Here is a 72,089-nt window from a genome sequence, read left to right as displayed (position 1 = left end):
AGGTGGGGGGGTTACTTTCAGAGTTGGAGCAGAAGTGCCCACCCGGGGTCCCTGAGGCCCTCTGCCAGTGGTTGGGGTGGTACAAGGGGGTATGGTCATGTTGTTGGAAGGAGCAGCACCCGCAAGGCTGGTTCAAGTTGGGATTGGGGGTGCTGTGGAAGTGCTTGGGATGGACTGGGGGCTGTTGGTGAGTGGGCATGAGGGCTGGGGTTGGGGGGGGACCGGGGCTGTGCCTGGGGATGGGTTGTGTCGAGTTTCCGACAGGGGAGGCCCCTCTGTGAGAGGGGCGACCTGGGGTTTGGTGGAACTGCCTGGCCTGATGGACTGATCCGTTAGGAGAGGAGCCAGTCTTTGGAGAGGAGGAGGATGAAGTAGAGGCAGACGACCTCTTCCCAAACTGCGGAGGGGCTGATTTCCTGCTGGAGGAGGGGGGCCAGAGTGGTGGTGGTTGCTGCCCGGGGGTGAGGGAAGCTCTTCTGCTGCCTTTGCCCTGGGAGGCCATGGCAGGGGTCAGGGGCCTTCTAATGGGAGGGGGGCCCCCGAGGATGGTGGGACCCTGGTCTGGGGGTCTGCCAGCCCAGGGGTGGAGCTGGTGGGAGGGAGGGGCACTTCCTCTGTGCTGCAGAGCTGGGAGGGGAGGATGAGGGCGACCCATGGTCTTTCCATCCAGGAAACTGCCGTCCATCACTAGAGAGAGCTCCGGCACAGAGGGGTGGACCTGCTTGGTCTGAAACAAAAAGGTATAACATTTACAACAAACCCTAAAGTATAAATAGACTATGCTTCAAATGACAAATAGAGCAACCTCCTCTGGTTACAGCATAGATACAGCATTCCAAAGAGGGAAAGGAAGAAAAATAAGGAGACAGACACCAAGAGAGAGAGAGAGAGCACTGACCTGCTGGGTGAGAGGGTGTGGGTTTGGGGAGGGCCTGGGGGAGAGGTCCTCATCCTCCACTCCAGAGTCATGGTCGCTGATTGACAGCCTGTCCTGCGGAGAGGCTGCCACTGACGCAGGGCTGAGGGAGAGAAGAGGACAGACACCGTCAAACACTGGTGAGCCCATTGTCTAATCTAACACACAGCATTTCCTGTGAAGTCATAAAATCCTGTTAGAGGATCGCTCTCATGAGTTTAGTTAGTAGTTAATAACAAAAGACTAATGATTGTCACCCAACACACAGACAAAAAGCCACCACACACACTGAGACGGCATCGAGTCCCAATCCACTGCTCCAGTCGAGGTAATATTGTTACAGGAGATGCTTGAGAGAAGAGCTTGTATACCTTGTTAAGGAGACACGGGACACCAGTTCCCTGAAGAACTCAGCCTCACGGTTCTGGGTCTCGGCACTGAGCTCAAACTTCAGAGTACGGCCCTCGGACATCTCTACATTCTGCACAGACAAGGAACAAAAGAAAATCAAGTCTCATTTTGACGTGGATTTTTCACCTTGTATAAATTATGTAATCGCCATCCTTAACACCTGCCAGCTTAACCCGGAAGCCAGCTGCACCAACGTGTCTGAGGAAACATCGTTCAACTGGCGACAGCCTGCAGGCACCACTCAGGAGGTCCATAAATTACTATTGTTGTAATAGTGGGTAAAGGCCACTAGAGGGCTTGTCATACTACCAAGCGGAGCCAAAACAAGCTGAACTGCACCGACCTCCTTATGCATCGACAATAGTTGTTGGAACCATGTTGGTAAGCTCGATGTGAAAGGGAAATGTCCGAGCATGGTTCAAGTTGGAGCGATAGAGTGAGTCAGGCATAAGTGTGCCTACCTGGTAGAGAGTGAGTGACTCGGTGCTGGTGAGCAGTTGAAAGGTCATGTCCTGCTGCTGCCCACTGCAAGGCTGAACCTGGTAGAACTCTGGCTCCCTGTGGGTCAGTGAGTACAGCACCACAAGGAACGCACCGCCCTCAGACATCACCCTGGAACACAACAATAAATCAGGAGTGTGTTCATTAAAACATTTTGAAGCGAGAAGGTTGCCCAACTGAACCAATAAGAATACTGATTGATGTATTCCATTGAAGTGCAACGGTGTGAAAATGTTGTGTAACGTTGCAGATAGAAATCTCATGAATAGAGCTGTCTGACAAATCCCTATTCTACACATGTACTGTGCATTCGGAAAGTATTCAGACCCCTTGACTTTTCCCACATTTTGTTACGTTATTCTGAAATTGATTACATTGATGGGGGGGGGACAATATACACACACAATATCCGATAACGACAAAGAAAAAGCAAGTTTAGAATTGTTTGCAAATGTATACAAATCACATTTACATAAGTATTCAGCTCCTTTACATAATACCTTACTGAAGACCCTTTGGCAGAGATTACAGCCTCGAGTATTCTTGGGTATGACACTACAAGCTTGGCACACTTGTATTTGGGGAGTTTTTCCCATTCTTCTCTGAAGATCCTCTCAAGCTGTTCGGTTGGATGGGGAGCATTGCTGCACAGCTGTTTTCAGGTCTCTCCAGAGGTGTTTGATCGGGTTCAAGTCCGGGCTCTGGCTGGACCATTGACGGACATTCAGAGACTTGTCCCAAAGCCACTCCTGCGTGATCTTGGCTGTGTGCTTAGGGTCGTTGTCCTGTTGGAAAGTGAACCTTCACCCCAGTCGGAGGACCTGAGCGCTCTGGAGCAGGTTTTCATCCAGGATCTTTCTGTAGTTTGCTCCGTTCATCTTTCCCCTCAATCCTGACTAGTCTCCCAGTCCCTGCCGCTGAAAAACATCTCCACAGCATGATGATGCTGCCACCATGCTTTACCATACGGATGGGGTCAGGTTTCCTCCAGCTGTGACGCTTGGCATTCAGGCCAAAGAGCTCAATCTTGGTTTCATCAGACCAGAGAATCTGGTTTCTCTCAGTCAGAGTAATTTAGGTGCCTTTAGGCAAACTCCAAGCAGGCGGTCATGTGCCTTTTACTGAGGAGTGGCTTCCGTCTGTACACTACCATAAAGGCCTGATTGGTAGAGTGCTGCAGAAATGTTTGTCCTTCTAGAAGGTTCTCCCATCTTCACAGAGGAACTCGGGAGCTCTTTCAGAGTGACTATAGGGTTCTTGGTCACCTCCCTGACCAAGGCCCTTCTCTCCCGATCGCTCAATTTTGCCGGGCATCCAGCTCTAGGAAGAGTCTTGTGCCTCAACACAATCCTGTCTCGGAGATCTACGGACAATTCCTTGGATAAGATATCCATTATTTATTTGTAATAAATTTGTCATTATGGGGAATTGTGTATAGATTGATGAGTAAAGAAAATTATATAATCCATTTTAGAATAATAACAAAACGTGGAAAATGTCAAGGGGTCTGAAAACTTCGACTGCACTGTACAGCTAAAGCTAACCTTCATGAATAAGCACCGATGGACTAAATATATTTCATGATTTGGTAAAAAAACAAACATCTTAAGCATAGAAACCATAATTCATAAACGTTTATAATAATTTAGAAACACTTGAAATAATTTATGCTTATTCATGAACGTTATTACAAAGTGCCTAGCCTGCAGGCCCACATCAGTTGTGCTTCAACCAACGTCTGTGTTCGTTGCTGTATGTCTGGGATAACAACCATAAAACAGTTGGCTACAGCACAGAGTATGGAGCCAGACTACCTTCAGCCAAGTGAGAAATGACAGTCAGAGTGCTACTTGCAATATGTGAACAGATGGGCATCCCACTCACTTGTCATGGAGGGAGGAGCTGAACAGGTACCTCAGACACCACGCCCACACCTGGGGGTTGTAGATGTGGGTGACCCCACTCAACCATCTGCCACAGACAACACCACAAGCACGTCAACCAAACTGTACACTACTGCTAATGAGGTGGCACACAGACACACACACGCCCCCCAACAGCTTGAGTACTATAAGGAAGGATAAATCCTTTTGTGGATCAGATTATCTCCAATGAATGGAGTCCCCCCAAGCCCGCACATCCAAAATAATAACATATGTTGGCCAAAAAATATGTCAATGGAGGGCATTCTCACACTCCGACCAGTGGAAGAGTGTAGGCCTTCGGGTCAGACTCCAGTAGTAGCAACAGTTTCCGGGTTTGATCCATGGTCAGAAAGCTGAACAAAATGTAGACCAGAGGCATTAATTAATAACAGAGCGATAAAATAAATGATTGGCATGACTTGTTTACAATGTTATGGCCTTAATCCTTACCCTTGTTTGCGGCTGGCGCTGCTGTGTAGCGGCTGGGTGAGGCTGGCCGTGCTGCTCAGGTTCCTGGCCAAGGCGGTGGGGATGATGGGCACAGGCCGGACGGGCACAGCGTCCAGCGTGTTGCCGGGGGCGGTGGCGGCCCAGCGCAGGCAGAAGCCCAGGCTGTCACCTTGTTGGAAGCAGCTGAGGTGGGCTCGTAGGGCCAGCAGCTTAGACAGGTCCAGGGACTCCCGGCTGCTGCAGCAGTGCTGGAGCATCTGAACAGGTAGGGTGGGAGGGAGGATGGCGACATGGTTTAGGGCTGTTTAAGTTGAGCACATATTCCACGGTCGCAGTTCCAGGGCACTGGATTAAAGGTTTCCCCTGGTGGCACTGGTGCCACTAACCTTTTCAGTTATATTGGTGGCACCAGCCCATGATTTGGTCGCATAAAAAAATATATATATATATATTTTGGTGGCACCACGGAATAGGAAAATGAGTAGTGATCTTATAAAGTCATACACAATGCTTTATTAAAAAGTGTAATAGATTACTGAGATGTTAGAAGTAATAACTTATTTATTGAATACAATGTCCAAACAGGAACGCACGATTCAAGGTATTTTGATATGCAACCTAATCCAGTGATTGTCAACCAAATTCATGTCAATTAGGTTAATATTGTTATACTTTACTGTCAAAATAGGGCTACAGAATATTATTTTTTGTTCAATAGAGGCGAATTTGCCTTCATCTTTATGTGCACTAATATTAAATACAGGCCTAATTAAATTCATGCCAATTCACCAGCTGCGGAAGTGGGACCTCAAAACACATTAGCTAGTTAGCTCATTTTAAAGTGGGTCGTTCGAGCCCTGAATACTGATATGAGCCATATATCACGGGTATGACGCAAAACTTGTTCTAATTACTAGGGCTGACCCCATTTAGTCGAATGGTCGATTGTTTGGTCGATAGGCTGTTTTTCGACAAAGATTTCTTTAGCCGAGCATTTAGCTAAAAAATAGAATCATGGTGTACAAGACACCGGTCTGATTCGCACATGGGGATGGCACAGTCCATCACTAAAACATGTGCCACTGAAATTGTACATGGTTATACTACATACGAACACTAATCAAAATGATATTTTATAACAAATGCACTTTCTCCCGCGTTGGATAGTGGTCTCTGTCCACAGTTCCGAAACATCAGTGCATTGCTGAATTGCCGCTTTTTCCTAGACCATGTTGCTATGTGCATAATAGCAAAGTTACCCAGCATATTGGTGTTGAGAACAATGTGGCAGAGGCAGCAGTGGAGTTAGGAGATGAGAAAACGGCTCTTGCTTTAATTGTCTAAGAATAGCAAGGAGAGAGGAAACCAACTTAAATACACCGAACAAAAATATAAAAACGCAACATGTAAAGGGTTGGGCCCATGTTTCATGAGCTGAAATAAAAGATCCCAGAAATTGTCCATCTATTCCTCGTAGGGTAAGTTGAATACCCCTGCACTGGAGTATCTTTTCAATAGAATGGATCATCTGTGGAATAATGCACTTCACAGTTGGACCAAAACATGGCTTTATCTGCCCAAAAAAATAGGTTGTTTTGATTGAGGTGACCAGGTAGAAAGTGCAGCTTGCACCAATTTGACCAATTAAAAGCTAAACGTGACTAAATGGTCAGTCTGGAGCCCTGGGTTCAGTAATAAGCAACACCTGTTGCTGACAGGTTGCAATAACTGCCAACTTAGGAGTAGAGGGAGTATGCTCCTTCTGTTATCCAGGCAACAGAAGAGGTGGGCCATCTCGTTAGGCAGTTAAGAGGGTGGGTTGAACTTAACCTACAGTTGGGACCAATGTAAATTCCAGTTAGAAAACACAGCATTGTAAGAAAATACGGTAACTAGTGGTTAGAGCGTTGGGCCAGTAACCGAAAGGTTGCTAGATTGAATCCCCGAGCTGACAAGGTACAAATCTGTCGTTCTGCCCCTGAACAAGGCAGTTAACCCACTAGGCTGTCATTGTAAATAAGAATTTTGTTCTTAACTGACTTGCCTAGTTAAATAAAGGTTAAAGTTTTTTTTAAGTGTATGGTTATTGCTCGTATTCTGGTAAGCATAACCTTAATTTCATAACATCCTCATAAAACCAACTTCTTCATCATACTATTCACACAATACATAGTTGCACAGTGTTATATGAGTGATAAGAAGACATTTACTTTCAGTGCAGACATTAACATATTCATGTTACCTTAAAAGAGATGTGGAAGACTTCTGCCGAGTGAACCATGGTGTCTGTAGCAGAGAGCCCCTGTGTTTCCAGCACACAGGGCACCAGGACGTCCCCGGGCATCAGGGCAGTGGGCACCTTTCCAGAGGAGCCAGGCTGCCCCCGGCCTGGGTCGAACCGGTCCAGTGTCAAAGTCACACCCTCTTCATCTTGGAGAAAGAGTGGAGAGAACAGAGGGGCAGTTTAAATATAAGATAGTCAAACTTAAAGAGTACTTACTTAGCAAGCATATCCAAGCAATCATTATCATGAGTAGAAAATAATTATTTTCCATCTAAAAATGTGTTTGCTCTTTTCTCTCTCTCATTTTTTCAATATTTGTCATGAAAAAAATAATACTTCTCACCAGAATCCACAGCAATAGTCCCCAGCAAGTAACAGCTGAACTCAGGCTTGTTACTCTGTCGAGCATGGCGGTGGGCCAAGCGAAGAGTTTTCTCCACAAGAAGTAGCCGGGGATTTCTGTTCAATAGAAAACAGGTTTTCAAGTAGTGAAGGCAGAACATGACCAAATAACAATCACAGGTTGTGTTTCAATAGTCTCCCTCGTATCCTTTCTTTCAACTGAACTGATTGGAGAGAATTAAGCAGATGAAAGCAAGCCTGACATAGTGCTTACATCCGGCCAAGATTTCTCAAATCAGTACAGGCTGGAGATGAGAAAGCCACTGTTTACTACTGTGCTGCATCCTAAGTAGTCACTGTCAAAGAGAACCCAGTAGACTACCTGTAATAGGAGAGGTGGAGGCTAACCACATCCCCATTAGGTGTGGGGTCCCATAGAGCTACTTTGGATTTGGGGAAGGTGAGGGCAGCAAGCGCATTCTCTGGTGACCTGTGGTATGGTTAACAATGTCAAATACTGTCAGACAAACTTTCCAGTGGGACATGTAATTGTATTGGAATTATTAGGAAATAAATGAGAAATGTACCAGGTTTGATATATGCAAAGGAAACATGTACATACCTTGTTGCCATCTTCAGATTATCTGGTTTGTAAACATTGTCCAAGACGTGAGATGGCAAGCCTTTCAAATTCACCTGAACACTCGTCTGTGGACAGGAAAGGGGTTGTTCTGTCAACAAGAACTGGCTATGACTCTGAGACACTTTGACATCGTTATGTCAAGGCCAAACACCGGGTAAAATCTAAATGTGTGCATGACACCATGCACATTTTCAAGCAATTAACTGACACCAAAATACTAGCTGGCAACGTAACATTAGCTAGCTACTGCAGTTAGCTAGTTAAAAGGACTTTAGCCACCTGGCAAGTTTAGTAAATGGCACAGCTAGCTAACGTTGCTTTAACTACCTAGCTAACGTTAGCTCAAACACCCCGTTACCTATGTCAGTCCAATTTGTGACCATAGCACATACAGTAATATTATTCACCAAACGTAGCCAGTTAACGAACTAGCGATCTTATGGGTTGGCGTACCACCGAGTCGTGATGGCTGTCTGAAATGTTCGGAGAACTGTCTTCAAGCCGCTGTCCTTCAACTAAGACTTCCTCGGCGACAACATCAAAGCAGTCATATCCGCGGTAAATCCACACTTTCTCGGTCTTGTTTCGTTATTATTATTTTTTTTAACTTCACCTGGCAGCGACCTAGCGTCGCATCGAATGAATCCCTTTCCGCATTGCTAGCTAAACGCAGAACACAAACGTCCTTTGCGATAAATCAAACGTAATTGATTATGGCGCTGTTTCCAGGTTCCAATGGCGGGGCATGAAATCCAGCCAATAGAAAGCTCCGTTTCATGGCTGCCATGGCTCCAATCAGAGGAGCTGACAATATCACCCGCTCAGCCCATCCAGTCCTTTTATCGTAATGGCGATGCAGTACACGAGTCTTGTTGAGGTCGCAAAGAATATGAAATAGCGATAATGCTATATGCTACACCGTACATCAAGTCTTGCAACGATGAGTTACGTTTTTGATACTGACAGCCATTTGAATTAAACAAAAACAAAAACACAAGGGGGCGCAATTATACCAGGTTATACAGTAATACACACAGGCATTTTGCTATGCCACAAACATCCCATCTTTATTGACAGAAGCACGGCAGGCAAACAAAATTACTATGCCACATCAAATCAACCACAAACATCAGTATCATTTTCAAACCTAATCTTTCACACAATACTTTTAATTTGTAGATTAGTACCAGTCAGAGAAGGGCTTTTCCAACATGACCATCATTCTCAGATCAAATCAAATCAAATTTTATTTGTCACATACACATGGTTAGCAGATGTTAGTGCGAGTGTAGCGAAATGCTTGTGCTTCTAGTTCCGACAATGCAGTAATAACCAACAAGTAATCTAGCTAACAATTCCAAAACTACTACCTTATAGACACAAGTGTAAGGGGATAAAGAATATGTACATAAAGATATATGAATGAGTGATGGTACAGAGCGGCATAGGCAAGATACAGTAGATGATATTGAGTGCAGTATATACATATGAGATGAGTCTGTAAACAAAGTGGCATAGTTAAAGTGGCTAGTGATACATGTATTACATAAGGATGCAGTAGATGATACAGTATATACGTATACATATGAGATGAATAATGTAGGGTATGAAAACATTATATTAGGTAGCATTGTTTAAAGTGACTAGTGATATATTTTACATCATTTCCCATCAATTCCCATTATTAAAGTGGCTGGAGTTGAGTCAGTGTGTTGGCAGCAGCCACTCAATGTTAGTGGTGGCTGTTTAGCAGTCTGATGGCCTTGAGATAGAAGCTGTTTTTCAGTCTCTCAGTCCCAGCTTTGATGCACCTGTACTGACCTCGCCTTCTGGATGATAGCGGGGTGAACAGGCAGTGGCTCGGGTGGTTGCTGTCCTTGATGATCTTTATGGCCTTCCTGTGACATCGGGTGGTGTAGGTGTCCTGGAGGGCAGGTAGTTTGCCCCCGGTGATGCGTTGTGCAAACCTCACTACCCTCTGGAGAGCCTTACGGTTGTGGGCGGAGCAGTTGCCGTACCAGGCGGTGATACAGCCCGACAGGATGCTCTCGATTGTGCATCTGTAGAAGTTTGTGAGTGCTTTTGGTGACAAGCCGAATTTCTTCAGCCTCCTGAGGTTGAAGAGGCGCTGCTGCGCCTTCTTCACGATGCTGTCTGTGTGGGTGGACCAATGTCTGTGTGGGTGGACCAATTGGTGGACCAATTCAGTTTGTCTGTGATGTCACAGTGATGCTCCATCCCGCTTGAAGGGTTGTCATGATGGTATTCAGGAAAGAGCCATGTAATATTGACTTTGCACAAGAGCTTGGTCTGACAGAATTTAGGCTATTACAGAATTGGCCGTAAGTAATCCTGCTCCCCTGTACACCCAAACATCAGCTGGAATCAGCAAGGGGTTTGACATGACAGCATCACACATTTGACTCAGTAGAACTCATTTTGACCCTGATAGAAATAATCTCTAGTCCGTCCATGCCTCATTCACTCATGCTGGCTGAGACCAATGGGTTCCAGGTTGAAGTGATTGCAACAGCGTCTAGCCAATGGCTGGCCGTCATGGATTCATTTTGCCCTAATCCATTTCAGTTCAGAGGAGATTAACAATCCAAACCAATTGTTGATATGCAGAGAGAGACTGTGTGACAGAGAGCGGGGGACAGGAAGGAGTTCTGTGAGGAATTTCACATGTGAAGATGATTGAGGTACCCCATTCTGTTTAGTGAGATATATGGGGAATTTAGACAGTCATGGAGCCTGAGGATTTGAACCTGCATCTCATCAGGGAAATCAGCACACTGAAGAAATGCATAAATAGGTAACTTCTCACTTTTTCACATTATTAACTGGATGTACAGTATGTATTGCCTCATCCTTTTTTATAACTATTTTATATTTCACTTTGATATTTTTGTCTAGAATTTGGCCTAAATTGCTCAGTGAGTATAAAGAGTATAGTTGATGATTGTTGGGATCCAGAACACCTGTTGTCATCAATGTGTAATGAAAAAGTAAGGATTTGAGAGGTCAGGTTTGTAACAATGTAAGGGGATCCTAGATCTGTGCTCAGGGTCAATCACTTCTTCAGTCTTGATGAAAAGCTCCGATATCAGAGCATCCTCGACTGTCTACTCCCATAGGCATTTTAAGGCTGTCAGATGCATACAGTTATGTCTGGCTAGCAAGGCACTGCAAGGCACTGCAATTCTGCTTTTCCTTGAAACCCCCACAATCTGAAAAGCAGTGTTTCAACATGAAAGCTTCAGACACCGTCGACTACTTTTTCTCTGGCTAAACTGGACTATTTCTCCAGCCCACTGGCAGAAATGAGCTCATAGTCTTGCATTACTCAGAGAACCCTGTCAACTCAGGAAACACAGGCATAAACTGTTGCTTTAAAAAAAATACTGAGATAGTCGCCATTACACTACCAGTCCGGTACTCAGACTGACAGTGTGTAAACAAACACCAGACACATATGTTGGCTTTATCCCAAGGTGGAGATTCGTCTTTGGGCCATACTTACAGTACTTATGAGGCATAGACATAGCCCTGGGCCAATTCATGGTGGTCCTAGATGTGTATGTTACAAATGGGAGTTACAGCACAATAGAGGTCTTGTTCAAAAGGAGGAAGGGGTGGATTGAGCAAATCACATTTCAGCTCTGAAAATAGGGTAACTTATTTGGGGGGGAAGGAGAGACATTTTTCATACGGCTGTGAGTTTGTGATTACATTCCTCAGTTTCTGAGCTTGACTTTCTCAGGTCTGGGTACTTGGATCTAGCTTGGCTGACGCGACCCACTTGACCGCTCAGCGAGGGCAGAGCTGTGACTCACTGATCTGGACAGGAGGTTGTTTGTTAATACAACATTCGATTAGAAATTGAGCAGACTCATTGATTGGTTCTCTCAAATGTTTTTTTTGGGGGGAGGGTTAACACTTCTTGTTGTTTTGATTTGAAAATCCAACAGCTGTAATGGATGTGTGTGGATGTGCCTGTGAGTGTTTGAGCAGTGGAGGCTGCTGAGGGGAGGACAGCTCATAATAATGGCTGAAATGGAGTGTAATGGCTGGAATGGAGTGAATGGAATGGTATCAACCAACGCATCGTAAATACAACATAAAAACAGTCTTTCCAGACTCTGAAGTCAGGAGGACTTCCAGTTAGACTAACTTGGATCTAGCAGTGTATGAAGTTAAATATCTTCCCCAATGTTTCCGATTATTATGGCCCTGTTTCAAAACAGGCCTGGGAGACCTTGGGGATTCAAAAATTCCCCCTGAAAGAAAAATAAACATGAGAACGCAATTATTATCTAGTGAACCTTTTTGCACGTTAAAAGATATCTTTAAATGTCAAAGTATTCCTTTATTATTTTTTCATCTGACAATCAGTAACATATAAGGTGGAGGGCAGAGAGTGACGAATCAACCGAGTCCAAATCGAGGATCAACAAAGAAAATTCCTGAGCCAGCTGGAATATGAGCCTGGAGACTCGTGCATTTCCTCTGCTCTCTGCATTTAAGATTCCTTTGCTACCTTTCTTTTTCTCTCTCTCTCGCTCTCTCTCTCAAATTCAAGGGTAAAGTTACTAGACTCCACCCACAGTGGGCGGAGTTTCAGCCCCTCCACCAATAGAGCTACCCTTGTGTTGCGTTTAAGAATTTTTGTGTCCAATCCTCTACCAGCTGCTCAAGACTGTCTCCTGAAGCAACCCTGAGGTTTCCACACATGTGGATCACCTTTTACAGTCAGTTGCTGCCCACTGCCTGCTGTAGATGTTTTATCAGAGGAAGGAGGGGAGAGGAACTGGATACTTGGCAGCAGGGACTGTTGAGGGGAGGAGAAGGTTGGTGAAACTCCCAGATTTGTGTACTTAAAGGGAGAGTGAGTGCTCAGTAGAGACGAGACCCACACTTGAACTGCCCCAACACAGCTGGAGAAAGACAGAGAGGGAGGGAGGGAGGGAAGGGGAAGGTTGTTTCAAAATAGAAGGCGTCGCTGAAATAACAGTGAGAAAATTTTGGGCTGAGCTTTCACAGATTTTAGGATGGCATTTGGGAGAGGAGGCCAGAGCAGGCAGAGCTACCTCAGTCTCTGAACACCAATGGAGGGAGAGAGGTAAGAACTTTTTCCTCTTCACACTCTCAGGGACTATTCTCTCTCTTACCTAAACAAAGGAAGAAACCAACTATAATTATTTCAATGACAATTGGAACTTAAGCATTCAATGTAATTTATTGATCATGGCATCTGGGGTGTCATCTATTGTCCGAATTCAAATACAGGCAGGAGAGGCCAAAATCTATTACATCCTTTGTGGCCACCATATTTGCATGTGAATTAGAAACCTAGTAGCATTTCAGTAGAGGTGAGGTCGGCAGAGGAAATTCAGATAAATTACCGTATTCTAAAACAGCTCCTTATAGAACAAACCCAGTCTCGCAGAAGCAATTGGTTTCCTTCTCCCCTTAGTCTCACATGTTGACCTTGTTGCATTGCGGTTCAGTGACTGCAGGCATTTCAACACAAGCTCAGAGGTTGTGAAGTGCAAAGTTGGTGTGGAAGTGTAGCCTTATAACCTCTAACATGCTCTCTGCGTCCCTTAGTCACTCCCTGGAATTTGGAGACAGCAGCTGCATTCCTGACTGAATCTGTGATGATTAAAACCCTACGGCGTAGTATCCATTTCATGAAGTGTCTCTGAGTGCTGATCTAGGATCAAGCCCCCCCGTCCGTCCGTCCGTCCGTCCGTCCGTGTAATATTATTAATTATGATCAAAAGGTGAAAACTGATTCTAGATCAGCACTCGTACTCTGAGGCAATATGTGAATATGGGCTTTGGTCTTTCTTGATAGGCAGTAGAGAGTTGAAGGGGTTTAAGACCGGTCTGACAAGACACCTTTAATAAGTTACTATTTTTAAAGACTTTCAACACAATCCCAATCAAAGCTGTGTGTGACTTTTTATGTCAGGTTCCAGTTAATCAAGTGCATGAGGGCATTTCCATGTAAAAAGCCCCATGAGCATTTACATGTGAAGTTTGTGGGGCACAACAAATTTGGTGTCAAATATAGTCTATCATTTTTTTTTTTTTCACTTCTTCGGGGTCGGTGTCCTGTCAACGGGACGGTTGAGCTAACGTAGGCTAATGCGATTAGCATGAGGTTGTATGTAACAAGAATGTTTCCCAGGACATGGACATATCTGATATTGTCAGAAAGCTTAAATTCTTGTTATTCTAACCGCACTGTCAAATGTACAGTAGTGATTACAGTGAAAGAATACCATGCCATTGTTTGAGGAGAGTGCACCATTTTGAACATGAGTTATTAATAAAGTTATTGATAAACAAATTAGGCACATTTGGGCAGTCTTGATACAACATTTTGAACATAAATGCAATGGTTCATTGGATCAGTCTAAAACTTTGCACATACACTCCTGCCATCTGGTGGATACAATCTAAATTGCACCTGGGCTGGAATTATACGTTATGGCCTTTCTCTTGCATTTCAAAGATGATGGTACAAAAAAATACAAACGAACGGTTGTTTTTTCTTTGTATTATCTTTTACCAGATCTATTGTGTTATATTCTCCTACAGTCCTTTCACATTTCCACAAACTTCAAAGGGTTTCCATTCAAATGGTACCAAGAATATGCATGTCCTTGTTTCAGGGCCTGAGCTACAGGCAGATAGATTGGGGTATGTCATTTTAGGCGAAAATTGAAAAAAAGGGCGGGATCCCTAAGAGGTTTTAAGGCTTACTGTATATATATTTCCCAACCATTTTCCATCCAAAAAAATAGGAAAAAGCAGAGGCCTTGATTTCTGGTCAAACAGATGGAAAAGGGGTCTTAATCATCAAGCATAAAACGTCTTAAAAGGTATTATAAATACATAAAAACACAATCATGTTGAAGCAGACCCCTGCCAACTGATATCAACACTTATATTTAGTTTTGCAGAAATTATTGGCCTTCTGTATAGTTTTAAAGGGGCAATCAGCTGTTGCTAGGTCTTTCTTTGTACCCATTGATTCTTGAAGAATATAACTTATAAATGCCTCATGAGCTTAGTTCAACATTTGTACCCCAGCAGAACCCCAAATATAAGCTTTTTTTACTCCAAAACATGTAAACAAACACTATACCCTCTAAACATGGTTAAAACTATCATTTTGATATCATGGGTGGTCCGTCCTTACATTAATGGCTCTGTTTTTGAATTTGAGAGTGGTTGCATTTCTCCAGTCCCATCCCTCAGCTTTGTTCAGAAACAGAGGCTGGTACAACGCTTTGTTATGGTTTCTACTGCTGATTGCCGCTTTAAGAAATATTACTGCAGATATATACAGAAATGATAAAAATCCTGTCTAGCACCTTTAAGATATATATACGTGTATCACCTTTTACAGTCAATTGCAGCTTTAATAAATAATATCTAGTGTCTTGTTATTCTGTTACCAAAAAACTACATATCTTTAAAGGCACTACACCTAGAATTTCTCCCCTACGTGGAAGCTAGATGAATTGCAACAGCACTAGGCTGCATTCAAAACAAATTTCCCGTTCCCCTGCATCCTTTTTCCTCGTAACATGACGAAGACTCGAGCTTGAGCCTTTTACTTTCGGTTGAGGTCGACCAGCTTCAAACCGCTTGAAAAAAACTATATTTTTTGTTGTTGAAAATATGTTTCACATCGATTTAGATGGTACAATGATATCCTACACTTTTCAGTGTTTGTTTTCTCACATAAACTGAAATTGAGCCAACAGTGTAGAATTTCAGCAGCCATGAAATGACAGAGCCACTTCTACATTGGCTGCTTGACCCAATTTCCAGTAGATAACACAGCCACAAAGTCAAAACAGCTTTTCACATTTTGAACACAGATGCGACTCTGGCGGGAGAAATCAAGAGGTTAATATCACAGCCAAACACAACACTGGTGGGTAAGTAATATTGTGAAACACTATCATTCCAATATTACTGGAGATATATTATGGACATTTTCTGATATTACAATACAAAAATTCAATGTGTAGCACCTTGAACATATTTTTGAATTTCTCTCCATCATGAGGAGGGAGTATAATCAAAGTTCACAGAAGTAACAATTAAAGGTAGACCAACCAAGTTGTTATATTGTTATTAATAACAATTTGGTTTATGATTTATTAAGTGATTCAAATGTGTCATTCTGTTAAATCGGTAACAGAAGGACCCCAAAAAAATCTGTAACAGACTGACTGCAACTCAATTTGCTACAATGGGAATTTATAGTATTCACAAACCACAGTTGGGTCTCCCGCTACTGTCCTCCCTCCCTTCCACTGGCATAATGTTACGTTCAACTCATAACTGTTTTCTTTCTCTTTCTGTCGTCTGGTGGTTAAAGCAAGAGTGTTTAAACAGTCTGGACAAACCCTCCCTCTCTCTCCCTGTCTCTCTTCTCTCGCTCTCCAGTTAGTATCACCTCTCCCGGCTCTTACTGACACCTACCCATGAGCCCCCTCTCTTTCCATTTCCTGTAACCAGCCCTCTCACCCACTGAGCACCAACCGACACCGGATATCCATGGATGTTGAAATTTGGTCAGTCCAAATCTGAACCAATCATAGACGTCTGTTTCACAAGTTTGGACAGCACCGTACAGTAGAGCATGGTACATTAGAGTTAAGTACAGTGGAGCACACTAGAGTAGAGTATAGTATAATTTACTGTATTGTACTGTACTGTACTCTATTGTACTGTACTAAACTATACTATACTGTGCTGTACTGTACTGTACAGAGTTGTATGGTTTGTATAACTTTGCAATCAATGGTTTTTGTTTGGCATACTTTTGTGAAAAATCAGAGTCAGCATCGATCTGTTACCGTGGAATTGCCTATAACAAATATTTTCCTGGTGGTGTTGTACTGTGCCTTATGGTATCCTACATTATAGCCTTGTGGCATTGTGTAGGGTCCTTCTGTCAAGCTTCCCTAATTCTTCCATTTCCCTTGATGACTCTCTCGCTCTCTCTCTCTCTCTCTCTCTCTACACCCTATTAGATTAAATTAAATGGGTAAATAATAGTGAGTGTGGTTAAGAATGGGGATGTTTGTGAGTACTTGACAGTTGAGGCTTGTGGGTGGTGTTAACTTGGCAGGGAGCCTTCCTTACTAAGCACACACTAATTTAAATCAAATGACTTTCTCTGCAAAGCCCCTCACGAGGAAACCTTTTACATCTGTGTAAACCTCCTTCACCTGGTTTCTCAGTCATAGGGGCAACACAAAACTCCAAAAGTTTTTTTGACTCTGTTCTCCAGTGTTTTGGATTTGAAATGATAGTAAAGCTTGTGACTGCAAACTTGTTGGATGCATTTTGTTGTTTGCTTTGGTTGTTTCAGATTATGTTGTGCCCAATAGTAATTAATGGTAAGTAATCTATTGTGTCGTTTTGGAGTCACTTTTATTGTAAATAAGAAAAGAAGATGTTTCTAAACGCTTCTACATTAATGTGGATGCTACCATGATTACGGATAGTCCTGAATAAATCGGGAATAATGATGAGTGAGAAAGTTACAGATGCACAAACAGACAGAAAATGCAAGTTTGTAGCCAAAAGCTTGATGTAATCATTGTGTGCTAGGAATATAAACTTTTGACTACTTCAATACACATACTGTATAAGTGAATTTGTCCCAGTACTTATGGTCCCCTAAAATGGGCGGACTATGTACAAAAAGTGCTGTAATTTCTAAATTGTTGGATGAAAATACCCTCAAATTAAAACTGACAGTCTGCACATTAACCTCGTAGTAATTCAATCAAATCAATCAAATGTATTTATAAAGCCCTTTTTTTTTTACATCAACCGATGTCACAAAGTGCTGTACAGAAACCCAGCTTAAAACCCCAAACAGCAAGCAATGCAGATGTAGAAGCACGGTAGCCAGTCTTCTTCTGGCTGTGCCGGGTGGAGATTATAATAGTACATGTCCAAGATGTTCAAATGTTTATAGATGACCAGCAGGGTCAGATAATAATAATCACAGTGGTTGTAGAGGGTGCAACAGGTCAGCACCTCAGGAGTAAATGTCAGTTGGCCTTTCATAGCCGATCATTCAGAGTATCTCTACCACTCCTGCTGTCTCTAGAGAGTTGAAAACAGCAGGTCTGGGACAGGTAGCACGTCCGGTGAACAGGTCAGGGTTCCATAGCCGCAGGCAGAACGTTTGAAACTGGAGCAGCAGCACAACCAGGTGGACTGGGGACAGCAAGGTCAGGCCAGGTAGTCCTGAGGCATGGTCCTAGGGCTCAGGTCCTCCGAGAGAAAGAAAGAAAGAGAAAAAAAGGGAGAGAGAGTTAGAGATAGCACATGTAAATTCACACGGGACACCTGATAAGACAGGAGAAATATTCCAGATATAACAGACTGACCTGACCCTAGCCCACCGACACAAATTATTGCAGCATAAATACTGGAGGCTGAGACAGGAGGAGTAATTGTATCATTTCACAACCAAAGTGCTGGAGTACAGAGCAAAAACAACAAAATATATATATATCTTGTCAGGTAACAGAACTGTGTTTTTCTCTAATGTGAGCACACTGTCTCGTGAGCTGTCAGTGTTTGCAGGCTACCTGCGTCTTGAGAAGCACGGTACTGTTAGGGTTTGTTTGGTGAACCTGGGTTGAATTTCATGATGTCACCTTGCTAACAGTAATAAACACTCCTGTGGACTGAATGCCTAAAAACTGTACACTGAGTGCACAAAACATTATGAACCCCTGCTCTTTCCATGACATAGACCAAGTGTCCAACTCATTCCACGCAGGGCTGAGTGTCTGTGGGTTTTCGTTCCTACCTTGTTCTTGATTGATTAATTAAGGACACTAATTAGTAAGGAACTCCCTTGACCTTCTTGTCTGAGGCTGAATTGAAAGGAAAAAACAAAAACCAGCAGACACTAGACCTGTTACGTTCGTTTTAAGATGAATGAGACCAAAGCGCAGCGTGGAAACTCCGACAAAACAACAAAATACAAAACCGAACGTAAAGTTCTGCAGGGCTAGACAGCAACTATGCAAAAACAATATCCCACAATCAAACGTAGGAAAAAGGGCTGCCTAAGTATGATCCCCAAACAGAGACAATGATAGACAGATTGGGAACCATACCCGGCCAACAAAGAAATAGAAAAACTAGAATGCCCACCCAAATCACACCTCGACCTAACCAAATAGAGGAATAAAAAGACTCTCTAAGGTCAGGGCGTGACAGTACCCCCCCAATGGTGCGGACTCCGGCCGCAAAACCTGACTCCATTGGGGAGGGTCCGAGTGGACATCTAGCCTCGGTGGCGGCTCCGGTTCGGATGTACACCCCGCTCCGCTCGCTGATCCCTCTGCTTCCGTGGAACCGGACCGTGGATCATCGCCGGAAGAACCAGACCATGGATCGTTGTGGATTCCGGACCGTAGATCGTCGTCGCTGGAGTCTCCAGGCAGGGGACAGTCGCTGGAGACTCCGGACTGGGGACCGTCGCTGGAGTCTCCGGACTGGGGACCGTCGCTGGAGGCTCCGGAGTGGGGACCGTCGCTGGAGGCTCCCGGACTGGGGACCGTCGCTGGAGGCACCGGACTGTGGACCCTCGCAGGAGGCTCCGGACCGTCGCTGGAGGCTCCGGACTGGGGACCGTCGCTGCAGGCTCCGGACCGTCGCTCGAGGCTCCGGACTGGGGACCGTCGCTGAAGGCTCCGGACTGGGGACCGTCGCTGGAGGCGCCAGACTGGGGACCGTCGCTGGAGGCTCTGGACTGGGGACTCTCGCAGGAGGCTCCGGACTGGGGACCCTCGCAGGAGGCTCCGGACTGGGGACCCTTGCAGGACGCTCTGGACTGGGGACAGTCGCTGGAGGCGGCAGACTGGGGACCGTCGCTGGAGGCTCCAGGCCTTGAATCGTCTCTGGAGGCTCCGGACCTTGGATCGTCACTGGAGGCTCCGGGCCAAGGATCGCCACTGGAGGCTTCGGGCCATGGATTGCCGCTGGAGGCTTCAGGCCATGGACCACCACTGGAGGCTTCGGGCCATGGATCATCACTGGAGGCTTCGGGCCATGGATCATCACTGGAGGCTGCGTGCGTAGAGCTGGCACAGGACGCACCGGGCTGGAGAAACGCACTGGAGGCCTGGTGCGTGGAGCTGGCACAGGGCTTACCAGACTGGGAAGACGCACAGGAGACCAGGTGCGTGGAGCTGGCACAGGATATACTGGGCCGTGGAGACCCGCCCTGGCTGGATGCTCACCCTAGCCCGGCAACTGCGGGGCGCTGGCACAGGACGCACTGGGCTGTGAAGGCGCACCGGAGACACAATGCACAGAGCCAGTGCAGGATATCCTGGGCCGAAGAGACGCACCGGAGACCAGGAGCGCTGAACCGGCACAATCCTTCATGGCTGAACAGGCACAATCCGTCCTCACTCTAGCACGGCAAATGCGGGGAGACAGCAACTATGCAAAAACAATATCCCACAATCAAAGGTGGGAAAAAGGGCTGCCTAAGTATGATCCCCAATCGGAGACAACGATAGACAGATTGGGAACCATACCCGGACAACAAAGAAATAGAAAAACTTGAATGCCCACCCAAATCACACCCCGACCTAACCAAATAGAGAAATGAAAAGGCTCTCTAAGGTCAGCGCGTGACAAGACCCATCCACGGAATGTGTTTGACACCCCTGACATAGACTGACCAGGTGAATCCACGTGAACGCTATGATCCTTTATTGATGTCATTTGTTAAATCAGTGAGGATGAAGGGGAGGAAACAGGTTAAAGAAGGATTATTGAGACAATTAATACATGGATTGTGTATGTGTGCGATTCAGAGGGTAAATGGGCAAGACAATAGATTTAAGTGCCTTTGAACGGGGTATTGGTAGTAGGTGCCAGGCACACCGGTTTGTGCCAAGAACTGCAACGCTGCTGTGTTTGTCACACTCAACAGCTTCCCCTGTGTATCAAGAATGATCCACTACTCAATAACTCAATATTAGGAAGGTGTTCTTAATGTTTTGTACACTCAGTGTATGGTTACAGAGAAAGGTAGCTGAATATGGGTATGGTGAGTAGCAAGTAATTTATGGGCCCGGAAAATTTGACATGCCTCTCAGTCCCTTTTTTCATTGGGTAAACTAACCCGAGTTGTTATAAAAAGCTAACACAGCAACGGACACTGTATTTATCAGAACCCATGAGGATGATGTCAGAACACAAGGATGAAATGTTCTGTACAAGTGGCCCCAGCCATTGAGGCCCTCATACTGTTGAAAAATCCTGCCTAGTGTTTTATCAAATATTACTGCAGAATAATTTTTTTTTTTTTATGTAGTGGTTGCAACACCGTTGACCTCTACCCAGTAATAATAGGATTGAGATGTTTGTTGATGTGTATCTAATTCTGTTTGGCTTTGAGTTAGAGTTAGAGGTCTCCTGTGGATTTGAGGCTGCATAGTAAGTGAGGAAAAACAAGCTGTGAATGCCAATAGAGAACACTCCTCGAGTTGAGAGAACATTTGTCAATCTCTTTTGGAAAGGGGTACTGTAAAACATTTTTTTCCCCCTCAGTTCTCTATAGCTTTGAGTGCCACATAATTTATCTCAATACGACACAGTACCCTATTTGATTTATCTTTTCACAAAAAACTTTCCACAGTTTCTGGGATGGCGGTCACAATTCACACTGTTCATGTTGTCTAGGTGGTAGTTATCCTTTGCTCTCAGTCTGTTTTGTGACATCCTTTATTGGTTGCTGGGGGACCTCTTTAAAGATGCTAGCTAGCCTTTGTGCCGCCATTGTTTTTACCCCTTTGCGACAAAAGTGGGCTCCTCAACGTGAATATCAGAGAGGGTTGCCAAAGTAATTAGCTGCCAGGCAATGTTGCTGCCCACCATGTTACTTAACAGAAAGGCCCGGTCTGTCTTAAACCTCTAACAAACCTTGTACAAATACAGGAAAAAGACAAGTCCTTTGTGGCGATCTCCTTTTTATTGAGGGACAAGTAAGTTTCCTCTCAGGGTGTATGCCTTTTTGGATTCTAACTTGATTTAACATTTATTTGTCATATGAAAGTACAGATATGATTTTGAAAGGCATTTAGAAAAACTGCCATTTCATGCATCCTTAAAATTACAATTATTGTTCATGAACTATTTATTTGCTCGCTAAAGCAACCGCTATATTCTTAGTCCCTCTTTTAAGTCAGCAAAAAAAATGACACCAAAATCCCTTGTATCTCTTCTCTTGTCTCCTTCACAGCTCTGACGCTCCCCTGACGGTGTGATGTGGCCATGGAGAAAGTAGCCATGGCAGACTCCTTTCTCCCCATGCCCTGTGTGCCACAGAGAGCCAAGCCCCAGACCCTGCAACCTGGCATGGAAGACCAACCCTCCTCCAGCCCCAGCCCGGAGCCTGCCACCTCAACTCCTACCCCCACCGCGCCCTCCCCTTGCCCCCTTAGCCAGCTCCTGTTCCAGCAGCAGCCCGGGCCCCCGGGCTCAGCTGTGTCGGCCCTGCAGTCCAAGGTCAAGGCCCTGTCTGAACGCAACAAGGCTGCAGGGAGGGAGGCTTTCAAGGCAGGCATGGATAAGAAGGCCTTTCCTGTGTCCTCTTCCCTATTTGGTCCTGTCCTGGTGAGCTGGGGCTCAAGTAGTAGCGACGAAGATGCAGAGTCCCAGGGTTCCACGCTCCACCCAGTGGTGCCAGACAGCCTGATGGAGGGGTGGGGACGGGTGGGTTGGACTTCAGCCTGCTTGTGCTCCCACATGAACAGGGCGAGGGCTCCAGCCTGGAGAACCTGTCTGATGTTAACGCCAACTCTAGTCCCCTGGCGGATAATGTTAGCGCTTCTAATGCGGCTAAACCCTGCGTCTCTCCCAAGGGGTTCTGGAAGGCCACCAGGCCCGAAACGCTACTGCTGAACGGAGACGCGCCTCCGGTCCCAGACAGGTCTTTGGCCGGGGCCCCTGGGGGCCAGCAGAGGAAAGCCAGGGCCTACGGCGGGGTGGGCAGGGAGCTGCTACGCCGTGACAGCCTGGAGGGTCTGAGGCGGTGTATGGGCGAACTGGGTCCCCAGGGGCCAATGGGGGGCCTGTGGAGGGCTGACAGCCTGGAGAGTCTGTGCAGCAGTGGGAGTGCCATGTCTCTAGCAGAGAGAGTGGAGATGAATCGGGGCGTCCTCAAGCAGATGCTGAACAAGAGCCAGGGACCAGAGCCAGTGAGCCTCAGCCCTCTGCTCTCTGAAGCCTCGGCCCCCTGCTCTCTGGAGAGGGAGCAGAGGGCCGAGGAGGTGACCCAGTGCAATGGGAGAGGTACAGTAAAGAACTAAAAGTGTGAGAAAAACTTGTCAATAATCAACTGACTGGCTTTCTTGATGTCTATAGTATTCTCTCTGGTATGCAATCTGGTTTCCACTCAGGTTATGGATGTGTCACTGCAACCTTAAAGGTCCTAAATGATGTCACCATTGCCCTTGATTCTAAGCAATGTTGTTCTGCTATTTATATTGACTTGTTGGTAGGCTTCATTGTATGTAAGAATTTGTTCTTAAACTGACTTGCCTACGCCACCCACTAGACCTAAAACCATGGATTATTTTAGCGAATGTGTGAGCGGTGGTGCAGCTCGGGGTTAGGGTGATAACCGTAGTAAAATCACAGCGTGTAGACCCCTTAAATCCTCAATGATGTAAAGGGGTTTACCTGAGAAGGACCTGTTCTACTATTAGAGAAGAGTACATTTCCCCAACACTCAGTTCACATTCAACACATAGCTCATGGTCAAGGTGTGTGACGAGTTGGGAAAAAAACGTCAACATAATGTGAGGACGTAAAAAGAAAAATGACAACGGAAAGTAGAGAGAAAATCTTGAGAGGAAAAAGAGGGTAGGGAGGTAATAGGCTATTTCTGACTGCTGGCCAGATGTTTAATGAATGTAATGCCTGTCTAATTGCAACTGTCTCACAAACAGAAGTTGTCTTCCGCCTGTGGGTTGCTCTGTCCCTCACTCTCATGGCCTCAAACATCCACAATGCTAAAGGAATCATGCTTTATATAAACAAAGGGAAAGTAAACAAATAGTTCAACTTAATACGGTTCTTCCATATTTCTTGCTCATGATTTTTTATTGTAGTTTCCAGAGAAATAAGGAAATCAACGCCATTTCAATACTGGAGGGAAATTATACTTATGTCTGCCTGGTTACAGTGTCTATTTATGTCCCTATAGGTTCCATTGCGCTGAATGACAGTGACTGGGATTCAGGAATCTCCCTCCAAGACAGCGAGCACAGCCAAAGGTACAGTAGAAACTCCTGGAGAGCTACTGGGTATTTCAGCCTTTTGCTCCAGCCCTGCTTTAAAACACCTGATTATTGTGTTAGAGTAAAGCTGGAACTGGGTTTACCAGCTGCGCCTCTACAGTATAGCTTAAATATGAATGTATCACAAACAAATGTCATTTGGGTACCCAAACCCCCAACCTAAATACTGCCGCTCTAATACATCTAGAAGATACCGCAGATGCTTTCACGACACCAGCAAACAAACACCAATGACTCTACCGCTTTGCTCTTGTATCTCTCCGCGTTAGAGCCCCAAGCTGCAATTAGTGACAGGGACACAGTGTTTATAACAGCTGTTACTAAAAGCTCCACCCTCCTCACCAAAGAGGATTATGATCATATCTCTCTTCTCTGTACCCAGTCACAGACTCAACACAGGAGAAAGGCTTTCCGGTGAGGCACCTAGTATTTGAAACACACTCATTTGTTTTCCCATTGAGTGCCTGTTAAGCAGGTGTCGTGTTGAAATTGAATGGGCAGCTGTGTGGTTAAAGCTCTGAGCACTGTGGGTAATTGTGTTTTTGGTGGTTGGGAAAATGTAAACCCGCTCACAGATAGGTCTACTGCTTCACAGTCCCTCGTTCCCGCATTCACAAATACACACACATAAACACAAGCAAAGGCAAACAAGATAATAGCTTATGAAAAGATACACTCTCTCACGCACATACACACACACACACACACAAAAGCTCATTGATTCACACACACCCCTTGTCAGCCTAATTAGTAGTGACTGCCTGCTCGGCCTAATCCCCTTCTCTATGAGCGTCTCTCCCGCACAGGCGCTGACGTGTGCCTCTCTACCATCTCTCCTCCTCCTCCCCCTAACCTGCCTGTGTGTGTGTGTGTGTGTGTGTGTGCGGCCCGACAGGGCCTTTGTGTCCAGCGAGGACCTGCCGCTGAGTCCGCGCCATGAGCAGGCCAAGCGGCTCCTGGAGAGAGCCCGTATGAAGGCCCGTTCCTTCCCACTCAAGGCCGACCACACCATCCTACCGGTCCAGAGGGACAACCCGTAAGTCTGCTGCTCCGCCAGTGGGTGTGTTTATGTGTGTGGGTTTGAGGGTCGTCGGTGTGTGTGCGTGTCTGTTGACCAGCAGAGCTTAGCTGTAGCAGACACCTGTAGCATCATAGCCAACCAAACGAGGCCAAAGAAGAAAGCGGTTTTTCGTTATTTTCTCTCTCCTTTTCTTCCCTTCTGTTCGGTGGGGCCCAGCAGGGCCTGTGAATCTCTGTGGGCTTTTGTGCCGGAGCAACCGGGACGGCTGTCTTGTGTTTGGCCGGTTAAAGTGTGCTGCGGCTCTCTCGCGGTCTGTCTACTGACCGTGTTAAGCGTAGCAAGCTGCGACAGGTGGTAGTGATATGACACATAGTGGATTTACTGCTTTAAATGTAGCATGTTCTATTTGCAGTGCCCTCTATTCCTTTTTAAATGCCGATATGTCACATATCTATTATGGGTCACACTTTAGTTACACAGATGCTACATTATGTAGTACTCTGTATGTAATATTTACATTTATCTAACTAGTAACTACACAATAACTATACGATATGTAGTTGCCGTTTCCATGTACAGCTGGGTAAGTAGTTCTAGCAAAAGTAGCTATAGAGCATGTGTATGTCATTAGCCAACTTAACGTAAGCATTGGCCTATATCTCAAATAGTAGTTTTCGGAAAACTATAGTAGTAATTATGGTGTGATACAGTTAAAATAGTAGTAAACGTCAAAATATAAATAGACACTTTTACATTGCTCTAATTTCAAGGCTTTTTAATTAAGTGTATAATAATAATAATAATAATGGTTTAGGGCAGGCACGGGCGGATTCAGCTGGGAGCTGATTTGTTGTTGTTGTTGTTGTTAAGCAGATGGTCGGGGAGCCGGAACATACAGTACCAGTCAAAAGTTTGGACACCTCTTTATTTGGACTATTTTCTACATTTTAGAATAATACATGATTCCTTATGTGTTATTTGATAGTTTTGATGTCCTCACTATTATTCTACAATGTAGAAAATAGTAAAAAATAAAGAAATCCCTTGAATGAGATGGCGTGTCCAAACTTTTGACTGGTACTGTAGTTATAAATCATTTGTACACTGCAAATTGACTGCAAGAAGCCCAAACATATATATAGTATTTGTCAAAAACAGAATAATTTCAAGCCTTGAGTACATCTATTTATGCGTGGGAACAGATTGGTAACAGATTTCCTAAATTAAAATCACTTACAGCTGATTTGCTGGTGATTCTACAGTCTTATATCCAACAAAGCAAATGATATAAAATAAATTCTAAAAGGAAAATGAGGGGGTGCACATACATTTAACCACGGGCAGAATTTGGCCCACGGGCCACCTATTGGGGAATTGGTTTAGGGCATTGGGTTATCTAGGTTGCTATGTCAGGTTCTCTCTCTCTCTCCTCTCTCTTCTATCCTCTCTTCTATCCTCTCTCTCTCTCTCGCTCTCTCGCTCTCTCGCGCTCTCTCTCTCTCTCTCTCTCTCTCTCTCTCATACGTCTATTTTCACAACACACATTATGCAATCCAGCTGGAATTATACACCTCCCCAATCTCAATCCTAATATCATGGTCCGGGAGCAGTGATTACTGATTACCTCAGCACATTCACTCTGACCAAGGCAGGATGTTCCCTCATACAGCTGTCAATCACCAGACAGCATCAACATTCGCTCCAGATTAGAATGATTGGATGGGACTTTTTGGATACCGACCAACCAATAGGTGATATGACAGAAATGATGTAATAATGCCTCCCCCCCCTTCAATGACAGCCAACTATTATCAAAATCCTTCCAATTGGAAGTGATTTGGATTGATGTGATTGCGGTGCCATAAGTTGCCTTGTTTATTCATTGGATAAGAACAATTCATTTGGTGTTTCTGTGTTGGGTCTGATTTAATTTGGAAATATCTCTGGTTTGGAGGGAGCTTCCTAGTTGTGATTTGACGCTTGGTAAGACTGATTCCCTCTAATGCTTCGCTACACATCTTCCAGCTGTTACCCTCAGCCCCCCCACCCCCCACCCCCCACACACACACACACACACACACACACACACACACACACACACACACACACACACACACACACACACACCAACCACACAATCCCAGGGGTAGATACCCAGTGTGTGAGGAGTCCATACAAGGAAAGCACAGTACAATACTCCCATCAGCTCCCCAGAGGAATCTTAGCCAGCCATGCAGTATCTTGTTCCCCACCATCCAACAGTGTGGGCTCACAACTGTCAATCACTTTATTTCCATGGTCATTTTTCCAAATGCATTTCTCATTTACGTTTATAGATGAAGTTGTATATGAACAATCGCGTAAATAAATACACTCTCTCTTGGATACGACTTAAGATAGCTGTCCATTATTGTGGTAACAGAGGCTATGTGATTGGATACAGACAGAGAGGACGTCCATACTGGGGATGACCTTCCCCTTAACGAGAGTTGGGAATGTAGCGGCTGGGACAGACAGGGGCCAGAACATAGATAAGAATCCCACAGGCATCCAACCAATCCTCTGTGTTAGGAGGAAAAATGCTGAATGCTTCTTTAAGGGGTTTCACTTTTTTTCGGGTTAGGGTATGTGTTTGTGTGTTACCTTACCACAGTGGTGCCAGTGTGTGTTTGTGTGTCCTTCTGGATGTGTGTGTGTGTGTGCATCCATCCACAGGGAGCAGCTGTCGACGGCTGGAGCTTCCTTGCACCGGGCTCTGCTGGCGGGGAAGGACAGCCAGTCGGTGTCATCGGCGACGGTTCCTGCAGTTACCTCGTTCTCGGGAAACCTCAGTGACTCCTCCAGCAGCGACTCGGCCTGTGGCCCCCGCCGACGTCCCGGCCAATCACCGACGCGGGTCCGCTTCGAGGACGAGTCGGAGAAAGACGCGGAGGTGCGCTACTTGGAGAGGCTCCGCCAGAGAAGGAGGGCGGGTGAGAGGGCCCAGGGTCTTCTTATATCCAAGCCCAATCTCTCTTCCTATGTCAATGGGCGGAGGGACACTGATCCAGGAACTGGAACAGTGATCGAGCGAGGGCACAAGAAGGCCCACAGGGCACAGGAAGGCCAATTAAACAGTGGCAGCCATTTCAAATCTGTGGTGGCACAAGAGGAGGCGCTTAACAGGCAGTGCAACTCGTGCGGGACGTTCCTTGAAGGAGGGGTCCTGAACCCAGGCCTCCATCCGAACCTTTCACCCCTGAACCTGAACCTCCATCAGAACCCTTCACCCCCAATAGGGCAGAACTACCCGGTGAACAGAGAGGGGGAGGAGAAGGTGCTGATGCCTTGCTGGGTGGCTCCCAGCGAGCCCAGCCGGACAGTTCGTACCGAGCTGATCAAGGAGACATACATTGGGAAGGTAACCCCTGGCGATGTGGCAGATAGCGAAGGGATGGGCCTCGGCTCGGCGGGAGAGACGGACAGCAGCAGTGGTGGTGGTGGAGGTGGTGGTGGGAGTGTTCGAGTGTCGACAATGAAGGTGAAGAGGAGGAGTAGGAGAGGTGAGCTTTTGGGCACCAATGGGCAAGGAGCACCCATCACGATGACACCAACGCCACCAGCACACAGGCCCAATCACAGCTTGGCGCCGATGAGCTCAACCAATGGTATTGTGGTGGTGCCACCCAACCCGTACCCCATTGAGCAACCAGAGTCAAAGGTGGTGGGTTTTCCCACTCACTCCCCTGCGCCCCCAGATGAACCCACAAACATTCCCCAGTGCCTCAAGGGCACCCCCTTTCCCCCTTCCCCAACGCCCATCAAATCAGCTCTGAAATCGGGACCCAAGAGCCGACCCAATGGCCAGCGAGTGGTCAAACTCATGCCTTCACCACAGTACCGCCTTTTGCCCCAGAACTCCTTGGAGGACCAAGGGAGAGGGGCAGCACCTAGCCCCCAGAACAAGCACTCTGTCGGCGCAAACTTCGTGGAGTATGGTTCCTCTTTGGGGCTGACTTCCAGCACCGACACAATGATGCCCTGTATCAGGCCTGCCTCCCTGCTGAAGACCTCCCCATCGCCAGCTAGGACAGCAGTAGAGAAGATGGGGGACCCTGCGTCACCAGGTCAGCTTCAAATACACACGCACACAGACACACCTAACACTAATTCTACCCTTCACCCTAAATCCCTTAGAAATAACGTTTATCCTTGTGGAGACTATAACAAAATGTCCCCAGTTGGTCAACATTTTTGGTTTACCTGAAGTCCCCACAAGTATAGTTAAACAAGTCCATTGCAATGTACAAACACACACACACACACACACACACACACTATAAAGTAGAGAGCTCTCGTAAAACCGGATATAGAAAGATGGCAACAACCACGAAACAGCGTATGCAAACTTGAGTAGATTACGTTGAAAACAATGGGCGTCCATCTTGGATGCTGTCTCTAGTTAAATTATAAATAATAATATCTATTGCATTTAGCAGATGCTTTTGTCTAAAGCGATTTACAGTCATGCCTGAATGATGGTGGTGCCGGGAATCGAACCAACAACTCTGGCGGGGCAAGCGCCATGCTCTACCAACTTAGTCATACAGGCATAGTTCATATCTTTTTTTTAACCGTAATTTAACTAGAAAAGTCAGTTAAAGAACTAATTCTTATTTACGATGACGGCCTACCTCGGCCAAACCCGGATGACGCTGGGCCAATTGTCCGCCGCCCTTTGGGACTCCAAATCACGGCAGGTTGTGATGCAGCCTGGAATTGAACCAGGGTCTGTAGTGACGCCTCTAGCACTGAGATGCAGTGCCTTAGACCACTGTACCACTCGGGAGCCCTAATATACTGTACCTTTATATACTGCACCTCAGTGTGTGGGACAGCGGATTGGTGAGAACGACATGGGTTGCTAATATTCACAGCTCATCTGAATGGCAGAAGTCAAAGGTGACTGCATGATCTACATATCAATGGGCGGTGATGGTAAATGCCTTGTTGAGAGCAAAGGAGGCGAATTCCAATGCAGTCGATTTATTCACTACCGTCAGACAACCTTTAAGAACAGTTGTTTCCACGAGTTCATCTGACTCTGGGGAGGTATATAAAGGGCCTCTGTGCCAAAATCTCAAAGTATTCCTTTAAAAATAAAGATTAGACCTGAACTGTACCTGACTACTGACACAGACTCTGATCACAGTCACCATTGACTCAAATAGTCTAAACAGTATAAGGTACGGGCATCTCAGAGGAAAATTACATTAAAAAAAAAATTATACAATTGAATATGTTTTCAGTCTTACTCTAGTTCCCTAGTGGCCATTGGTAAATGCACGGCCTCATGGGTAATTAAGTCCATGCTGCTTGTGTCAGTGATGTGTCAGCGTGCATCCATACGTGTGTGTGTGTGTGTGTGTGTGTGCTGCACCCAGGTCCCAGCAGGGATTTTGCAGTCAGCACATACACACATCCCCTAGCCCCAGCCCTGTAATCCCACCGAGGCCTGTTCGCCCCGTTTCCACCGGCTGGATGATTGGATATGTGAAGCATCTGATTGTTCCCACTGTGGCCTCTGTCTCTCTCACTCTCCCTGTCTCTGTTTATGTCTCTCTCTTTGTCTCTCTGTCTTTCTCTGACGCTTCCTCCCCTCCTGTCTCTAATTCTCTCTCTGTCTCTATGAATGAGAAATACTCAACATCCCCCCCCCCCCCCCCAAAAAAAATATATATGTAGCTAGAAATTCATGTTTCACAAACAACATTCTAGAAAAATGTATAATATCACATGCAAATGCCTCAGTCCTAACAAGGCTCTAACTGATCCGCAGGCCGCATTCGGTCTTCCTTGAGGTCTGGAGGGCTGCACTTAAAATGCATTATATTTTCTCGATGTCAATTATATAGTGCTCTATCCATCGCTTTTGGAATTTCTGATGCTCCCTGACTGTCAGCTTTCCTTTCGCTGACTGTAAGCAAATGACAGAGTGGAAAAACTAGAAATGTACACTGACTATGCCAAGCATTAGGAACACCTTCATAATGTTGAAGTCTCTTCACTCTCTCCTCTAGAAGTGGAGCAGCATCATCCAGGGATGGGAGAGCTCTGTCCTGAAGGAACCAGCATCATTACCCCGCCCCCGTACCGCTCTGGGGGTGATGTACGGGTCAGGGGACCAATGAGAGCAGAGCATCAAAGGGAGGACAGCCCTAGTCCAACTCAGTGAGTATTGGTACCTCTCTCCACCACACTCTTATGCTTAGTTCTGAACTGACCCGAAGCCTGTATGACTAGGTTCTTCATGTAGATCGTAAAGGATTGCCTTGCCCTCTGGTAGGCTTGGTGGAATTCTTTGAGCATTATTTCTCCCATCTTTAGTTCTTTCAGATCAAGGTTAAATCGAGAGTTCGGAGCTGGGCTAGAACTCATAGCTGAGTCACTAATATCACTGTTTGTATATGGCAGAATTTGGCATGAAAGCACTTCAGGCCTGCTCATCACAGTACCTTGACTAGTGGAGTTACTGTAGACGTGTTAGGCTGGAACAAAGCACACTCTTAAGAGTTGCCCACACCTGCCCTAGGTGAAGGTTTGACCCAAAATGAACATCTGTCCCTCTCCCTAATACCTTTCCGAGAGAGACGTTAAAGAAAGTTAGTTTTAGATTCCCCAGATTATGTTCCATTTTACCATTTTACCAAGCTATCATCTAATTTGGAGCTCTGCCTGCCTGCCAGCCTGTCTGTCTGCCAGCCTGCCTGCCTGCCAGCCTGCCAGCCTTAGCCCATAGCCATTATTAGTCTTCCACAGACTGTTTTTATAGAAACTAGGTCAAACAAGGTGGTTTTAGAGTGGTGGTGCAGACATAAATAGAGCACTTCCTCAGTTGAAGCCTTTTTTAAAAACTCAACACTGACCTCCTCTGACCAAATAGTAGTAAGTGAATGGATACACATTGCTCATAAATGGCTCCTGTGTCAGAGGCGTTAAGAATGAGTTCTTTCCATTTTCCTGAATGATTTGATTCGGACAGAATTTCTAAAAGGTTTTTCCAATCAAATTAAATTAAGTATTTCTAATGGAAAAGTATCACGGAAATGAACCAAGCTTTGACCTAACCAGAGTGCTTTGATGATGTCCAGGTTGCACCTTTCTTTTGTTTACGGACTCACTGCGGGTGTGAATTTTCTGGAACCCTCTTGCCAATAGCTAAAGGGCTAAAGGTTCTGCGCATGTTCTGAGATTCTCTACTTTACGCACAGTCTCTGCTCTATTCGTTCAGCTACCCAGAGAACAGGCTACAGTATTTTGGTGATGAATGGAGAATGGTGCTCATTCCAATGTCTGCAAGATCACATAATGATAGTATTCTACATAACAGAACTGAATATAATAGCATGGTATAAGGTTAATGTAAGGCAAACACCGCCTCATTTCTTATGAGATTTTAGGATGATTGTGCAAATGGTCACATTTTTTCATCAAAACACTGGTAGGCTACAGTTTGTCAACACCCTCTGCTCTAAAATTCACTCACTGTACATAATTCAAAACGACACTACATCACTTAGAAGATCTACAGTGGGTATAGAAAGTCACCGCCCCCTTTCAAAACGTTCACCTTTTTGTTTCTTTACAACCTGAAATGAAAACGCATGGAATTAGACCATTCCAGCTTTATTTACACAGAGTAACCCACAATATCCTTGTGAGATTATTATTATTTTATTTTTTTAAAGCTCTGAAACTGAATTACAAGTAAAACAGTAAAATACCGTATTTGGATAAGTGAACACCACGCCTTAGAATTGCAAACCTTCTGAGATATAACCAACCACCTTCCAGTTCACAAATCAAGCTAATTGGCTTCCATCTGTGATCAATTGTCGTGACTTTGATTGGTTCAGAATAAAAGCAGTCGTTCATCAAGGACTCCACTATTTAGTACTGCAATTCAAAGCAAATAGTCCACTATGGAAAGATGTGGAAAGGCACCAAGTCAGGGGATGGATATAAAAAGATTTCAAAGGCTTTGTCTATCCCTCGGCGCACAGTTAATACCATTATTAAGAAGTGGTTAAGTCGTATGGCACCACCCAGACCCTGCATAGATCAGGCCGTCCCTCCAAGCTGGACGATCGGGAAAGGAAGAGACTGATCAGAGAAGCTACCAAGAAGCCAATGACGACTTTGAAGGAGCTTCAAGCCTTTATGGCAAAGACTGGTCAATGTGTGCGACCACAATATCACAAGCGGTCCACAAATCTGGCTTCTATGGGAGGGTGGCAAGGGGGGGAAAAAAGCACTTCCCACCCAAAGAACATCATGCCCACAGTAAAGCCCGGCAGTGGCAGCATTCTGTTGTGGGGGGGTTTCTCTGTAGCAGGGACTGGAGCACTTATCAGGATAGAAGGGAAAATGGACAGTGTAAAGTTCCGACTGATTCTTGAGGAGAACCTGCAGCCCTCTGCCAGGAAGTTGAAACCGGGAAGATGGTTCACGTTTCAACATGACAACGGCCCAAAGCAACTGTACAGTGGCTGAAAGACAAGAAGGTTAATGTCTTTGAGTGGCCTAGTCAGAGCCCCGACCTAAATCCCATCGAGAATCTGTGGAATGACTTGAAGAGTGCAGTCCATGAGCGGTCACCAAGCAATTTGACTGAGCTTGAAGAATTCTGCAAGGAAGAATGGGCAAATATTGCACAGTCTAGGTGTGCAAAGTTCGTAGAGAAGTATTCAAAGAGACTCATGGCTGTAATTCAAGCAAAGGGTGGTTCCACCGATTATTAACTCAGGGTGTTCACTTATCCAGAGGGTATTTTACTGTTTTAATTGTAGTTAATTTTCAGACACTTTTTTTTTTCTTCTTCAGTTTGAAATTGTGGTTTACTCTGTAAATAAATATATTCCCATGAAACTGATTGAGAACGGTTAACATGCAGATGCTGCATGGATGTTTCACCGGTAAAACTTGAATTGACTGTAAGAACTGAATTTACTTTCACGATTGACAGTGAGGGTGACCACATGTCTGTAAAACGTGTCCGTAGAGGGAAAGAAACATGTGCAGAATGTGATATGGACCTTTAGCTCTGGGGAAGATGGTTCCAGGGGAAGGGATGGGGCCGGAACAGGGTGGTTGCATTCAGATCCACAGCCTCTGCCCTTTTTTTTTTTTTTTTTTTTGTGGCGTTGCTCATCTCTCTTTCTTTCTTTTCACAGGAGGGTAAGGGTGGAGACAGAGCAGCGGGAGGGCAGATCCAAGCTCTCTCTGCGTCGTTTCTTCTCCGCCATCGGCCTAAATGGAGTGGGGAAGCTGGGTAAAGGGCGCTCCAGTAGCATGGAGCAGCTTAGCTTCCAGCCCCGTGGCCTCCCCCCGGCCTCTCCTGGCCCCACCTCCAACCCCGATCCCAGCCTCGGCACCCCCAAGTGCCCAGACCCCAGCCAGCTGAGGAAAGCACCTTCGCTCCAATCCCTACGCATGGTGACAGAATACCTTCCTTTGTCATGTCAAACGTATCTTTTGAATTATAGGGAATTCTATGGATTTGAACCATGCTTGTAGTCAGAGTGCCACTTTGTCTGTCAAACTCTGCTTAATCTATAACAATATTGAGAGTTTAGTTGACTGGAACATGATGAATAGAAAAGTGTGTAATAGATGTATAAATATATGATTTCACACATAACTATGCTATAAAGAGTATATTTGGTAACATTATGCTTTATGAAGAAATCTAAATGCACCAATATTGTGGAAGCTGACAGGGTTACTGTCATGTTAATTTCTCACCACCAGGGGTCACCCTTTATGCAGCTGAGGAAATCGTCATCAGTCCAGAATTTACAGTCGTCAAAGAAGAAAGATCGCTCCAGTGCGTACACACCTGGAGACCAACCCAGCAGCCCTGCTCTCAGGTACAACATAAACAGACATGCACACACACAACATTAGAGCTATGGCATCAGCAACATACACATAGGCAACTGTTACAGTAATGTAAGGTCATCTAACATCCAACTATCTGTCACGGTTTAAAACTTGCACACTGATTTAATATTATGAATGAAGTCAACGTCGATCCTTCCTGATAGGAGATTACAATGCTGGCATGTGCTCAAGTCTCCGTTGATCTCATATCTATGGTATGCATGGACGGCTGCCGTATGTGTTGTGTAACGGAATAGTTTCCATTTACTGGGTCTGAGGGGGTGTCCGGAGTGGAGAGATAAAAATAGAGTGAATGTGGTGGTGCTGCCAACAACAACAAGAAAGACATGGAACCCAGTAGACTATCGCAACATCACATCATTATGGACTTGGAAAGGTGGGAGCAGGGGTGAAATTGAACACTGACTGTTCGGGTGATGTTGTTGACACTGCCTGTGCGTGCGTGCGTGCGTGCATGTGTATGTCTACGTGAGTGCACCGGTAGCTGATCCAGGAGAGACCAGAGACGAGGACATTCCAGCCTCAGCCTTGCGCTTCGATAGCCGTCCTCGAGAGGCAGTCAGAAACCTGATCGGCTAGGGACATGACAGCCTTGCTATATATGGACCGAGCTACGTGGCTCTCTGGGAAGTGGGCTGGGGAGGAGCTTCTGCCATAAAGACCTTAATGTAGGGAGCAGACCCCCCCCCACCCCCCCCAATACAATGACTTCATTATGTACATTATAAAACGGGAAATGGCACGAGGCAGCACACTTTTCTTTGTCTCTCCATTGACCTTCATTGCTTATTACTGAAATAAAATAGCATTTTCTATAGGATGACATAATGTGGAAATGCGTCAGTATACCTTGTTTGAAACCCTAATGGCCATACTGAGCGGGATTCATCTATACAACGACATTACATGCGCACATCCAGTGGTATTACAGAGGTGGTATTAGGTCAAATAAATCTTAATGAAGATCTAAGGGTCGACCTATTATTCAGGACACCACCTGGGAGCGTAGATGTCCATTCTCCAAACTCAGCATGGCGACGTCTGAGCCTGTGTCAAAGACTGCAATGTTTGGATTTTGTGGTAATGAATGAATATTTATTGCATGCTACAAATGGTGCCCCATATGTGTCACTGCAACTCTGCTGTACTGTCTTTCCAGTAGGGGATTTCAGAGGGCTCTGAGTGTGGAGGATGTGGGCTGCCCTAGCGGGGTGCGCTCTGTGGGGAGGGTGGCCCAAGCCTTCCCTGATGGGACCCTTCTGCTGGAGCTTAGCAGACCCCCCGACGGCCCATTCGGCTTCCTCATCTCCCGGGGCAAAGGACGACCAGACTCTGGTACATAAGGACAGGAGAGCTTGGCTTTGCCTGGCCTGACCTCAGATCTGTTTGTGCTGTTACCAACTCCTATGGTCATTGTCTCGCCATTGGTCTGGACCAGGCTAGGCCATGAACAGAAACAGTTTGGTAACAGGCTAGGATTTGCCCTGTTGTTTTGGTTGTCTTTTCTAATGTCATGTTCTGTAATCATGTGCTGTTTATTAGAATGTCCCCCTTCTGTGTGCTCAAGGTGTTGTTCATCTTCTTACTTCTCTCCTGTCCTGCAGTTGAATGTATGTTTAGTGTTGTACTCCTTTGCTGTTTGTGTGTTAGTAATGTGTGTGTGTGTGTGTGTGTGTGTGAGGTCATGTTTTCCTCTCCTGTGTCCTAAGGTTGTATTTTATATTAGCCGTGTGTGTGTGTGTGTGTGCTCCTCCCCTATGATCCTACCGGTGTAAATGTGTGTAACCAGTAAGGTGTATGTGTTGGTAGTGATACTCCTCTCCTGTGGTATCACTATTGCCTGTCCGTGTGTTATAAATAAGGTGTGAAAATGTGTGTGTGGCCTTACCAGCAACACGCTCCTGTACTTTATCCTGTCTGTCTTGTAGGTGTGTACGTCGAGGAGATGGGCGACAGCAGCACAGAGAAGCTGTATGCGGGGCTGTTGGGAGTGGGAGACGAGCTGCTGGAGGTGAACGGCGAGAAAGTGGCTGGTCTCAGTCTGGACCTGGTGACTTGCCTAATGACCCAGGACAACATAGCCTCTATCCGCGTGCTCCGACACAGGAGACTCCCCCCTCCTCGCTAGGCAACCTGCGGACCGCCGGTTACAGTGGAGACACCATGGAAACCGGCAATGTCATGGCAACCACAGACGCCATGGCAACCATCAACGCCACAGAAACCACAAACCCCATGGAAACCTGGGGTGTTGGGGGTATGACAGAGGGACAGTGTGTGTGATCGGCTTTATGACTGTGGCTATTTCTATGCCTGCTTGCTTTGACAGCAGTAATAATGTCTTCTCTCTAAATAGAGCATTATTCTTCTAAAGACACATCAAGATGTTTGACACGATTTGCTTTCCTATATGGGTCACATGGAGTTGCTATAAGAGCAGTAGCTGTCTCATGTCCTGTTATGTTTCCTGTTGTTTTTTTCCCTTGAGTTCTTTGGCATCAGGTGCTCCTTACCATACCTCTTTTTAAAACACAGCAGTACATTACAGGTAATGCACAAAGGTTTCAGCAGCTCACACATCAATAATACAATCTGGTTGGAGATCCTCTGTTAAATACCTCATAACAATCTCCTACAGTATTGTTCCATGCATCTTTATGCAATTAAATCATGTTTTTATTGGTTTAGTCAGAAACCAGATCTGGATTTGTGTGGGTTTGCAACAGAGATGACATGAAGCATCTCAAAAGTGATACCATTTAAACAAACCTAGCAGTTTTGTAGTCTCTTCGAGTCCAAGATGCTATTTTTGCCTAGCCAGCCTTGTGGAGTGAATGGAACTATGGGACATAATCCTAACTGAAAAAGAAGACTTGAGTTTTTCAGTCTTGGACTAATAATAAACGTACGTCTTGGATATGAACTGAAGCACTATGGAGATGAAGTACTCTGGATAGCACAGAGTAGACGAAGTCTGCCAAGAAATGAAGGAGTCGATGTCTTGAGTTCGGAAGTCTAGTCAAGAATAAGTCACATTTCTCTATAGTATCTTCCAATGGTGTGTCCTGTTTACTGCAATAGTTACAAGGAACTAGCCAGGGTGCCAGTCTAGTTGTGCTTTAACCAGCTTGTCTTTGACCATGTTTGTGTTGTTGAATGCAGAAAAAGTCAGGCACGCAGGCTAAAAAGGTATGACTTACTCCAAAGAATGGGATGAGAATAAGGTGTCACAACTATCTACATTTGGTCAATTGTCTCAGTAATAACGAACTTGAAAATGACAGCGTTTCAAAACCCAACACGCATGGCCTCAAACGTACATTTTGTTTGTCTTCCTCGGCCCTAGTGGATCAACAACACTGTCCATGCCGTCTTGATTGTACCGAAGGATCATCCACTTTCCTCTCTGCTTGTGTGCGTTTGCCAAACAAAGTAGAATCAATATTTGTTTACATTTGACCATATAAATGCGCAGTACCCAAATAGGATTTAAGTTCTATCAATCAGAAGGTCACGGCTGTGACTGAAAAGCATCCACTTTTATCAGGAGCCTGGTCCCAGATCTGTTAATACCGTCTTGCCAACTCATACGGTCATTGTCACGCCTGATCTGGGACCAGGCTATCTTATCATCAGTCCTTTTTTTTTTTTTAGGTCATTCCTGGTTGGTTTTCAGACACCCTGCTGTTGTCAGTCAGGGTTCTGAATTTAGGATTTGTCCGTCAATGGACAAAGACCTTTCCAATGCTGCTGATAGTTTTTTGTTTGTTAATGTCATTACAAGAATGCATTGTACACAAAGCAATAACTGCCAAAGTATTTGGTTGATTGTCTAAAGAAAGACATTGTCAAACCATTGGGTTGTAAACGATGAGACAGTAGATCCGAGAAGTTGATGATGAGAATACAGACAGACCCATTCGGGAAAATGTGTAGTGAATTATTTGGACCTTTCAACAGCAAACACGTGGTACTAGAGGTCATTACACGCGTGTGACCGTGACGATAGGAAAGCATCGACATTTGAGGAGTCATTCCACATCCTTCATCAGTATTAAAGTGTGCACAGAACAGAGACTTTTCACTGTCATTCAATATATGTATTTTCTTATTTATTTATATCTATGGTTCAAATAAAAGAATGTGAACTACCCGCGTTCTTTCATGCCTTGAATCAGAACATACAATCACTTCTCATTTAATATTTCCCTATTCAAATTACACACAATCTGATATATCAGCATGGTCTGACATGAAGTGTCCTCCTCGATGTAAATGACATCAGCTTCAGTTCAAGAACAAGCAGCATTTTTATTTTTTACCTTTATTTATTAACTAGGCAAGTCAGTTAAGAACAAATTCTCATTTACAATGACGGCCTACACCATCCAAACCCGGATGACGCTGGCCCAATTGTGCACTGCCCTATGGGCCTCCCAATCATGGCCGGTTGTGCAACAGCCTGGATTTGAACCAGGGTGTCTGTAGTGACACCTCTTGTGCTGAGATGCAGTGCCTTGGACTGCTGTGCCACTCGGAGCATCTTCACAGCATCTACAAAGCTCATGACTGTTTAGATCACACGACCATATAGGTTTCGCAATGGGGTCATCTTTCACCGCTTGAGTCAGTGGCCTCTTTGCCTTTTAGAAAGAGAGGTGAAAGAGGGATGAATGGAGGAAGAGGAGACAGGTGTGTACAGTAGCCAGGGCTTCATGTGGTCTGAAGAAAGGTGTTAGAGTGGTCAATACCTTGCCCCCAAAATCCCTCTGATAACATGGAGTTAATATATCACCACCACCACTCACACCCTGTCAGACCTCTAACCGTCAAGTAGAATATATATATATACAATATATGACCTAAAGTATGTGGACACCTGCTCGTCAAACATCTCGTTCCAAAATAATTTGCTTCTCTAACAGCCTCCACTCTTCTGGGACGGCTTTCCACTAGATGTTGGAACATTGCTGCGGGGACTTGATTCCATTCAGCCACAAGAGCATTCGTGAGGTAAAGTACTGATTTTGGATGATTAGGCGCGGCTTGCAGTCAGCGTTCCAATTCATCCCAAAGGTGTTCGATGGGGTTGAGGTCAGGGCTCTGTGCAGGCCACTCAAGTTCTTCCACGCCGATCTCGACAAACCATTTCTGTATGGACCTTGCTTTGTGCACGCGGGCATTGTCATACTGAAACAGGAAAGGGCCTTCCCTAAACTGTTGCCACAAAGTTGGAAACACAGAATTGTCTAGAATGTTGTATGCTATTGTGTTAAGATTTCCCTTCACTGGAACTAAGGGGCCTAGTCCAAACCATGAAAAACAGCCCAAGATCATTAGTCCTCCTCCACCAAACTGTACAGTTGGCACTATGCATTTGGGCAGGTAGCATTCTTCTGGCATCCGTTGGACTGCCAGATGGTGAAGTGTGATTCATTACTCCAGAGATTTCAGGGCAGAAATGTAATTAACTAACTTGTTGGAAAGGTGGTATCCTATGACGGTGCCACGTTGAAAGTAGCTGAGCTCTTCAGTAAAGCCACTCTACTGCCAGTGTTTGTCTATGGAGATTGCATGGCGGTGCGCTCTAAATTATACACCTATCAGCAACGGGTGTGGCTGAAATAGCCGAATCCACTCATTTGAAAGGGTGTCCACATACTTCTGTATATACAGTGTAAATAGAATGCTGACTTATTGTGACTCATTGGATTTGTCCATTTAGAATTCAGCAAAGGAAACAACTCGACTGCCTCTCTCTTGTATGTCAATATTCACAATGTCCGAGCCCCCAGCCTGCTTTGCAAAGCTACTGACACCAGCTGTCTAGAGGGGCTGGGTGAAACCCCTCCTCCTTCTCCTCTCTATGGGAGCGTGTGCTCAGCTGGCCCCTATCTCCATCTTTTGGGGAACAAGACAGAGGAGCAGGGATCCTGCACCATGCACCTGCGCTCCACCAAGTACACCAACCCTCTCCAGTCTTTTGGACACCCCCTACCTGTGTGCTCCTACCAGAATTGGGACCAAGTAACAATTTTTCGAGTCACAAGCAAGTCTCAAGTCACAAGGTCCAAGTCTCAAGTCACAAGGTGCGAGTCTCAAGTAACAAGGTTCGAGTCTCAAGTAACAAGGTTCGAGTCTCAAGTCACAAGGTTCAAGTCGACTCCAAAGTAGAACGGGTCTAGTCTTGAGTCAAGTCCAAGTCGTGCATTCTTAGAGCAAGTCAAGTCAATAAAATAAAAAAATCTATACATAAAATGACTTGTTCAACTACAAATCGAGACCTTGGGACTAGAAGGTTCTATCTGACATTTTAGTCAAAAATGAGTTAGTCACATGTATCTTTAGATGGTTCTTCATATGTCTGTAAAGTACTATTTTTGAAAAAGTACATTTTAAGTTAAAAAATTGAACAACTATAAAGTTCTATCTGCATAAACCCATTTGAACTTGGCACTATAAGGTTCTATCTGTAATCCAATCACAAGCCTGAACAAATACAGACGGCCCAATCAGAACACGTCTTTGCCATCTCCCTCTAAGTATGGTCTAGGCTAGTCTAGCCAGCAATAATGGCAGGCAAGCCACAACAAAAAACACTGTCAGAAATCTTAAAGTAAATGATGTCACATCGTTGTTCAGTGATGACATGACCATAATGACCATCATCCATTTCTTAATGTATTTGATCATGTGTTCTGACTCTATTTTGGTAAAATAGTGTTATTCTATCATGTATGTATTCAAATAACTACAGTCGTCTTAAAAACTGAACATGTCTAATTGAGAAGAGCCAAATAAAACCCTATGACTGAACCTAGATTGACATTTCAGAGCCATACGGTTCTATCTGCAATTGCACCCCCTTAAAAAACGAATTTACAAATGTCTCAAGATTGGAAGCACAGGTACCTTTAAGCTGAGGACCTTAATGGGTTATGAACAAACAATTCACTACAAAACAGTTCTGAGATCTGGGATGTGAAAACTAATGTTCTATATCTCAGAACTATGCTTAGTGCAGATAGAGCCTTATAGTCTCAAGGTCCCAAAATCTGAAATATATTTATTGAGACTACCAGACAGACCCTTTCATTATTTTGTCTACCACACATGTTGATTATGTAATAATTTATTTTGACAACAAATTCCAAATGCAAGCTTCATAACTCCATTATCAACTTCCAAAAGACCAGTAAGCCTATGCTAGTAATTGTTGCGTGAAGCCCCATTGCTGGTGAGCATGCAAAATAAACAGTTTCTTATTCTTGATCACCAAACTATTTTTGCATACAGTGCTTTCGGAAAGTATTCAGACCCTTTGACCTTTTCCACATTTTGTTACGTTAGTCTTATTTTTAAAATAGATTACATCTTTTTTTTCCTTAATCAATCTACACACCATTCCCCATGATGACAAAGAAAAATAGGTTTTTAGACTTTTTTTGCCCATTTAAAAAATAAATAAATAATAGAAATACCTTATTTACCTAAGTATTCAGACTCGAAATTGAGCTCAGGTGCATCCGTGATGTTTCGACAACTTGATTGGAGTCCACCTGTGGTAAATTCAATTGATTGGACATGATTTGGAAAGGCACGCACCTGTCTATATAAGGTCCCACAGTGGACGGTGCAGTGCAGAGCAAAAACCAAGCCGTGAGGTCGAAGGAATTGTCCGTAGAACGCCGAGACAAGATGAGTCCTGAGCAGATTGCCACACTGAATGTTATATTGATAATATTAACGTAGGTATGCTACTCTGTTTTTGCCAGGCAAAACAGGAGAAAATTAAACAAGTGCTTTTTGATCACGAATCTGGACACGTGCGCACGTCTTTGCGCGCCAATGCTGATGACAGTAGGCCTATGTCAGTAACCTGATCGAATAAACAAAAGTATAAATATAAAATACAGATGGTAGGCTATATCTAGCCAATTTAAAATATGCATTACTTGTTTTTTTTCGCTAATTGAGAAGAGTTGAGGTTTTTTTTAAATGTATTTTTTTCCCATTCAGTTTGACACTCATGACCCACCCAAAACTTTCTCACTGCACTACTGTAGGTAAACTGACCTGTTTTGATTGACAGTTTGCTGGTCCAATCAAAGGCCGAGAGTGCGTTTTACTAGCTAATCTGTTGTCCAGTGGCAAAATGTTACAATATCTGGCAAGATAGATGACTTCAATTGTCTCAAGTCTAAATTGAGTCCAAGGCAGTCTCAAGTAGTTTTATTTTCTATCAAGTCATCAAATTTGTGACTCTGGTCCACACCTCTGGCTCCTACTATACAAACACAACACATGTTCACATAGCCAGGGACATATGAATGCACACACACACATTCAGCAATTTCCCTCTTTTTATATGGAGATTTGCACATCATATTAGTGACTTCTAAACATCCCCTCATAGCAGTCTCGATCCCTTCCTGGATCCTATGAAGCTCCTGCCCTTAGTGGTACATGGGGGTGTAAACATCACAATGTCAGGAGGAAAAACATGTAGTCAGCGTTATATTATACTTGTCTGGCTTCATGAAAACCATTGTCTTTCCAAAAGATACTGAGTGTTGTATTCAGGGTTGAGGGCTGTGTTTGTGTAGGGTACCCAGGTGTAGATGACTAATCATTTCCTCTCCGGACAAAGGAAAAACAGGGAGGGAGGGGAAACATGAGAGGAAAGGGCCATCTGTCATTTGACCTGAGTTCAACCACTGCTCAGTGGTGTTCAACGAGAAGCTCTCTGTTGGCTGTCTGAATCAATAGACAACGTCTCAAACTGCCACTGCCAGCCGACAGCTGGCCCCACTGACATTAACCCCAGCTCTCATTTTCCTCTTACAACCATAACATACCTCCTATTCAACCAAGATATCCCATGAAAATATGGAGACACTTGGAGTAGAAGGGTTGTGATCGGGACACCATCGTATATCTAGAAATCAGGATTTGATTCATCAGGAAGAATCACATTCCTGAGTAGGAACAAGGTCAGATAATGTATTATCCTGCTAAATGGTTAAGATCAGGTAAGGTTATTCTGATTCTAGATCTGTGACTAGTACCAATTTCTATCTTGAGCTAGGCCTATATACCCTTAAAAAAAAAGTCAAATCAAGCAAATTGATCACATTTTATTGGAATAAGCTGAAACAGAGTGAATCTTTGCAGCATCCTTTTATTTTCAGGACTCTTCAGCTACATATGCTCAGCCATGATGACATGGAGGTCAAGGGGAACAGTTCAAGGGTAAAAAGTATTTTCACACACTCCAGGAGCATGAACAGTTTCACACAAACAAAAACACACCATGACTTACAATGCCATGGACTGTACCCATTCTCCACAAACAACTTGTCCACCTGTCACCCATCACTGTCACCAGTGACTTGGTTGCGCAATAAGTACAGTATTTAATGCTAAAGGTACTTTGTATCGTAATACAGCATTGCAAAAGGATTCGCAAAGTTTACACACACTTTGTTTTTGTGACACAAACAAGTGATTTTGAGATGGTACATAATTGTCTAGGTCACCATCATGCTTCAAATTGTCCAAAATCTGAAATAAATGCAAATATTGTAAACTCCAAGTCAAACTCTTCCTACCAGACAAAACACTTCCGATAAGTGAAAAAATGAAAACATTTAAGTAAACTGAGAAACAAATTGTTAAAATGTTTTCTACCTCTAATGAAATACTGTATTTCTCGTACAGTGAACGTGTAGTGTTAACTCATAAAAGACAAACCATACACATACAATATATTTTTCTAAGACCTTTGAAAGGAGTGTTTTCAGAACTTTTGAGACTCAGGTTGCGTTTACACAGGCAGTCCAGTTAAGATTTTTTGCTCTACCAATTGGTCTTTGACCACTCACATTAGATCCTTTTCCAAAAATCATCTGATCAGTCAAGACCGAGTCGTGAAAAACGATCAGAATTAGAATGCCATAGAGAAAACCTTGATCACTAGTGTCCATTATATTTCATACAGTAGTACAATCACAATACCCTTATTCCTCTTATGTATGGTTTTACTGTCTTGATTTCCCATAAAGACTTCAGGGTTTGTGGATTGATATGACATTCACCCTAAAATAGTGAATTAATGTATTATGTTCACATTAAGTCCTCAAACGAGTGGAGACCTATTGAATCAAAGTCTGTAACCAGGTTTCTACAATAATTAACATAACACCAGTCTGTTTGGCCATTTTTCCACTCCTGTCATGCTAAACATACATCTTTGGCATACAAGGAGTACAAGGAGTGGAACATTAGCTAAACAGACTGGTAACCAGGCTAACACAACAGTATCATTCTCCTTGAACTGTATAGGAACACACTGAAAACAGAAGAAAAAAACATGCCTGCATATTCAGTCAACCCTTGACTTACGACTCATCCTGGAACTCTGGTTACCGTTTTGAAATTTAATTTCAAGGTAGGGGGCAGGAACTGGGAAGCGAGACCAAAATGAACCATTCTAGACCCAGCATAACATACATACAGTATCAGCCTAAGGCACTGGCTATGCAGAGCACAGCAACTACCAGGGCCATATTCATTACGCAACAAACAGAAAACTGACTTAAACAGGGACTACCATGAACATCTCCAATAAGAAACACAATTTTTTTGCAAAATGTTTTGCTACGGTGTGCCCTAATGAATATAGCCCAGGTGTGACTCAGTCAGTCCCTTCCCCTTATTCCAACATCATGTTCCTGTAACACTGATAAACCTTAACACTAATTCCTGGCAGGGGGAAAGCAGGTCAGGCTTCTCAATTAGCATTTCATTTGAACACTTAACACTTTGCTATAAGGGTCTTGTAAAAACTGCATAACACATTCAAAAACAAATGCATGATGCTTAGTAGCTTAGATAAACAACTTAAGGTCTGTTGACACTAGCTTGCCAATTGAATTGTACCACATATTTATGAAGTGCCTGGGGGCGTATCATATACTGATTATAAGCATGTTATGAAGTCTTTAGAAGGGCTGAAACACTGGCTGAAAGACACCAGACATATGAAGACATGCACACAAAGGACATCTTGAGGAAAACTTTTTCACACAAAATTAGGAGTGCTCACATTGAGACATTAAAATCAAGCTTGAGCCCGGTTCGAGATACAAAAGTATATGGTTTTGCTCCTTTCCATTCTGTATTGCAGGAAGTGACTTGATTTCACAGGCGGGTGTTAAACACCTGTTGATAGTGTATAAGCAAATACCAAAAATACATTAAGTACAAAATGAAAGAACATAAATGAATTAAAAACAATAACATTAAGTTCATCCATTTTAGTGTGGTTAGTGATAAGTCTACCCGCTTAGCAATATATATCATTTTCCTTGTTACGTCAGTGTTTTGTTTTAACTATGACCAACTACGATTATATATATATAAAGTTTAATATACTTGTATAAACCTGTTACACAGTCAGTGCACGACAAAACAAAATATATTTTTAAAAACTATGACATGGTAGCCGTAGGGGTTTTCAGTGAGAAACGACAGACAAGGCCCTGTAAATACACTAATGATTAGTCTTCTTCATACATAATATTCGGAATATTAACACTAAAATGCCACAAGGAGTTTGAACTACCCTGGTTTACCTCAAACAGGTTTCTGTAAAACATTTTCAGGATTAGTATTCACATCCTACCTAAAATTGCGCATGCACAGAAACTAAATCTTTCACGCCAAGGGAGGTTTAAGTTGAATGCAGGTATCTGAAACGACGATTGAGAACGTTGCTTGAGAGGAAACTGCAGCAGCCACAGAAGCATCACTGTATATACAGCGTATGAAGTAAAAAGGGGGTCGGAGTTAGATAGCCATCTCCCTATGTCAATGGAAACCTTGGATGTTTCCCCAACACCATGTAAAGTCCATCCCTATGGTCAAACGGAGACAGGGGTGAGGGGGGGTCAGTGGGAGTGTGTCGTGGTGGACGGTCTGGTCATCACAGGATGAAGAAGAGAATGACGACCACAAACAGAATGGCCAGTAGAATACCAATAGCACACCACTGTCGCCGGTCTGCAAGAGAAAGAGAGAAAAACAGAGCGAGCAGAAAAGAATGCGGGTGAACTGTATCAAACAATGTGAGGAGCAATTGACCTTTTTCTTGCTTTCAGACATGTTCAGACATGAGAGGTCCAACTACTAGGAATTCATGTTCTATGGAGAATACCATGTCTTTCGACCTGAAATATTCAACTTCAAAGTTGCAACTTGAAGATTGCAAAGAAAACTAGCAAAAAGCAGCAGGAAAAAAATAATACAATAAAGTACAAATATAAAACCCTAAGCGCAGGTAGCGCTAGTGGGGCGGAAGGTAGCCTAGTGGTTAGTGCGTTGGGCCAGTAACCGAAAGGTTGCTAGATCAAATCCCTGAGCTAACAAGGGAAAAATCTGTCGTTCTGCCCTTGAACAAGGCAGTTCCTAGGCTGTCATTGTAAATAAGAATTTGTTCTTAACCGACTTGCCTAGTTAAAGGTTAAATAAAAAAAAATATTACATTGTCTAGGGCAGTGTTTCCCAATTCCATGCCCTCGAGGACCCCCAACAGTACATATTTTTGTTGTGGCCCGGACAAGCACACCTAATTCTACTTGTCAACTAATCATCAAGCCCTTGACAAGTTGAATCAGGTGTTTTTGTCCAGGGCCACAACATGAATGTGTGCTGTTGGGGGTACTTGAGGACCGGAGTCTAGGGGCCAGGGAAAAGTACCGACTGGATATCCTGACATTTTAAAAAAATGACCCGATTTCATTTGACTCCTTGTCTCCTGAGTTCTTCCTGTTGGAAGCTTCCTGAAAAGGTTTCCTTATAAAGAGGTGCCACCATTTTTTGGAGGTGGGTGGGGTGGGGTCCTATCCTTCCTCTTCAGCTGCTGATCCTGGCTGACTCCAAGTTGTCTTGCACAGACATTCCCTTAAACAGGAAGCTAATGACTGGGCCTTCTCTCTCTCAATTCAAGCATATATCATCTTTAATGACCACCCATACATAAGTGGCCTGGCATATTAGGGAAACTCAAAAGACATCCACAACAATACTACACTTAAGTAACCTCTGTAATTCACAACTCCAAAAGTTGCAGACTTTGATAACTTGCATTAGTGGAGATGGTTCCTGAATTTTGAAGTGTATTTTTAACCAAGGTAGAAAGGTGGTGAATAAAGAGCCTATGCTGCGTTACTTACCAGTGGTCATGTTGGAGACCTTGGCCAGCTTCTTCATGACGTTGTCCAGTCTGGAGTGGGTACTTTCCATCTCATGGGAGAAGTCATCCAGCATACTACAAGAGAGAAGACATGGTGCTTTGTAGATACCAGGAAAGATATAAACCCGTATTGACAAAGTGTCTCAGAGTAGGAATGCTGATCTAGGATCAGGTACCCCTGTCCATATAATCTTATTCATTATCATCCACAAGTCTAAACTGAGCCTAAATCAGCACTCCTAGTCTGAGACGCTTGATACATATGGCACCTGATGATCTGTGTAGACCTGAAACTCTAATACTCATGTCATTGATTAATGTTGCTGTGGTTGTGGATCAGTGGATATTTACATACACTGTCTGTTCGTCCAACTCCATGCCAATCCTCTCAGACATGTTCTTCAGCACCCCGATGGACCCAGACACCAGCTCCAGCTGGTCATCCTGCTGCTCTGCCATGAGCTGACACACACACACACACACGTCAACGTCGCTGACTTATGTCACATTATTCATTTCACAAAGTATGTTGCAACTGATACAACTGTAAAAATATAAATACAATTATTCCTTCTCAAAATAATGTAAAATACGGCACCTAGTAAGTACAGCAATCAACAGGGGTGTGTACATAGGCATGAAACATTTTTATTAGCTATACCTGCTGCTGGGTTTGCTGCTCCTCGATGAACTGGGAGTTGGCCGTCTGTAGCTCTTGGTCCAAGCGGGTGTATTTGTCGAGTCCCGGTTGCCAGATTGGGCCTTGAGACCCACTGTCCCCTAACAGAGCCTGAGGGAGAAGTGGCGCAGCAATGATTACATAAGAGATCTGCTGAAGTATGTGGACATGGTCACTCAACTGAAATGGTGAGGAGGATCCTGCCGATACCAATTGCACTTACTCTCTGACAAACGCTAACGGAGGCTGTTTGCAGTGTCAATGATCAGATAAAGCAGTACGCAACCTGCTGATCTAAAACGTGCTACACGTTTGAGAAGTGCATTCCGTCAAACTGCATCATTACATGCAGAGTAACAAACAGTAAAAAAAATATATAGCTTCAGTAAGATCTTAGCCCAATAGTTACATAGAGCTACACACCTGTCTGTTTTTCTTGTCGGACATGGCTAAGGCTGTCGGACTGGACATGTGGTCTTTCATTTCCTGAAATGGAACACAGCATTGAGATTAAACACAGTATGTTCAATAACAGGATGTAATAATAAAGGCATGCACCAGCCATCATATCCAGATTGGCTGATCTCTAATTATTAGGGGTCCTAGCACTGAAGGTTCAGGATCCCTATTCTTTTTGATAGGGTTACTGCTGCTTCAAACTATATATGTGTAATGGCTACTGCAAGTTAAACTAGAATCCTTCCGGGCCTGTGTGCCTTAGGCCTGACTCACCTTAACAGTTTGTCTGGTGCTTGTGATGAAGCCTTTCCGTTTAGACAGCTCCACTGTGTCCAGATTGAACTTCTTAGGGTTCGATTCAACAATACTTGCATTTACTGTTAAGGAATAGCCTATTCAACAAAGACATGATAAATAATCTAATCGTTTTACTCTCTATGAAGATTAAACTACTTCACTTGCAGCATGCTGTACTCTTTAAAGTACTGTATTCTATTCACAGATGATAAAGCACGGTTCACAATGTTTTGATAAACCAGTATATATGCAAGTTAAACTAAGAGTTATTTTATGTTGAAAGGATATTGATGGTCTCATCGAGATCTTCCAGGTCCCAGTCGATGGACCGCAGACTGTTTCTCAACTCATTGGTGGTCCAATCCACCTCCTCCTTGGAAGCACCACTGGGATCCAGCAGCAGCTCGCTCCATCTATGGTACAGCTCTTGAGCAGTGTTCACCGCCTTCTGGACCTCACTGGAGATTTGTTGAATAGAAAAAGTCTATAATAAAAAGTACATCTACAGTATTGAGCTACCTAAAGCACATAGAAATGCAATACTAAGACAATGCAATACTAAGACGTAGCCCAATATTGGACTAAAGGAGCCTAACGTTATTCCTTATAGTCCAAGGACCTGACATGGTCTGTTTAGAAGCAAATTAGCTTGGGCAGACAAAATAGTCAAATACACCCATCTTTATTTTTTATTTAACCTTTATTTAACTAGGCAAGTCAGTTTTAAGAACAAATTCTTATTTACAATGACGGCCTATTCAGAATTGCGGTAAGGTTCTAGAAATATAAAGGCCTTTACTTTAATGTAACAAATGCAAAATATACAGTTACTATACACTGTTTTAACACAGTTGCAGCCGACAGTATTTTTCAATGACAACGTTAGTGGCGTCCATCTTCCGTTTACACACAGGTGTCCCGTTTACACACAGGAGACGCAGATAGCTATTTAGCACAGGTAGTAATATGTCTTCCGTAAAAACGTGGCGATATGGCCATGTGGGAACACTAACCTTAGGAAGGTGTGTATCAATTTAACCGTTTTATTTTATTATCACCGATATGAAAGATAAGGTCCTTATGCTTCCAAACCTGTAGCGCAATCGATCTGTTTTAATGTTAAGATCACGCGTCATGGCTCTTAACAAAATACAGTACTTACAGAACTAAACGTTTTCGTCCAATGACTTAAGTTAGCTAATTTGGCTACTGTATGTGTAATGTATTGGAACTGAGATTCATGATCAAGGCGGGATAGCTAAGCAGTAGCTGGCAAGACATTGAAGTTGACATAACGTTATTCACAAAGGCATATTAATATAATCACACATGCACTATTACATCAACCAATATATATATATTTTTTAAAAGTAAATTAGAATATTTGCCATAGCTTTCGATCTTATATTAATCATCTAACATTGTAACGTTAACTAGCTAACGTTACCTCAGTGAGTCGGGCAAGTTAAACGTTAGTTAAACGTGACAATAAACAACAAGCGCCACAAAAATGCAAATTGCTATCCATGCCTCTCGCCATTGTGACAGCTGGGTTGTGAAACACGAACGTAATTTGCTAACTGACTAAACAGATAGCTTTCTCGCTAGCAAGCTTAGCGAACTACAACAATTCCCCTTTGTTCCAAGCTAACGTTAGCCATCCTTGCTAAAGCCAGACTTGATGGCAAACTTGATACTAGTAACAAGCTGACGTTATCTGGTGAAGCCTTGGCTACTTACCCTTTGACGACGAAGAACGGATCTTCCATAGACATATTGCTAAATAATTTACTGCACTACTAATGTCTAAAACTCCTAAACACCTTCGAGAGACATGCCTGACTTGTTGACTGTCCAAAACGAAGAGCCCTGTGCTCTGTTTACATAGGCGTAAAAGCCATGTTTACATGCGGGCAATCCGACTGCAAGTGAGGGAGTTCTATTAAACCGAGCCGTGGTGCACCGGTCTATGGCCCGTGACGGGCAAAAGCGGCAAACGAGGAGCGCCATTCTCAAATAGAACAATCCTAGCTATGGCTTTAGTGGTAAGGCTAAATAAAGCAAAGCAACCAACCAACTGCAGACGAAAGTGGAGGAGTGAAGTCGGGGGAGTTGCATCAGCTACAGCCGAAAGTCAGACACTGATGTGGTTTTCCAACAGCAAGACTCAGTGCAACATGGCAGTGTTTCCATAGTTTGAAATGTCGAAATATTTTGTTTATCCAAACCCCATATCACACACCCACAAACTGTAAATATACAGTATGTGTGTACTAGCAATTGGCGAGAGAAAGACTCATATTACATTAATATATATTCATATATATATATATATATTCATATATATATTCATTTTTCCATAATGCATGCGATGGCCGCAGGTTGCAGCTGGTGAGGTACAACTACAGAAAATTGCAGTTGAAACTTCATGACCTTTAATCACATGGTTGTTGTAAAGTTCATGGACATGTAGGCGCAAATCGGACAACTTTTATCCCCATAATGCAATACACTTTGAAAGGCGATTTGACGAAATCTGCGCCACTTGGTCATGTTGTCAACAGTGCAGTATAGTGCATCATACAGAAACATACATCGCTTTTCCATTAAATACGTTTTCGAATTTTCTTTTGGAAGACAGATAAAGCGTTTTTATCAAAAGCAATCACCTTTACATGTGAAAACACTGAATCATGCTGATTATATTTTGTTTTTATTTAATTGTGTTTTATTTTGTATATGTTTTCCATTGCAAAATACTTTATTAATTAATTCGTCTCCCTCGCCTCAGTCACGTCTGTCCTTTTTAAATTTGTTTTATGTCAAAATATTTATATATATTTTTAGCCTCACTCAGCTCTCTCCTTTAAATTATTCCTAGTCATTACTCCACAGTTTAAAGGTAGACTCAGCATTATGACTTATATGCAGAAAGTCAACAACATGAGTAAATGTCCTCAACAACTATAGGCGTTCACATGCTTACCATCCGAAAACAGTTTTGAACAGTTTGTGCATATATTATGAGAGCATTTTGTGAAGTTTTTGTTAGTTTTGATAGGCAATATTAGACAATGTTATTTTGGCTGTTTGTGCATACAAAACATTTTCTAGAGGCAAGGCGAAGTTGGTAGTTGAAGTCTATGCCCCTTTGTCGGGGATTGGTCAACAGTAGGGATCCTTCAATGAAGTGTTTGTTGTCATTCAAGGAGAGATGAATAGTTTTCATGCATATTCATGCAAAGCTTCCATCAAGGCTTAAATACAACATATATTTTGATATGTTGAACGCTTTTTTGGTTGCTACATGATTCCATATGTGTTATTTCATTGTTTTGATGTCTTCACTATTATTCTACAATGTAGAAAATAGTACAAATAAAGAAAAATGTGTGTCCAAACTTTTGACTGGAACTGTACGTACGGTCACTGTGGGGCCAACGTCATCGATGCACTTATTGATGAAGCCAGTAACTGATCTGGTATACTCCTCAATGCAATCGGATGAGTCCCGGAACATATTCCAGTCTGTGATAGCAAAACAATCCTGTAGCTTAGCATCTGCATTATCTGACCACTTCCGTATTGAGTGAGCCACTGGTACTTCCTGTTTTAGTGTTTAGTTGTAAGCAGGAATAAGGAGGATAGAATTATGGTCAGATTTGCCAAATGGAGGGTGGGGGAGAGCTTTGTATGTGTCTCTGTGTGTGGGGTAAAGGTGGTCTATAGTTTTTCTTCCTCTTGTTTCACATGTAACATGCTGGTAGAAATGAGGCAAAACAGTTTCCCTGCATTAAAGTGTCCGGCCAATAGGAGCGCCGGCTCTGGATGAACATTTTCTTGTTTGCTTATGGCTTTATACAGCTCGTTGAGTGAGAGTTTCGTCTTAGTGCCAGCATCAGTTTGTGGTGGTAAATAGACAGCTACAAAAAATATAGATGAAAGCGCGCATGATAAATAGTGTGGTCTACAGCTTATCATGAGATACTCTACCTCAGGCTAGAAAAATCTTGAGACTTCCTTCATTTTTGATTTTGCGAATCAGCTGTTATTGACAAATAGACACAGACTGCCACCCCTTGTATTACCGGTGCACGGAAAAACCAGCCAACTGTATATTATCCATGTCGTCGTTCAGCCAAGAATCGGTGAAACATAAGATATTACAGTTTTTAATGTCTCGTTGTTAGTATGGTCTTGAACAAAACTCATCCAGTTTATTCTCCAATGATTGCACATTGGCCAATAGGACGGATGGCAGAGACGGGTTATTCTCACCTTGCCAACGAGTTCTCACAAGGAACCCGGACCTGTGTCCCCTGTATCTGCATCTTCTGTTCACGCGAATGATGGCGATTTGTGCCTTGTCGGGTATCTGGAGTAAATCCTTTGCGACTAACTCATTAAAGAAAATGTTTTCGTCCAGACTCATTAAAGAAAATGTTTTCGTCCAGTTCGAGGTGAGTAATCGCTGTTCTGATATCCAGAAGGTCTTTTCGGTCATAAGAGACAGTGGCAGAAACATTATGTACAAAATAAGTCACAAATAATGCAGAAAAAAACACACAAAATAACACTATTGGTTAGGATCCTGTACAATGGCAGCCATCTCTTCCGGTGCCATTATTGACCTTGCATGCTAATCACTACTCATTATAATTTATGGATCAGTCAATTTGCCCACTGCAGTAGCCGATCTACACGGTCTTAACAGGGTCCTTTATGTTCAATATTTGTGATAAATTAAAAAGCATTAATGCAAATAAACAATCCTCAATCAATTAGATAATTATTCAACCTGCGAGCGTTTGATGGTCAGCCAGGTCACATCCCTTTTTTATCGCATACATGGATTGGATTTTAGTTTAATCCAAGGACTACTTCAGGTTAAGAATTGGATTGTGTTTCTATGATATTATAAATATATTTTTGGATTGAATTGAACCCTATGAGCATAATACCATATGCCTATAATAGGGTATTTAAATATGTGATATATGGACCCACAAACTGTTTATCTTGTTACCAACAATTGAGGTAAGTGTTATAGGCATGTTTTTTTTAAATCACAAAAATCATGCAAATTATGACCCACACATGTCCAGACAATGACTTGACAAATCACATTTTATACTGAGCTATAGGCTCAAGAGACACTTATTTTCCATTAAGATTAGAGTACATTTCAACACACCCTCCCCCCACATAACTAATGCATACCCTAATGCTGCGTTCATAGCCAAGTGGGAAGAAGGTAATTACCCGTTCTGAAGTTGTAAATACCAGTTGGATGCATTCATGTGCTTTTAACTTGTTGAGAAATGTTGATTGGCTAATGGCTGCGTCAACCTAACTAAAAGTACACCTATCACGCTTGTAAACAAATTAGTCTTAAAATATATATATATTTATTGTTATAAATAATGTTTTGTTGTTGCCGAAAAAGGTAGTATTGAGGTATTTTCCAAGGGTTTGCACGTGGGAGAAGTTGGAGCTCAGAGATGATAGACGAATTTCCCACCAGTTGTAGGGGCGTTCGAGTGGATTATTCTCAGTCGTATGTGGTAATAGCACCTTCCCACTTGGTTATGAATGCAGCATAACAGTCTCCTGAAACGAAACACCACTACCCCTCCCCCTCCTAACTGTTCATTCACTAGAATTTGCCTTTGCCAGGACACGGCACAAAAGCATCATGTGACCTGGCTGAAAACAGTCAAGGCATTACATCAGCTCAGGAAGTCAGCAATCAAATAGAAAATATACCGTACTCTAAAAGGGGACACAGCATGGCAGCAGAAAAGAGCTGTATTTATGTATTAGTGTTGTTCTACCGAAAAGACTAGACTAACATTTTGGTTCGGGAGATAACAGTAAGGGGAAATCTAAACACATTTCTGATATTAAAAGTACGATTATCAGAAACATTTTGGACTAATGTAAAATAGCACAAATGAATGGATAAAATTGATTTAAAAAAAATCTAAAATAATCAAATAAGCTCATTCATAATGTGAAATCACATTAGAACCTACAATATAATAAGCTATAGCCTATGTCTTGGGTGTTATACTTTACAGTCAAGGCATTACATCAGCTCAGGAAGTCAGCAATCAAATAGAAAATATACCGTACTCTAAAAGGGGACACAGCATGGCAGCAGAAAAGAGCTGTATTTATGTATTAGTGTTGTTCTACCGAAAAGACTAGACTAACATTTTGGTTCGGGAGATAACAGTAAGGGGAAATCTAAACATTTCTGATATTAAAAGTATGATTATCAGAAACATTTTGGACTAATGTAAAATAGCACAAATAAATTGATAAAATGTATTTTTTTTTTAATCTAAAACTATCAAATAAGCTCATTCATAATGTGAAATCACATTAGAACCTACAATATAATAAGCTATAGCCTATGTCTTGGGTGTTATACTTTATTATGTGCACTTTTATATATATTTTTACAAGGCTATTTCCAACTGCTTAAAAATGCGTTTATCCCTTTAAAACACTCTCTCAGGTTTGTATTTAAATCTGATTTATATTTTTAGCGCACGCCCATTGGTCCATATGGATTTGGCGGGGCAGTATTCGTAGTGATTGTAAAGACGACACGTATTTTCATTGGCTGGCCTGGTTGTTACGTTAGGGTATAAAGCTGTGTTAAAAATAGATACAGCCCCATTCCTCTTAATGCTCAGCTGTTGATTGAAGCGAAAGGTGTAAGAATTTAATGAAAGCCTTTAATTTCTTCACCCATGCACCAATTTGATTCTGCTCAGGAGAACGATGAAACACATCTTGCATTCATCAAATGCCCGTTTCTAAAAAAAAATATATATATATATACATTTACGTCACTGTTGAATTCAGTGCGATTTGTAAGCGAATCGCGTGCAGTCGAAAAAAACTCGAATAGCCTACATTTACACCCGGGATTTTAGGATTACCTTTCTAACCAGTTGTTTCGACGTGGACTGAAGCACAATTAAGACCGTGGGTGCTTTTGCTTACCAAGCTAATAGTTTTTAATCATGGAGTTTAAAGTTGAGGCGCATCGGATTATGAGTATTTCACTTGGGAAGATTTATAATTCCCGAGTGCAACGTGGTGGTATCAAACTACACAAAAATCTACTGGTCTCCCTCGTTCTACGGAGTGCCCGGCAAGTATACCTGAGTGACTACTACGGCGGCATATGCCTGAGCGCCCAGCAAGCAAGAGAGTGGTGTGAGGGGGAGTACATGGCTTCTAAACAAGGCAAATTGGTCCCCGGTTCGACAGAGAGCCTGTCTGAATCGGACGAGCAAAGCGAAGTGGCGGTGGACAAGCAGGAGCCCAGAGATGTGGTTGAATCCCCGGCGGGACTCAACGTAGAAACTCAAGCGAGTGGTGATCAAGACAGCGCCGAAAATGGAGTTTCGGAATCAGGATGTAGCGACATCAAAACCCCGGAAGAGAGTCCGGAGGTTACTCAGACCTGTGAGGTCGCCAGTGTTACTGCCATCTCATCCAGCTGTATCAGTGCTCCCTCTCCGAGTGATCCAAAAGAGGAAACGGAGACGCCGACAGACTGCCAGACGGACAACAGTGAATCAGCGGAGAAACATTCGTACGAGCCCAAAGCTCCCCAGGTTTACACTAACAGGAAACGGACTGCCGATGACTTTGAACTCACAGACTCACCAACGAAAAGAACGAAACTAACTTCTACAAACGACGAGAATAAAGGGGAAACTGAAGAAATGGACACTAGCAATGTATCGAGTTTGATAACAATATTCGGTTCCAGTTTTTCTGGACTTCTGAGTAACAAAGAGGGAGAGCAGCCTGACTCCGAGGCAGAGGACAGTGACTCTGGGCAAATCTGTTGTGATCAAATGCTCAAAAACCTCAGCCCTTGGAGTACTGCAATTGTTGCTTTTTAAACTTTGAAACTGTGATTTTGATATCCTACTTGGGGGATTTTAATAGGGGTAGAACGGGAGGTTTCATCGACCTTTGCAGTTCTAACCCCCACGTGGTGGAACGTGGAAGACAGTAGTAAATTGGAATTCCCCAAAAGATCACAATGAAAGTAGGCCTACTGTTGTAGCTATTTACATGGAATTTCTGAAAGGATGTGAGCAAGGTGGCATTTAGACGAGTAATACTAATGTAACCAGTGGCTTATGACAGTTAACGCTGTAACCTGCTCCGACACAAGTCAGCTACAGTATTCCAAAAGCTGAGTATCATTTATTAAAATGTATCCTTAACAAGGGTAATATTACAGGACTGAATGTGACCGCTCAATGCTGACGTCTATCTGTCAGTCACTGTTTTCTAACGTCTTTGTTTTATAAAGACTTGTACATTTGTAATATTGTGCCTGTAAATCCTGTTTTCCCATGTCCTATTCTATGTATTTTGGTATCTGCCATGGATTATGATTGCGTGATGCTCACGTATTAAAGCATTTTGTTTAACAATTCACTTTTCTTTTGCTCTCCTTTTTTTCATTGGGTTGGTTTGTACATAATGCACTAAGTGCTGCGACGGTGTCACCTGGTAGAGGTGGTTGGCAGATGTGGTAGGTAGGATACCATTTGCACAGTAGCTAACTTCACAGCATAAATGCAATGCTAAATTAAAATATAGGTGTATGGTATGACACTTAGTAATTCTAATCATCACATCTTATGTTCTCCGTTAAAGGGATATTCTTTCTTCAAGCAAATACAATATGTTGCAACTTGTCGCCCCTACTAATCCTCAGTCAATTCAGGCTTGTTCCATTGTGCCTATTCTTACATCAATTATAGTGTTATGCTAAATGCTAATCTTGGCCTAATGTTTCTAAAGACCAGTACTTTTTTTTTTTTGACCTTGATAGAGCAGCTGTTGCTTTGCGTCATGTGGCTGTGTACAGAAGACGCCATGCCAGTGACAACCAGCATGTTTCTCTGGTCCAATCATTTTGCAACTTCCACCACAACTATTTATTGCTCAATGAGGAAAGACAACCTATTTATCAAGATAAGGAAATGTTTTCAGGAATTATTTCTAGCCCATTCACCATTCCAGATAGTCGGGAAACTTGTCAGGCCTCGAACCAGTTTCTTTTTCCTACTCTCTGAACCATTTTCATTGTGCTTACAGGCATGTCCACCATGCAGCCTCAGGTTTCTACTCTATCCTCTGCTATGTTGAAGCTAACCCTGGTTTGTACTGTTCAACATGTAGGCTAATGGGTAAACTACGAGCTGTGCTCCAATAACCTGGTGCTTTTAACCTAATGGACGTACGGGCTAATTATACATTTGGTAATTCTAGTGTCACCTGAACCATTCTCTTACCAACTTGAACTATCTAAACCATACCATTGTTTGTTCAACCTTAACACATATTTACACGTCTATGTCAGTGAGGTAACAAGCTCATTCATTTCACAGGGAAGCCCATGTCAAGAAACCAATCTACAGGAAAACGGTTTCCATAGACCCACTATAGGACTGTACACTTGGGGAAGTAAACATAGACTCCGTCTAAAAATGTGCAACATTGTGGGTATTAAAGGAGAACATCCTTCTATCCATGTAACATCTCAATGAGTACTGTTACTAAATGGTACTACATTTAAAAAAACAGGGTGTAGGCATGCAATTGATACTACATACATATGCTATGTATACAAAACATTAAGGACACCTGCTCTTTCCATGACATAGACTGAACAGGTGAATCCGGATGAAAGCTATGATCCCTTATTGATGTCACTTGTTAAATCCACTTCTGTCAGTGTAGACGAAGGGGAGTAGACAGGTTAAAAGAAGGATGTTTAAGTCTTGAGACAATTGAGATATGGATTGTGTCATGTGCCATTCAGAGGGCGAATAGGCAAGACAAAAGATTTAAGTGCCTTTGAACGGGGTATGGTAGTAAGTGCCAGGCGCACCGGTTCATGCCAAAAACTGCAACGCTGCTGGGTTTTTCACTCTCAACAGTATTCCGTGTGTATAAAGAATGGTCCACCTCCCAAAGGACATCCAGCCAACTTGACAGAACGCTTTCGACTCGTAGAGTCCATGACCTACAAATTGAGGCTGTTAGTGCAACTCAATGTTAGGAAGGCGTTCCTAATGTTAAGTATACTCAGTGTATACAACCCTAATGTAATTCCTTGGATGTCTTTGCACCATCCGAACATATTTCCAACACCAAATTGGTCCAATGCGGCTATGCAGGCAATGCAGCGTGGGCTTAAATGGGATTTAGCCTGCTGTGTCCTGCATGGCCACATGTCTTCACACGGTCACAGCTGGGTATTAATAGCCGGCGCTCCCTGGAGATGCAGCAGAAGGCGCGGCTAAAGCCGGCTGGATCCCGGCTAGGCAGGCTGACACATAGAATGTGGGTCACGACGGTCCCAGGACAAGCGCTCTCACCAGCAGAACACAAACAGAGAGAGAGAAAATGGAGGAGGAGAGCAGTGTACTTGAATCCTGGTTCCTGGGGATGTGCAGGATTTGATTAGAGCCAGTTGCTACTGTACCCCACCGGACTCAACTTATCATCAAGCCCTTGATCAGTTGAATCGGGTCTTATTGCAGGGTTGGAACGAAACCTTGCCCACCCTGTAGATCCCAATGGCTAGGTTTGAAGAACACTGGAGGGGAGCTTGTTTTATAATGTGTGGTCCTTTTTTTAAAGGCATACATTGGCTCGGTTATATTTGCTTAATAAGATGGTAGGAATTTATGGACCGGGTTAGGTATTATACGTATCACCTTATTCTCATGAAAAGTAGTGCAAGTGTATGCATGCTTGCATGCATGAGACAGACAGAGAGAGGGACGGGGAGAGTGACGGGGTTTAAAGGATCTCTACAGGTGTGGGAATGGTTTTATTGTCTGATCATGTTTTATGTTGCATGACTAATCTGCATGTGATGCAATTACTAAGCGCCCATCCTCTCTCCACTCCCAGTATTGAGACAGACGGAAGGCTGCACACATGAGAGTACAGTGCCTTCAGAAAGTATTCATACCCCTTGACTTATTCCACATTTGGTTGTGTTACAGCCTGATATCAAAATTGTTCAAATATATTGTTTGGTGAAAACATGCTTTTAGAAATGTGTGTACATTTATTGAAAATGAAATACAGAAATATCTAATTTACATAAGTATTCACACCCCTGAGTCAATACTTTGTAGAAGCACCTTTGGCAGCAATTTCAGCTGTTCGTCTTTCTGGGTACGTCTCTAAGAGCTTTCCACACCTAGATAGGGCAACATTTGCCCATTATTCTTTTCTAAATTCTTCAAGCTCGAGTTGGTTGTTGATCATTGCTAAACATTTTCAGGTCTTGCCATAGATTTTCAAGTAGATTTAAGTCAAAACTGTGACTCGGGCCACTCAGGACTCACTTCTTGGGAAGCAAGTCCAGTGTATTATTAGGCCTTGTGTTTTACATTATTGTCCTGCTGAAAGGTTAATTAATCTCCCACACTTTATATTCAGGACAAAAAATGTATTGCTTTGCCACATTTGTTGCAGTATTACTTTAGTGCTTTGTTGCAAACAGGATGCATGTTTTGGAATATGTTTTATTCTGTACAGGCTTCCTTCTTTTCACTCTGACATTTAGATTAGTATTGTGGAGTAACTACAATGTTGTTCATCCCTCCTCAGTTTTCTCCTATCACAGCCATTAAACTCTGTAACTGTTTTAAAGTCTCCATTGGCTTCATGGTGAAATCACTGCCCAGTTTTCTTCCTCTCTCACAACTGAGTAAGGGAGGACACCTGTATATTTGTAGTGACTGGGTGTATTGATACACCATCCAAAGGTTCATTAATAACTTCACCATGCTCAAAGGGATATTCAATGGCTTTTAGTTTTTTTGCTTCTATCTACAAATAGGTACCTTTCTTTGCGCTGCAATGGAAAACCTCCCTGGTCTTTGTGGTTTAATCTATGTTTGAAATTCAGTGCTTGACTGAGGGCCCTTACAGATAATTGCATGTGTGGGGTACAGAAATTAGGTCGTCATTCAAAAATCACGTTATCACTATTATTGCACACAGAGGGAATCCATGCAACTTATTATGTGACTTGTTAAGCACATTTGTACTCCTGAACTTATTTTTGTCTCGCCATAACAAAAGGGTTGAATACTCATTGACTCAAGACGTTTCAGCTTTTCATTTTGAATTCATTTGTAAAAATGTTGAAAAACATAATTCCACATTGACATCATGGGGTATTGTGTGTCGGTCAGTGACAACAACAAAAATATACATTTAATAAATGTTCAATTCAGGCTGTAACACAACAAAATGCAGAAATAAATCAAGGGATGTGAATACTTTCTGAAGGCCCTGTAGATGCCTGGCTCCTTCCGAGCTAAACGCATGCAGCTGTCCATTCCATCACCCTCCGAAACTGTTGGCCCCTCTTTCAGAATTCCAGATTCCTGGAAAAAAGACAGAGCTAGAGAAAGGGAGAGAGAGGAGAGAAGTGAGTTGCGAAACCATTTCCTGCTGAGCCACTGTGTGTGGGTGTGAGAAAGAAAGAGAGAATGGAATGTATAGGCTAAACACAAGGAATTTAAGGGAAATATTGGTTTGATTAAATGTACTCGTTGAGATACTAAGCTGAAGCCACAGTTGGCCCAATGCCAACACGCAGGCTCTGTGACCAAGCTTTTAGTGTGTAAGGGCCAGTGAAAAAGGACTGCACAAAGTGTACCCTCTACATTCTTACAATGAGAATAGCCAACATAATATTTATGAAAATATATGGTACTGTAATACCTCCTTTTACAAAAGCTTTGTACTGGAAATATACACATACTGTACATGAACAAACTAAGTATTTTAACTTCACTTTCGATATTGACTGCAAAGTAACCAAATATTTACAGGCTACAACATACAGGTAACTGCCAACATAAAGGAGACACCAACATAGTGTCTTAATAGGGTGTTGGAGCACCACAAGCCGACAGAACAGCTTCAGTGCGCCTTGGCATATCTTCTACGAGTGTCTGGAACTCTATTGGAGGGATGTGACACCATTCTTCCACGAAAAGTTCCATAATTTGGTGTTTTGTTCATGGTGGTGGAAAACACTGTCTCAGGCACCGCTCCTGAATCTCCCATAAGTGTTCATTAGGGTTGAGATCTAGTGGCTGAGACAAACACACACACTTCAAACCACCTTTGCTCCTTTGAGACCCCTCTTTCAAAGTCACAGATATCTCTTCTTCTAGCCAGGGTAATCAAAATAATGGGCAACTAGGCTTTTTCATACATAACCCAAAGAATGATGGGATGTCAATTGCATAATTAATTCAGGAACCACACCTGTGTGTAAGCGCCTGCTTCTATGTATTTTGTATCCCTCATTTACTCATGTTTCCTTGATGTTAGCACTTACCTGTAGATAAGCCATGCCATAAGAAGATAGATGGATTTTGACCAAGGTGTTTTGACCCCTGACATGTAAGATTAGAGGTCACTGTCCCTCTGTGGCCTACATCTCTCTAGTTCATCTGAAAGCTCTCCAGAGCAGCAGCCAAACAGCTCAATCACCACTCCTGAAACATGTCCAGACAAGTTATGCTACAATAACCCCTTTGTTACCAAGAAGTGAGGAAAGCCAACAAACTCTAGTCTAGATTCTCTCAACAAGATGAATATACAGTGGGGCAAAAAAGTATTTAGTCAGCCACCAATTGTGCAAGTTCTCCCACTTAAAAAGATGAGAGAGGCCTGTAATTTTCATCATAGGTACACTTCAACTATGACAGACAAAATGAGGAAAAAAATCCAGAAAATCACATTGTAGGATTTTTAATGAATTTATTTGCAAATTATGGGGGAAAATAAGTATTTGGTCACCTACAAACAAGCAAGATTTCTGGCTCTCACAGACCTGTAACTTCTTCTTTAAGAGGCTCCTCTGTCCTCCACTCGTTACCTGTATTAACGGCACCTGTTTGAACTTGTTATCAGTATAAAAGACACCTGTCCACAACCTCAAACAGTCACACTCCAAACTCCACTATGGCCAAGACCAAAGAGCTGTCAAAGGACACCAGAAACAAAATTGTAGACCTGCACCAGGCTGGGAAGACTGAATCTGCAATAGGTAAGCAGCTTGGTTTGAAGAAATCAACTATGGGTGCATTTATTAGGAAATTGAAGACATACAAGACCACTGATAATCTCCCTCGATCTGGGGCTCCACGGAAGATCTCACCCCGTGGGGTCAAAATGATCACAAGAACGGTGAGCAAAAATCCCAGAACCACATGGGGGGACCTAGTGAATGACCTGCAGAGAGCTGGGACCAAAGTAACAAAGCCTACCATCAGCAAGGGCATTGAAGATGAAACGTGGCTGGGTCTTTCAGCATGACAATGATCCCAAACACACCGCCCGGGCAACGAAGGAGTGGCTTCATAAGAACCATTTCAAGGTCCTGGAGTGGCCTAGCCAGTCTCCAGATCTCAACCCCATAGAAAATCTTTGGAGGGAGTTGAAAGTCCGTGTTGCCCAGCAACAGCCCCAAAACATCACTGCTCTAGAGGAGATCTGCATGGAGGAATGGGCCAAAATACCAGCAACAGTGTGTGAAAACCTTGTGAAGACTTACAGAAAACGTTTGACCTCTGTCATTGCCAACAAAGGATCAACTTTTGTTATTGACCAAATATTTATTTTCCACCATAATTTGCAAATAAATAAATTAAAAATCCTACAATGTGATTTTCTGGATTTTTTTTCTCATTTTGTCTGTCATAGTTGAAGTGTACCTATGATGAAAATTACAGGCCTCTCTCATCTTTTTAAGTGGGAGATCTTGCACAATTGGAGGCTGACTAAATACTTGTTTGCCCCACTGCATCTTCTTAATGAAGCCAAAACACAATAGGCCAATAATCTATTTATCAAGCTATCCATCTGACTATTTCAGCTTTGATGAATATTTGCAAATCTCTTTACTTGTTCACTATGTTTTCTACTTTAACTTTGTTTGACAGACAAAAAGTTCAGCTGACACTTGTGCAGCTTGTTCTAACAAACACCCTTGAGAATGAAAGCATGTGACTACTTAGCCTGAGGGGTTGACTACTAGATTGCGCACACACACACACACACACACACACACACACATGAACACACACACACACACACACACACACACACACACACACACACACACACACACACACACACACACACACACACACACACACACACACAGAGAGAGAAGGAGAATTCCCTTTCATTTTCAAAGCTCCTTGTTCAATTGAATCAGCACTGTGCGCTGGAATTGTCAAAGCTCTATTCTGAGAATGCTCTCCCACAAGCTGTCGAGTTATTGAAATACCAGCGATAAACCAGTTACACCACATACAATCGTGCCCTTATCTCCTGGCTCATTCAGATAGATCTGTGACAGCCTACTGAATGTGTCTATCATCTCACATTTCTTACCGACACAATCTCGGAAGGTAATTGACATTTCATACTTAGCACCACATATCCTTAAAATGCTGAAACAAATAAAATAGAGATTAGATTATTTTTTACATGTTTTACTTGGCATTAAAAGCCAAATAGTAAACAGACACAACTTAAAGCTAAAGTTTGCAGGTATACAACACAACCATGTCCAACCCCCTTTGGGCCATCACAAAAACAACTCTGCCATTCCTCCTTTTCTTATAAAAAGAGAGAAGGAGCCCCCTCAATTTGGCCCCTCCATTCATGGTTATGTGACCCCCGTTGGAGCCCAGACAAACTGAGGTCTTTGTTTATCTTGGGAACTGGTGGAGGACAGGAGGACAGGGTGGGGTGGGGGAGGGCAGTGGAAGGGGGATGTCAGAGTGGGGGTGGGGTAAAAAGGGGATCGGGGGAGGGGTATCCTGGGAAAAATGCCAGTGTGGGATCAATTCCAGGGTTGGGCTTCCTGAGAGGGAGGAAGAGGGAAAAAGGGAAAGAGAGAGGAGTAGGGGGAGGGGGTGTTGGTTGGCTGGCTGGCGGCAGGGTGAAATCTGATAGCTTCTAACAAGATAGAACCATCTCACGAATAGATACAACCAAATATGTGAGTGTTGTTTATATGTAAATACATACACTATTTATTCACACAGAAATGTATGCTGGAAACACCAATGTAGTGCATAAAAGGAAAGACAAAGAGTTCCTCATGAATGAACACACACACACACACACACACACACACACACACAGTCTAAATGTGTCTAAACCCTTATGAGACACACTCATTCATGGCCAGCCCTAAGTGCAGTGTATTGGCTGCATGTTCTGTTCTCTGTCTACAGTGGTCTCAAGTTTCCTGTTAAAGAGAAACTCCTCCAGTTTGTGTCTGGCCCCGCTCTCTCCACAAGCTCGGACTTGTTCAGAGAGGGAAAGGAAGAGAGAGGGGAAAGAGAGGGAAATAATAAAATGGAGGACATGACAGATGGGTACAAATGAAAGACAAGGAGATGCACCTGTTTCACATTTTCTTTTTTTTCTTTGGGGGGGTATGGATATGTGTGTAATCAGGTTAAGCATATATGTCCACATAGCACAAACTGGCAGGCCAGACAGACACGGCTCTCTGGGTTTACAGGGTTTGTCCCTCAAATAGAAACGACAACTGTTTGTCTTTGTTCTGACTCATTTACACACAATTTGCTCCCTAATTAACTTGACCACTGAAAAAAAAACAGAGAACAACCTTGTGTATGAATACATTTAGCTAATGCAAGTGCAGCATCACATGAAGTTTATCAACCACGAGTATAGCTACATACATCAGCAATGTAAACACTCAGACACACACACACACACACACACACACACACATATTACAAGACTTGGGTGGTTAAAAGATGAGAATGTTTCCCCTGTGGCTATACTATGTTGGAACTGGCTTTGGATGCTAGCGGAGAAAAGCTCCTTAATTGGTATTTAGTAATTACTTGGTTAAACCTCTTGTGTTTGATGTGGCTGTAGAGGACTGTCTAAGACTAGGGCAATCCCTCTCTGTGAAACTCCAATCCCCCGGATTGATTTCTAACCCTAAATATTGTTTTCTTTATATAGGAAATAAATCATATCTAAATATCATTTCCACACATAAAATTAACATGATTTAATATACATCAAAACCTCCATCCCTAAAACCCTGTGAATGTTTAGTTGGACATTGGAAGAACAGTTGTGGACATAAGAACGTATATAGGTCTTTATGCACCGCTTATAACTCTGTTATTTAAGAGCTGCTTCATTTACTGTTATGAAGCTGTTACCTATAGCCCCTATGACACGTGTGTCGCAGCATAATTATCCAAACAATCCATTACCGAAACAAGCGGTAGTGCAGTAGCCTTATCCAGTTAGCATCGATTGCTTCACACTGTTTGTGTACATTCTCTGTCACTCAGCATGGATCCCCTGTCGGATGACACAATTGACCTTTTGAATGAGAGGCAGAGGCCAGAGAGTGAGGGTCATTCTGGTAAAAAAAAGGGCAGACACCTATTCCCACAACTAGACCCCTATTCCCACAACTAGACCCCTATTCCCACAACTAGACCCCTATTTCCACAACTAAAGTACATGTAGTGTTTTTATTTGGGTAGTACTGCTACCCAAGACACAAGCTGCCAACAGGGGTCAAATGGGACACTTTGTTACTGTCTCGTGTCTCGCTACCATCGTTGCTAACGAGGAACAATAGCGACCTGTTTCCCGCGAGAGGATCCCGTCCGCTGTGTTAAAACAGAGGGGGAAGGAGTCAAGGTTGGCCCGGCTGTTTCTAACGTGGTCAATGAAGTGTTTAAGAGCCGGAGTGTTGCTAAGGAGACATAACAAGCCGCGAGCGGGGGGGAGGGAGTACGGCGTGGCCTAGTAACGAACGGCAGCAGCTGCCCTGACAACAAACACAGGTGGTCCCTTTCAAATGCTTTGCGTACCTCTCGATCTCTCACACATTCAGAAGTGTTTTTCTGTCTGCACAAATCACATGGAGTTTGACATCCCTCACATATACAGTAGAATATGCTACTGTTACAGTTATATTCCTTTCATTCATCTTCCAATTGCAAACACACACTCTCCATCTGTGGTTAAAAATGATTTGTTTTTTTCAAATAATGTTGACATATACATATTAGCTCAATATCTAACATTAAGTGAACGTCCAGTTTGCTGGAGCAGCCCACATTGTTTCTCAGCTTGAGATCCTCGAGCTTTGTCTCTCTTTGCCAAAACACAAAACCAAAACAGTGCTATGGCACTTAGCAACAGTGAGGTAATGCTTGTCCTGCCCTGCCTCTGGTCCTATGCCTCTGGTCCAGTGTGTTTGCTTGCATGCACTTGCGTATGTGTAATATGCAACCCTTGGGCCAAAACCATCCCGCAAGCGATCTCTTTAGCCCCTTCCAAAGATTTGTTATAAAAAAACTCAAATCATCAGGAAATCAGCTACAACAAAAAACAAATGTTGAAAATCTGTTCCTAACTACTCCCACAAATAATAAAAGAGACATATGTAATTAAGGTATAAAATGATTGTTATTTTCTTTTAAATACAACCTCTATCTGGGCTTAGTTGTGGTCTATTTGCAGTGTACCAATTATTATCAATATGTTCCGGACCCCCGACCATCCGTCCCGTAAAAAATCGTCCCGCAGCTGAATCTAGTTGCCTATCAATGCCATATGGAGATTAGTGAATATGACTGGAATACAGCTGTTAAATCATTTACACAACACTTCCTAAGATACAGCACTATCTGTACCTCCAAATCTCTAACTATTTACTCTAGTGAACTACTGCTATTGTTGTCCCTATCTACTGTGGTATTTGTCAAAACAGATTAGATGAGAGAGAGAGAGAGAGAGAGAGAGAGGGGATAGTCATGACATTCATTCAGTATGATGTATGTCGATAATCTATTGTCAAGGTTAAAGAACTATGGAGCAGCATTTCTCGACTGCTGGCTCCTACATTTAAATATAAACACACGCACGCATGCACGCACACACACACACACACACACACACACACACACACACACACACACACACACACACACACACACACACACACACACACACACACACACACACACACACACACACACACACACACACACACACACACACACACACACACACACATATACACACACTTAGTCTACCCTCATGGTGACCTAAAATGTATTTCCATTCAAAATCTTATTTCCCTAACTCCCTAACCTTAACCCTAAACCTAACCTTAACATGTAATCCTAACCCTAAACCTAAACCTAATTCTTAAACCTAACCACTAACCCCTAACCCTAATTCTACCCCCAACCAGAATCCTAACCTTAACCCTAAACTTAAACCTAATTCTTAACCCTAACCACTAACCCTAATTCTAACCCTAACCAGGATTCTAACCCTAACCCTAAACCTAACCCCTAAGCTTAAAATAGCCTTTTCCTTGTTTTACTATCCTTGTGGGGACTTTGGGGAACTTTAGGACCCCACAAGGATAAACGAACCACATATGCACACGCACTTATCTCAAGGGGCACCTGCTGGAGACGTTGACAACAAGTAACTCTAAACTGCACCACCCTGTTAACCGTCGTGTCCAAACTGTCATGAACACCACACTGTGATACGTGAGCTCTATACACGGGTGTGAGTGTGTGTATGTGTGTGTATATACAGTATGTGCAAGCTTTTCCACCCTCTCTCTTCCACTCCTTTCCTAGAAGGTATATAACTGCCCTATTTACTTGTTCACGCATGTGTGTGTGTGTGTGTGTGTGTGTGTGTGTGTGTGTGTGTGTGTGCGTGCGTGCGTGCGTGTGTGCGTATGTGTGTTTGAACCATTGTTTCAGAAAGTATTCATACCCATTGAATTATTCCATATTTTGCTGCCTGAATTCAAAATGTATTATTTATTAAATATATATTTTTTCTCACCCATCTACCCACAATACCCCATATTGACAAATACAATACAGAAATATCTAATTTACATAAGTATTCACACACACCCCTGAGCCAATACATGTTAGAATCATATTTGGCAGCAATTACAGCTGTGAGTCTTTCTGGGTAAGTCTCTAAGAGCCTTACATACCTGGATTTTACAATATTTGGCCATTTATTTTTTATAAAATTCTTCAAGAGCTGTCAAATTGGTTGTTGATCATTGCTAGAAAACCATTTTCAGGACTTGCCATGGATTTTTAAGCAGATTTAAGTCAAAACTTAAACTCGGCCATTCAGGATCATTCATTGTCTTCTTGGTAAGCAACTCCAGTGTATATTTGGCCTTGTGTTTTAGGTTATTGTCCTGCTGAAAGTTGAATTAATGTCAGAGTGTCTGGTGGAAAGCAGTCTGAACCAGGTTTTCCTCTAGGATTTTGCCTGTGCTTAGCTCCATTCCATTTTTTAAATCCTGAAAATCTCCCTAGTCCTTGCTGACGACAAGCATACCCATAACATGATGCAGCCACCACTATGCTTGAAAATATGGAGAGTGGTTCTCAGTAATGTGTGGCATTGGATTTGCCTCGAACAAAACACTTTGTATTCATAAGTAAAAGTGAATTGCTTTGCCAAATGTTTTGCAGTATTACTTTATTGCCTTGTTGCCAACAGAATATATGGAATTATTCTGTACAGGCTTCCTTTTCACTCTGTCAATTAGGTTAGTATTGTGGAGTAACTGCAATATTGTTGATCCCTCCTCAGTTTTCTCCTATCACAGCCATTAAACTCGGTAACTGAAACTCGGTAAAGTCAACATTGGCCTAATGGTGAAATCCCTGAGCGTTTTCCTTCCTCTCCGACAACTGAGCCTTTATCTTTGTAGTGACTGGGTATATTGATACACAATCCAAAGTGTAATTAATAACTTCACCATGCTCAAAGGGATATTCAATGTCTGCTTTCTTTTAACCCATCTAACAATAGGTGCCCTTCTTTGCGAGGCACTTGAAAACCTCCCTGGTCTTTGTGGTTGAATCTGTGTTTGTAATTCACTGCTCGACTGAGGCACCTTACAGTCATTCCAAAATAATGTAAAACACTATTACTGCAACATATGTGACTTGTTAATTACTCCTGAACTTATTTAGGCTTGCCATAACAAAGGGGTTGAATACTTCTTGACAAAAGACATTTCAGCTTTTCATTTTTAATTCATTAGTAAAAATGTTGAAAAACATAATTCTACTTTGACATTATGGCAGCGTTTTCACCTTGGCGTGATCCTGGACAACACCCTGTCGTTCTCAACTAACATCAAGGCGGTGGCCCGTTCTTGTAGGTTCATGCTCTACAACATCCGCAGAGTACGACCCTGCCTCACACAGGAAGCAGCGCAGGTCCTAATCCAGGCACTTGTCATCTCCCGTCTGGATTACTGCAACTCGCTGTTGGCTGGGCTCCCTGCCTGTGCCATTAAACCCCTACAACTCATCCAGAACGCCGCAGCCCGTCTGGTGTTCAACCTTCCCAAGTTCTCTCACGTCACCCCGCTCCTCCACTCTCTCCACTGGCTTCCAGTTGAAGCTCGCATCCGCTACAAGACCATGGTGCTTGCCTACGGAGCTGTGAGGGGAACGGCACCTCAGTACCTCCAGGCTCTGATCAGGCCCTACACCCAAACAAGGGCACTGCGTTCATCCACCTCTGGCCTGCTCGCCTCCCTACCACTGAGGAAGTACAGTTCCCGCGCAGCCCAGTCAAAACTGTTCGCTGCTCTGGCCCCCCAATGGTGGAACAAACTCCCTCACGACGCCAGGACAGCGGAGTCAATCACCACCTTCCGGAGACACCTGAAACCCCACCTCTTTCAGGAATACCTAGGATAGGATAAAGTAATCCTTCTCACCCCCCTTAAAAGATTTAGATGCACTATTGTAAAGTGGCTGTTCCACTGGATGTCTTAAGGTGAACGCACCAATTTGTAAGTCGCTCTGGATAAGAGCGTCTGCTAAATGACTTAAATGTAAATGTAAATGTTTTCCAAACTCGGTCCTGGGGATCCCAAGGGGTGCATGTTTTTTTTTTTGCCCTAGCACTACACAGCTGATTCAAATAATCAACTAATCATTAAGCTTTGATTATTTGAATCAGCTTTGTAGTGCTAGGGCAAAAACCAAAACGTGCACCCCTTGGGGTCCCCAGGACCGAGTTTGGGAAACACTGCATTATCGGGTATTGTGTGTAGGCCAGTGACACAAAAAAAATCTAAATTTACTCAATTTTAAATTCCGGCTGTAAACACACAAAAAAAAGAAAAAAAAGTCAAGGGTTGTGAATAGTTTCTGAAGGCACTGTATCTTGTTCTGATTCCCACAGAGCTTGGAAGCGCCACCGGGTCAGTGCACTGTTCTAGACTCAGTTGAGACAGCCTGTCAGTCACAAACACACACATCCTGCCCCAGTGACCTCATAAGGAATGGCACGGTGTGTTTGTGTGTGTGCTCCAATCCCTGCCTCTCTCCCGCTCAAGATGCCAAGCTAACAGATGCTTAAGGAGACTATAGGATTT

At 43.3% G+C, this 72,089-nt stretch overlaps 4 protein-coding genes across 5 annotated transcripts in view; 2 read left to right on the top strand and 2 right to left on the bottom strand.

Moving 5' to 3' along the window:
• Positions 1 to 8,057, bottom strand: part of LOC115108135 (SCL-interrupting locus protein homolog) — a gene marked incomplete at its 5' end in the record, with an annotated part of 13,305 nt that extends 5,248 nt beyond the window's left edge. The window contains 12 exon segments of the mRNA XM_065008501.1: positions 1 to 727; positions 899 to 1,019; positions 1,288 to 1,397; positions 1,789 to 1,939; positions 3,713 to 3,799; positions 4,023 to 4,106; positions 4,204 to 4,460; positions 6,446 to 6,633; positions 6,831 to 6,946; positions 7,212 to 7,319; positions 7,452 to 7,537; positions 7,926 to 8,057. The exon segment at positions 1 to 727 is cut by the window's left edge and continues 257 nt beyond it. Of these exon segments, the coding sequence (XP_064864573.1) occupies positions 1 to 727; positions 899 to 1,019; positions 1,288 to 1,397; positions 1,789 to 1,939; positions 3,713 to 3,799; positions 4,023 to 4,106; positions 4,204 to 4,460; positions 6,446 to 6,633; positions 6,831 to 6,946; positions 7,212 to 7,319; positions 7,452 to 7,537; positions 7,926 to 8,057 (2,167 nt within the window).
• Positions 8,058 to 12,435: 4,378 nt separating this feature from the next.
• Positions 12,436 to 38,971, top strand: LOC115108134 (uncharacterized protein KIAA1614-like). The gene is given in 11 exon segments (XM_029632143.2): positions 12,436 to 12,594; positions 21,796 to 22,257; positions 22,260 to 22,847; positions 23,764 to 23,833; positions 24,753 to 24,893; positions 27,594 to 28,984; positions 30,938 to 31,088; positions 34,091 to 34,352; positions 34,668 to 34,786; positions 35,983 to 36,155; positions 36,749 to 38,971. Coding segments are annotated over 10 exon segments (3,525 nt in total). The 5' UTR covers positions 12,436 to 12,594; positions 21,796 to 21,827; the 3' UTR covers positions 36,949 to 38,971.
• Positions 38,972 to 43,942: 4,971 nt separating this feature from the next.
• Positions 43,943 to 51,675, bottom strand: LOC115108133 (syntaxin-6-like). 2 transcript variants are annotated; one of them, XM_065008959.1, is made up of 8 exons: positions 51,585 to 51,675; positions 49,800 to 49,968; positions 49,487 to 49,582; positions 49,178 to 49,240; positions 48,737 to 48,865; positions 48,431 to 48,537; positions 48,056 to 48,150; positions 43,943 to 46,883 (listed from the first exon to the last, which is right to left on the bottom strand). In XM_065008959.1, exons 1-8 carry the CDS (start codon positions 51,626 to 51,628, stop codon positions 46,807 to 46,809), a joined length of 780 nt encoding a protein of 259 aa, XP_064865031.1. In that variant the 5' UTR covers positions 51,629 to 51,675; the 3' UTR covers positions 43,943 to 46,806. The 2 variants fall into 2 exon arrangements, with proteins under 2 accessions (XP_064865031.1, XP_064865032.1); XM_065008960.1 differs by lacking the exon at positions 51,585 to 51,675 and adding an exon at positions 51,251 to 51,560.
• Positions 51,676 to 56,190: 4,515 nt separating this feature from the next.
• Positions 56,191 to 57,988, top strand: LOC115108132 (immediate early response gene 5 protein-like). Its single transcript, XM_029632138.2, has one exon. The coding sequence runs from the start codon at positions 56,548 to 56,550 to the stop codon at positions 57,439 to 57,441; it is 894 nt and encodes a 297-aa protein (XP_029487998.2). The 5' UTR covers positions 56,191 to 56,547; the 3' UTR covers positions 57,442 to 57,988.
• Positions 57,989 to 72,089: the final 14,101 nt, after the last annotated feature.

Source organism: Oncorhynchus nerka, linkage group LG24, assembly GCF_034236695.1.
Source record: "Oncorhynchus nerka isolate Pitt River linkage group LG24, Oner_Uvic_2.0, whole genome shotgun sequence".
Taxonomy (NCBI): domain Eukaryota; kingdom Metazoa; phylum Chordata; class Actinopteri; order Salmoniformes; family Salmonidae; genus Oncorhynchus; species Oncorhynchus nerka.
The sequence above is the reverse complement of the archived record's forward strand: the minus strand, read 5'-3'. Positions and strand labels throughout refer to the sequence as shown.

What these genes read in the sequence shown, in the direction of transcription:
- LOC115108133 (XM_065008959.1), bottom strand. Translation starts at nt 51,628, where the DNA reads ATGCAACTCCCCCGACTTCACTCCTCCACTTTCGTCTGCAGTTG. An exon ending in TCCACTTTCGTCTGCAGTTG is followed by an intron (nt 49,969 to 51,584) that starts GTTGGTTGCTTT and finishes ACAAATCTCCAG; the next exon opens with TGAGGTCCAGAAGGCGGTGA. An exon ending in GAGTTGGACGAACAGACAGT is followed by an intron (nt 48,151 to 48,430) that starts GTATGTAAATAT and finishes TCTCTCTTGTAG; the next exon opens with TATGCTGGATGACTTCTCCC.
- LOC115108132 (XM_029632138.2), top strand. Translation starts at nt 56,548, where the DNA reads ATGGAGTTTAAAGTTGAGGCGCATCGGATTATGAGTATTTCACTTGGG.